A 72,089-nucleotide genomic window follows, 5' to 3' on the forward strand; every position below is an offset into this window, starting at 1 on the left:
ATTCATGAATTAGAACCTAAAAAGGAAAATTCTGGAAACATTTAGCAGGTCAAGCTGCATCTGTGGAAAGGGAAACAGATCACAGCTGAGGTCAAAGGCCTTCATCAGAACTGGGAATGAGAAATACAAATATAATTTTAAGTTGCACGGAATGTGGTGAGGTGGATAGATAGGACAAAAGGAATTCCTGTAATAATTGGAGAACAGAGAGTCTTACTGAGTGCAAATTTGCTTTTTGGTCTGTGTTAGATGTTGTACATAGCAGGGCTGCTGAACATGCCCAGTGGGTTTGGCTGTACTGATGAGGAGAGAAAACTTAGTCAAACAGCAAATCTATGACATGAATTAGAAACAGCCAGGCACAAACAGAAAATGAGCTGCTTGACGTTCGATAATCTGAGGTGGTACGGCAGCATAGCAGTTAGCATCACACAGTTACAGTGCCAGCAACCCATGTTCAGTTGCCCCACCGACTGTAAGGAGTTTCTATGTTCTTCCCATGACCACGTGGATTTTCTTCCGGTGCTCCGGTTTCCTCCCATCTTCCAAAGACGTACCGATTAATGGGTTAATTGGTCATATAGGTGTAATTGGGCACTATGTGCTCGTTGGGAAGTGCCAGTTACTGCACTGTATCTCTAAATAAATATAAATAAATAAAAAGGCATCGAGAAGATTGCAGTATGCTCAGAAGGAAGATGAAGTGTTGTTCCTCAAGCTTACATTCAGTTTTAATGCAAAAGGCTGCAGATAAAGAAAAAATCAGAGTGGGAGTAGGTTACACAATGAACAGGCTGGGCAACAGGAAACACAGGGTCGCTCCTGAGGACTGAATGTAGGTGTCCCGTAGACTGGGTATGTAATCTCTGTTTAGCTCCTCCACTGCAAAGGAGGCTAAATGACGAACATTGAATACAATACGCTAGGTTGGTGTCATAATCTTTTCTTTAATTGTGTGTCATGATCAGCTGAGTTGCTAGGCAAGTGGATTTAACATTATTTATTTAGTTATTTAGAGATACAGCATAATAATGGCCATTCTGGCCTAACAAGCCCTTGGCACTTAATTACATCCATGAGACCAATTAATTTACTAATCCATACATTTTTGGAAGGTAGGAGGAAACCACAGAACCTAGGGGAAATCCACATAGTTGTGGGGAGAACATACATGCTCCTTCCAGACAGCATCACTGGTGCTGTAATAGTGTTATGCGAAGCACCATGCTACTGGGCCACCCATTTTCGGTTTGAGCAAATTAATTTCTATGAAATATAAAATGCATCTGAAAATTCAGAACACATGATCTTCACCAAATTAACCACCCCACCCATCTCTTGCCCCAACCCATCAAGTCTCCTGATACCAGTCTTCTGAATATCATCCTTTAGCAATCAACTTCATTATCCCATCCAACTGACACCCAGAAATGCACACTCAAGAATACTCTTATTCATCCACTCGCCAATTAACATTGGCCATTAACCTTCTCAGTCCCCAATCTACTGCCCTCAGCCCCAGTGTTCTCATGCACCACAAACCTGGATCATGGTAGAGCCCTTGCCCGATTTTCTCTTTAAGTTCTGCAGTGGTGAGGGCCACAAAGCAAAGGCCTCTTCTCATATAAGGCTAGGTGATCTTAGCGAACTCTCTGACCTTTATGCACAACCAAGTATTAGGCCCAGTATCAAGACTTTTGTATCAGCATGGATCAACTGAATGACTGACTTAACAGGCGACGAGTAAGATATGATGCTGTAGCTGCAGAAGGTGTTGGTCAAACCACACTTGGAGTATGATGTGCAATTCTGCTCACCAAAAAACAAGAAGCTCATTGCGGCCAAAAAGTTCAAAGGAACATCTAAACAAGCCTGATGCATTTTGGAAACAAGTCCTGTGGACTGAAGAAGTTAAAATAGAACCTTTTGGCCACAATAAGCAAAGGTATATTTAGAGAAAAAAGGGTGCAGAATTTCATGAAAAGAACATCTCTCCAACTGTTAAGCACGGGGGTGGATCGATCATGCTTTGGGCTTGTGTTGCAGCCAGTGGCACGGGGAAAATTTACTGGTAAAGGGAAGGATGAATTCAATTAAATACCAGCAAATTCTGGAAGCAAACATCACACCGTCTGTAAAAAATGCTGAAGATGAAAAGAGGATGACTTCTACAACAGGATAATGATCCTAAACACACCTCAAAATCCACAATGGACTACCTCAAGAGGTGCAAGCTGAAGATTTTGCCATGACCCTCACAGACTCCTGACCTAACTATCATCAAGAATCTGTGGATAGAACTCAAAAGAGCAGTGCATGCAAGACAGCCCAAGAATCTCACAGAACTAGAAGCATTTTGCAAGGAAGAATGGGCAAAAATCTCCCAAACAAGAATTGAAAGATTCTTACGCAAACAACAGGAATTCTGCAGATGCTGGAAATTCAAGCAACACACATCAAAGTTGCTGGTGAACGCAGCAGGCCAGGCAGCATCTATAGGAAGAGGCGCAGTCGACATTTCAGGCCGAGACCCTTCGTCAGGACTAACTGAAGGAAGAGTGAGTAAGAGTAAGGGAAGGTCTCAAAGCTCTACGCTTCTTTTTGGATTCCAGACCTAATCAGTTCCCCTCTACCACCACTCTGCTCCGTCTAGCGGAATTAGTCTTTACTCTTAATAATTTCTCCTTTTGCTCCTCCCATTTCCTCCAAACTAAAGGTGTAGCTATGGGCACCCGTATGGGTCCTAGCTATGCCTGCCTTTTTGTTGGGTTTGTGGAACAATCTATGTTCCGTGCCTATTCTGGTATCTGTCCCCCACTTTTCCTTCGCTACATCGACGACTGCATTGGCGCTGCTTCCTGCACGCATGCAGAACTCGTTGACTTTATTAACTTTGCCTCCAACTTTCACCCTGCCCTCAAGTTTACCTGGTCCATTTCCGACACCTCCCTCCCCTTGCTAGATCTTTCTGTCTCTGTCTCTGGAGACAGCTTATCCACTGATGTCTACTATAAGCCTACTGACTCTCACAGCTATCTGGACTATTCCTCTTCTCACCCTGTCTCTTGCAAAAACGCCATCCCCTTCTCGCAATTCCTCCGTCTCCGCCGCATCTGCTCTCAGGATGAGGCTTTTCATTCTAGGACGAGGGAGATGTCTTCATTTTTTAAAGAAAGGGGCTTCCCTTCCTCCACTATCAACTCTGCTCTTAAACGCATCTCCCCCATTTCACGTACATCTGCTCTCACTCCATCCTCCCACCACCCCACTAGGAATAGGGTTCCCCTGTCCTCACCTACCACCCCACCAGCCTCCGGGTCCAACATATTATTCTCCGTAACTTCCGCCACCTCCAACGGGATCCCACCACTAAGCACATCTTTCCCTCCCCCCTCTCTCTGCATTCCGCAGGGATCGATCCCTACACAACTCCCTTGTCCATTCGTCCCCCCCATCCCTCCCCACTGATCTCCCTCCTGGCACTTATCCGTGTAAGCGGAACAAGTGCTACACATGCCCTTACACTTCCTCCCTTACCACCATTCAGGGCCCCAAACAGTCCTTCCAGGTGAGGCATCACTTCACCTGTGAGTCGACTGGGGTGATATACTGCGTCCGGTGCTCCCGATGTGGCCTTTTATATATTGGTGAGACCCGACGCAGACTGGGAGACCGCTGTGCTGAACATCTACGCTCTGTCCGCCAGAGAAAGCAGGATCTCCCAGTGGCCACACATTTTAATTCCACATCCCATTCCCATTCTGACATGTCTATCCACGGCCTCCTCTACTGTAAAGATGAAGCCACACTCAGGTTGGAGGAACAACACCTTATATTCCGTCTGGGTAGCCTCCAACCTGATGGCATGAACATTGACTTCTCTAACTTCCGCTAGGCCCCACCTCCCCCTCATACCCCATCTGTTACTCATTTTTATGCACACATTCTTTCTCTCACTCTCCTTTTTCTCCCTCTGTCCCTCTGAATATACCTCTTGCCCATCCTCTGGGTCACCCCCCCCCCCGTCTTTCTTCCTGGACCTCCTGTCCCATGATCCTCTCGTATCCCCTTTTGCCTATCACCTATCCAGCTCTCGGCTCTATCCCTCCCCCTCCTGTCTTCTCCTATCATTTTGCATCTCCCCCTCCCCCTCCAGCTTTCAAATCCCTTACTCACTCTTCCTTCAGTTAGTCCTGACGAAGGGTCTCGGTCTGAAACGTCGACTGCGCCTCTTCCTATAGATGCTGCTTGGCCTGCTGCGTTCACCAGCAACTTTGATGTGTGTTGCTTGAAAGATTCTTAGCTGGCTACAAAAAGCATTTACAAGCTGTGATACTTGCCAAAGGGGGTGTTACTAAGTACTGCCATGCAGGGTGCCCAAACTTTTGCTTCAGGCCCTTTTCCTTTTTTGTTATTTTGAAACTGCAAAAGATGGAAATAAAAAAGTTTTCTTGCTTAAAATATTAAAGAAATGTGTCATCTTTAACTTTATGCCTTTTGGAAATCAGTTCAACTTTTACTCACTTAGCTATTCACAGTAATAGAAATTTTGATTGGGGTGCCCAAACTTTTGCATGCCACTGTATACCAATAGTATATTTAGAAGCATTTGGACAGGGGCTTACTTGGGAGGAGAATAGAGGGATATGGGTCTAATGCAGACAAATGAGTCAGCATAGATAGATATCATAGTATCTGAGGTGGTCCATAAGGACAAATTTGTTATACTGTATGTTTTTTTTTGATTCTATGGTAATTGCCTATCCCTAACTAGGCATAAAATGTGAGAACATGATAGTGAGCCACTTTCTTGAGCCATTGCTGTCTTTCTGGCAAGGATACTGTAGTCCCTTAATGCTATTGGTAGGCGACCCAGAATTAAAACATGACAAAGATGAAGAACCAGTGATATGGTTTTAAGTCAGAGTAGTGTATGATTTGGAGGGGAAGTTGCTGGGGTTATATTTCCTTGCATCTGCTATCCTCACACTGCTTTGGGAGATGCTGTTGGAATTGTTCCGATTGGTAACTGCAGTGCATTTTGCAGATGGTGCACAATGCAGGAACTGGGTGCAGAAATGTATGCTTAGAATGGCGGATGGCACATCAATTAGATGGATTGCTCTATCCAAGATGACGTTGAGGTTCTTGAGTGTTGTCAGAGCTGCACTCATTCACCACACTCCTGACTTGTGCCTTGTAGATAGCAAATAGGCTTTGGGATGCAAGGAGGTGATTCACCCACTGTAGGAAATCCAGCTTCTGACTGGAGTAGTTGATATATAAAACCCAATCATTATATACGACAATTGCTACATCTTTAGTTTAACACTAAACAACAGGGTGACTGGTTGGGGCACCCTTTGAGAGGAGGGTAGTGCAGTCTGATGTGACCAGAATGAACATTAAATTTTCCTGATTGCCGTTGGTATTGCTTTCCTTTGGAAACTGAAGTAGAAAACCTCAGTTTATTAAAGAAGAACAAAGTGTAGCAAAGCAAATATAACTCCTCCTCGTTTAACAAAGGACACTTTTGATGGCATCATTTCTGGTTTATCTGCCACCCTTGTGCCTCTCGTTGTCATTCTGGAGACATGCATTCCTTTCATCCCCCGTCTCTTCATCTCTTCTGCTGTTTGTTTTTTGTCTCTGATCCTGGAGACGTACATTTCTCAGCTCCTTTGTCTCTTCCTCTCTCCTCCTTCTGTGCCTGTTTTTGTCATTTTGGAGACGTGCAGCCCTTTCGTCCCCCGTCTCTTCAGCTCTTCTGCTGTTTGTTGTTTGTCTCACATCTTGGAGACCTGCATGCCTCTCCTCCTCTGTCTTCTTCTCTCACCCCAGTTGTTTACAATATATATTAATGACTTGGATGAGGGAATTAAATGCAGCATCTCCAAGTTTGCGGATGACACAAATCTGGGTGGCAGTGTTAGCAGTGAGGAGGATGCTAAGAGGATGCAGGGTGACTTGTATAGGTTGGGTGAGTGGGCAAACTCATGGCAGATGCAATTTAATGTGGATAAATGTGAAGTTATCCACTTTGGTGGCAAAAATAGGAAAACAGATTATTATCTGGATGGTGGCAGATTAGGAAAAGGGGAGGTGCAACGAGACCTGGGTGTCATTATACACCAGTCATTGAAAGTGGGCATGCAGGTACAGCAGGCAGTGAAAAAGGCGAATGGTATGCTGGCATTTATAGCGAGAGGATTCGAGTACAGGAGCAGGGAGGTACTACTGCAGTTGTACAAGGCCTTGGTGAGACCACACCTGGAGTACTGTGTGCAGTTTTGGTCCCCTAATCTGAGGAAAGACATCTTTGCCATAGAGGGAGTGCAAAGAAGGTTCACCAGATTGATTCCTGGGATGGCAGGGCTTTCATATGAAGAAAGACTGGATGAACTGGGCTTATACTCATTGGAATTTAGAAGATTGAGGGGGGATCTTATTGAAACGTATAAAATCCTAAAGGGATTGAACAGGCTAGATGCAGGAAGATTGTTCCCGATGTTGGGGAAGTCCAGAACAAGGGGTCACAGTTTGAGGATAAAGGGGAAGCCTTTTAGGACCGAGATTAGGAAAAACTTCTTCACACAGAGAGTGGTGAATCTGTGGAATTCTCTGCCACAGCAAACTGTTGAGGCCAGTTCATTTGGCTATATTTAAGAGGGAATTAGATATGGCCCTTGTGGCTACGGGGGTCAGGGGGTATGGAGGGAAGGCTGGGGCGGGGTTCTGAGTTGGATGATCAGCCATGATCATAATAAATGGCGGTGCAGGCTCGAAGGGCCGAATGGCCTACTCCTGCACCTATTTTCTATGTTTCTATGTTTCTATCTTTTTCTGTCCTGACTCTTTGAGCCTGCCTCATCCAATTCTTGTTCTCTCCCTCTCCTTGCCGCTTCCAGACGACGTTTGGTGTCATCTCTTCACCATAATGTCCCCCTTCCCTTTCTACACAGCATAATTAGGCTGACCATTTTTTTTTACCCTAATGCTGGATAGAAGATACGAAGCAGTAACACCAAAGGATGCTGATGATTCTTTATTATGTGGTTGGTGCTCTCCTAAATGGACATGATATAGTCACCGCTGTCCTTTGACTGCAGCAAAGGGTTTTATAGGTGTCTCGAAGTACACCATTACAATAAGATTTAATTACCTCTTATTGATGGGTGGTAGTTAGATCTGTCCCAATCCTGTACATGCTGATGGTGATGAGCAGAATGTAACCTCTCGAAATAGAGCTGCCCTGCCCTTTTGTTCCGGTAGGTGTCGCTGCTGGGGCTGGCCGTGCGCATGCGTCTGGCTGTCGCGTCCCGATTTCCATGATGGCCGATCGGCTCTCGGGTGAAAGCCAGCCTGTTGATTTTTGGTGAATGAGCAATTTTATACGAATATATAACCCTGAACTTTGCCTGTATTCTGTAAGTTAGCGGATTTTAATGCGATTTAGCCAAAAAAAGTGCCGCTGTAATGCACTGTTTGCGCTAATTGGAGGTCACAAACAGACAAACAGACAGACAGAGCATGAGAGTTTTAGTAGTATATAGACTACAAATCCAAAGATCAACTTTGTAGGCATCATCTTTCCAAGAGAAGTGGAGAAATTAAAATCTTATTACCCCCAAAGAAATATTCATCTATTCCATCATTTTTCATGGAATTAAGGTCTAACCTTTAGGATTGGGGGCATCTTGTTTCCTCGTGGTTATTTACTTCTGGATACAGAAATTAATGCCGTTTAATGAGACATCAGCAGCAGCAGTGAAACCTGTAATATATGTACAAAGGCAGAGTTTGGGAATTCTCTGTTCCCACTAATTTCTGGATCCATCTGTTAAAGCTTTATTGCCAGCCAGACATCGATAGCCAGTTTCTCCTTCAAATTAAAATTTTTTAGAAGCTACAACACTTGTTTCTGTCAGCTGAACATTCATTGAACAGTTAGTCAAATTCCTTCTGCCCTGCTTGACATTGGGTGATGGGAGTGTTCAGAAAACGTAGAAGTGTATTTAAAATGTATGTCATGCCCTCCATCTCTAAGGAACTGAGCAAATGTTTATATCATTTGCATGAAGTATGAACAAAATCAGAAGCTAGCCCAGATGATAAATTATTCATTATTTTCTTGTTTATTAGGCCAGGAACAGCATAAACGGTAATCAACTTTGCATGAAAATCTGTAATCATTTCATTTTCACAAAACAGTCTAAAGATGACAACATCGCAAAGATAATTGCTGCAGATCGCCATTCCTTAATAATGAATGTCTGGCCGTGAATTGCTCACTTCTAATGAGCTAGTTGCCTAAATATCCATATCACATCCACAGTGGATTTTTATTTTATTTAATAATTAACTTCATTGGCCAAGGGAAAATAGGAAAATAACTACTAATTTTTGTTAATTTTGGCATTGAGTAGTGACAGGGATTGTTTTCAGCTTACTTCAATATATTTTGTCCTCTTTTCTCTCTTTTACCCGCATCCTGGCCTCACTTCATTTTTCATTAAGCTGTTAATTCTATAGTTCTGATGAAGAGTTCCAACTTTCCATAAACATTACCTGACCTGCTGAGTCCAGAATATTCTGTTTTTATTGACAAAGCAGGATATGGTGCTGGGCACAGTACAAGGCTTCAAGTTGACACACACAAGAGATTCTTCAGATGCTGGAAATCCAGGTTTAACACACTGTAAATGCTGGAGGAACTCAGCAGCTCAGGCAGCATCTATGGAGAGGAATAAACAGTCAACGTTTCGAGCCGAGACCTAATGATGTATTTCAGTCCTGATGAAGGGTCTAGTTGTGAAGTGTCGATTGTTTATTCGTTTTCATAGGTGCCTTTTTTCCATATTTGTCTGGCCTGCTGAGCTCCTGCTGCATTTTGTGTGTGTTAATCAAAAAAGTTTATTCTGCACAGCAAAATGGGTGAAGGTAGATTGGATAGGGGAATAGGTAAAGTCGTGGCAGAAGGATTGTTACAGTACATCTCTGAGCTGTGAATGTTGAAAGCTATGTACAAATAGAAGGGCCATATATACACACAAAAGAGATAGACAGTTAATAAATATCAGTCTCCAAAGTTCAATTCAAAGCTATAGTATGTGAAAACAATGTAAGCTGCTCAAAACTGATGAGATCTCAGCTAGACTATTTTGTACCATTCTGGCCACCACACTTAGAGAAGACGTAAAGGCCTCACTAAAGGGTACATAATGCTCCCAGGAACGTTATTGATTTTCAATGTTGACTTTTCCCTCGAAACAAAAAAAAAACATGAGAGACCTTATAGATGCATTTAAAATGATGATGTTGTGTTAAAGAAAAGCCAGTGATGACTGAGTCAATAACCAGAGATTCAAACTCATTGGCAAAAGATACAGAGGGGAGCAGAAGGACCATTTTCTTCTTCAGATTCTTGTGGGATCTGGATTACTTTATTCAGTTGACGTTGTGTGCTTGGATTTTCAGAAGGCCTTTGACAAGGTGCCACACATGAGGCTGCTTAACAAGCTACGAGCCCATTATATTACAAGAAATATTCTAGCATGGATAAAGCAGTGGGTGATTGGCAGGAGGAAAAGAGTGGGAATATAATGAGCCTTTTCTTGTTGGTAGCTGGTGTCTAATGGTGTTCCACAGGGGTCTGTTTTGAGACCGATTCTTTTTATGTTATATGTCGATGATTTAAATGATGGAATTGATGGCTTTGTTACAAAGTTTGCAGACGATATGAAGACAGGTGAAGGAACAGGTAGTTTTGAGGAAGTAGAGAAGATACAAAAGGACAGGCAGATATAGGAGAATGAGCAAAGAAGTGGCAGATGGAATACAGTGTCGGGAAGTGTATGGGTCATGCACTTTGGTAGAAGAAATGAAAGGATTGACTATTTTCTAAATGGAGAGAAAATACAAAACACTGAGGCGCAAAGGGATTTGGGAGTCCTTGTGAAGGATTCCCTTCAGGTTAATTTGCAGGTTGAGTCTGCGGTGAGGAAGGCAAATGCAGTATTAGCATTTATTTCAAGAGGACTTGAATATAAAAGCAAGGATGTAATGTTGAAACGTTATAAAGCACTGATGAGGCCTCACTTGGAGTGTTGTGAGCAGGTTTGGGCCCCTTTTCTCAGAAAGGATGTGCTGTAACTGGAGAGAGTTCAAAGGAAGTTCACAAAAATGATTCCAGGATTGACTGACTTGTCATATGGTGAGTGTTTGACATCTCTGGGCCTGTATTCACTAGAATTCAGGAGAATGAGGGGTGACCTCATTGAAACATATCAAATGATGAAAGGCCTTGATAGAGTGAATGTGGAGAGGATGTTTCCTATGGTGGGAGAGTTTAAGACCAGAGGACACAGCCTCAGAATAGAAGGGAGTCCTTTTAGAATGGGGATGAGGAGGAATTTCTTTCATCAGAGAATGGTTAATCTATGGAATTCTTTGCTACAGGCAGCTGTGGAGGCCAAGTCATTGGGTATATTTAAAGCAGAGGTTGATAGATTCTTGATTGGTCAGGGCATGAAGGGATGCAGGGGAAAGGCAGGTGATTGGGGCTGAGAAGAAAATTGGATCAGCCATGATGAAATGGTGGAGCAGACTCGATGGGCCAAATGGCCTAATTCTGCTCCAATATCTTATGATCCCATATGGAACTTGTAGGTTTATGAAGAAAAATGATGATACATACCAACCAAAGAGCAAGACCAAAGTTAAATGCCCCCTTCTGTAGTTACATATATATATATGTGTAATGCAAGTCATGAAGTCATGGAAGCGATAAAATTCAAAGCTAGATGCAAAATACAACAGATGTCAGAAATCTGAAATAATAGGCATACTCACTGGCTCAGGCAATGCCTCTAAAGAAACAAACAGAGCTAATGTTTCAGGTTGATGGCCTCTCTTGAGAAAAAATTCTGGTGAAAATTCCGCATTGATGAAGGACCATTAACCTGAACATGAACAGAAAATGTTGACAACACTCAGTTGGCCAAGCAGCATCTATAAAAGAGAATCTAAGTTAAAGTTTCACATCGCTGACCCGTCATCAAACCTCGTTGTTAATTCTGTTTCTTTCTCCACAGAGGCTACCTGACCTGCTGAGGATTTCCAGTAGGCTGCTTAAATTCATAAATGAGCCTTTCTCCACTCAGAAAAAATTCTACGATGCAACTCACATTTTAAAATGAGTAACTTTGTGAAGGGCATTGCAAACCTCAGTGGTACCCATCTTGCCTCTGACTCCAGGGACCTAAATAAAAAATCCTTCTGCCACTGCATGCTGGTGCTGAGGGAATATTACACTGATGATGGTACCAAGCATCAGGTACTCTGTATCACTATTCTTCCTCATTGTTCCTTATACGCTGACCGATATGTAACTCTCGGTCAAATTATTGGCATGATTGCACTGCATATTCTTATTCTGCTATTTAACAAACTTTCCTGTACAGGAATAAATTGTGTTCATTGCTTTACAACAGTTATTAATTTTCCATGGTAATTCTTTGATGTCAACCACTTTGAGATGTACTGAATTTTGAAAAAGTTGTCAAATAGTTGAATATCTTTCTTTCCTTTCTTTGTTTGATCATTTAAAGTTTATTTTATATATGTTTCAAGCACTGTTGACCAACAGTTAAATTGAAAGGTTTGGGGAATTTTTCATTTTGAATCGTGAATGCCATGACCAGCCTCTCAGTGGAGTTGTTCCTCCAAAATGCCACATTGCTGCTCCTGCAACAATTCCCATTTCCCCGCTCCTTCAGTTAGTTCAGAGCATGAATGATGAACTTGGGCAAATCAAAGTCAGCTGCTGCTTGCTGTGAGATTTGGCTTTGTGAGACACGCCAGACTCATTGCAAACGGTTTTCAAAGCAGCTTCAAAAGAAAAGGGTTGTGGCCTCATCTGTCCGAATTGCAATCCCGGAAGAGGTGAAGCAGTGTTTGAACTCAGTAATCCAGAACTGATTTTCGTCGTAAAATTGATTGCACCTCAGACATCTTAGTCTAGAGCCACAATAACTGTGCTTACCTAAATTGAATTTCCAATCCATGGTATATATATTTTATAAAGCTATTGCGCACACTCGATAAGTATAGCTTTAGAAGATAGAACATCCACACACTGCTTCCTGCTGTTTACATGCAAAGTGTGTGCAGTGTGAATTTAAAGAAGCTACTTGGTTTTTCTCCCTTGGATTCCAGAGAACTTGGTTTACCGGCAATTCTGTGGGTTGCTGTTAATGTGCCTTCCTGCTGCTTAAACATCCAAACTTTCCTGACAGTTCAGTAAGAGTAGGCAATGAATAGGGGAAAAAAATTATTTAAATCGCAACAGGAAGATATGGCCCAAGTTTAAGGTCTTAGATGAATATCATTAAATCTAATGATAGTCATCTCTCAGGACTACAAATATTCCTCGAACATGCATTCATTCCATACTGCATGATTGAAGCACACAGCTTCCGAGCTCAGAGGCAGCCGAGCAAAATTAAGCTACAAGTGTTAACTAAGCTAATAAACAATAATAATTGATAAGTTTACTTTGAAAGCTAAGCTGGCAAAAGCTTTGCTTTTGGACATTGAGTGTTGTAGGGCCCATAATGAATCTAGGCAATTCATTTCTTACATTCTGTATAATACTGAGCGAGTACAACATTGCTGATCGTTCCATCTTTTGGCAAAGATCTCCAAGGTAATATCCATCTGGTGAAGTGGACCTAACAGGCATCTGAGTTAATGTTTCAAGTTAATGTTTTAAGTGTAAGCTGGTAGATGAGTGGAGAAAACAGAGACTGGTGAAACAGAGTATGTGAGCTGGTGACCAAGACTGTCCTTAGACACAAATGCTGTTGATGCCTCTTAACAGAAGGTGATGGTGTTTGTTAATCACAGCCCATCGGCCTATAGGAGTGTAACTTGAGGGAAATGAAACTGTGATACAGAACACAGCAGCTGCCAAAAATCTGAAATAACTGCAGGAAACAAGAACAATAGTTTCTTTCTTCTGTCTTTTCATACTGAACATACTGGGAATGGTCTATAACATGCAACTCTAGGAGATACAATGCCTGCACATCTACCTCTTTCAACCCACCATCCAGGACCAAAACAATCTTTGCATTTAATGCTTTTCCATGTTACTTCCTCTACACTGGAGATCTCAAACACAGTTTTGGGAACTGTTTTGCTTTCAGTTGCCCATACCTTTAACTTTCTATCCCATTCCCAGCATAACCACTTTGTTTTTGGCCTCCTATGCTGACAAAATGAAACTAAAGCATCACCTTGAGGAGCATTATGGTCCTTGATCTCAATACTTTCAGGTACAACCAGCCTTTACTTTTTGTGTCAGAACTGGCCAGTTCTGATGTAAGTGCACCCACCTATAACATTAACTTACTTTTGTCTCTCTGTACATGCTACCTTATCTTCTGAGTATTTCCATCTTTCACTTTTATTTCAGATTTTCTACAGCTGCTACATTCTGTGCTTAACATTCCAGCAATTTTTCCCTCCATTGCCCTCATTTATCTAACTCCAGTAACATCTCCTCCAAACTGATCAGCTCTGCATAAAAAGCATTTATAGTAAGGGATAGAAAAACTGGGGGGAAATGATCAGCCCACAATTACCATGGAGGTGCCTAAGTCCAACTATTGCTAAAAGTGGGAAACCCAGCAAGGAGGAAACCTACATCAGACAAAGCCATGGTGACAGCTACTCAACAAACATCACACCCAAGACCATTGAAGACCTACCCTGAGGCAAGCGTAGGAATGACTTTAAAAGGTAGTCCATTGACCAAGTATTTGGAAAGCTTTATGTCAAAACAACAAATCTCGACAATTGTTTTGGATTTTATTCTTTTTTATTTAATATTATTAAGGAAGAAGTGAAACATATACAGTTCTTTAATTTCCTTTTGACATAGAAGGAAACCATCCTATACCAGCCCCAGAGAGCAAGCTCACCAATCCCCTTCCCCAACTTTTTTCCCTGCAACCGATTCTTTCTCACATGTCCATGACCTTCCCCTGATTTTTCCACCACCCACCTTTACTAGGATAATTTAGAGTTAACAATTAGCATATCAACTGGCACAAATTTGGGATGTGGGAAAAAAAACAGTGTAGCCAGAGAAAACCCATCTGGTCACAGGAAAAACACATCAAATCTGCCAAGACAACACCGAATTCAGGATCATGTCTGGTCACTGAAGCCGTGTGTGTACCACTTTAAGATTGCAGCATATGACAAATTATTCCCTGTATAGTTTGCAACAGCAGTTAGGGAGAAGCTTTCCAAAACACTTTGTCTCCATAGCAGAGCTGTCTGCTTGAATCTGTCTAGGAAACAAAGAGCAGAGAAAGGGTAATGGTCTCTCTCTGTTATTTTGTCTATTGAAGTATTTTTTTCTTTAACTTACAGGCATTCCTGTAGTTTTTTCCGGCTTTGGGTATTATTTGTGGATAAGAAAAAAAGTGTTTTAGATATCTTCGGTAAAATTTCTTCCTCGGTGAATTAAACTTTGATCACTGAATTTCTTGCATTTCACTTCATATGCAGAAGGTGGGATTTGCTGAACTGGTCAGTATTGCACATTTGTAAATGCCCCATGACTGAGTGTCTTTGAGAGGATAGTTAAGATCCAGCAACATTAGATTGTCTGAAGTGACATCACCCCAGGGCTGACTTACTTCACTGAAGGACAAAATTTCATTGTTTACAGGATTTGTTTGCCAAATTTCCCTACTTAACAGTAATTGCTCTTCACAATAATCAATATCTTGGCATATACAGTACCTTGAGTTATCATAAAGAGATGCTCAGCAACTTGGATGCACTTTCCTGCTCTTGCCAGCTGAGCTTAACTAACCATATTAATAATGATAAATTAGAGAAAGCTGAGAAAGGTTAAGATGAAAGAAAGTTAGTGATTAGACTGGAAACTACTTCTCATCTAGTACAATGAAATATTATTGCACAACCTACAAGTATTACGAACAAGTGTTCAACTGTGGAATAGCTTGGGCAGACTTTGCTGAAGTTCAGTTTTAGACTGAGGGCATTCCAGCGAAGTGTGGATCAAAGCTGTTAGGAGATAGCAACATTGCTTTGGGATTAGTCACTGAGTCACATTACACAGCAATAGGCTCTTCAATGCACCATGTCACGTCTGTCACTGATAAGCCAACTTTCCAGCAATTAGTTTATATTCTTCTATGGTGATTCAAGTGCTCATCTCAACTCACATAGGATGTGTTTCTTTCTCTAATGGACAGTCACATTTTTTAACAATTCAACAGCATACTGGACCCTGATACGCACTCTGGCTTTTAATACTTACATATTTTTAATTGGGTCAAGTTGACTCGTTAAGATTTGAGCTTCTTTCCATCTGAGTTATTAAAGTTATAGAGCAATTCGGCACAGAAACAAGACTTTGAACCAACTGGTCCATGTGGACCAAGATGCCTTTTTTAACTAGTCTCCTTTACATATTCCTATAAACCTTTCCTTCCACGTACCTGTCTAAGTATTTTTTAAACACTGTTACTATACCTTCCCCTGGCTGCTTATTCCATATACTCACCTCCCTATGCCCCTCGAGTCTCTTAGAATATATTGAAGAGGCAAGATGGTGAAGGATAAAGTGAATTCAGCAAAATAAACCCACAAAAGGTAGTCAGTGTGTCCTGCAGCATCTGTGGAGAAAAAAAGAAAATTATGATGTTTTGGGGCCCAGAAGCGGGGTCTCAACCACTAAGTTCCTCCAGCAGTTTGTTATTTTGTTCCAGATTCCAGCACTTACCATCTCTTGAGTCTCCAAGAGCATTCAACAACTTATTCCACACAGCAACATAGTTGAATATATTGAAGCTGTACCATAATCAGTGACATGGCAAAGGCTGACAGATTTAGCTAAGGACATGAGTTGTGTTCAAGCCGCAGGATCCATGAAACTACTATACTGAGTAAAACTACATCCAATTTATCAATGTCCTTCAGGAAAGTAAATCCCTTTCCTCAGCCCAACTGGCTTATATATGGCTCCAGGACTTCCAATATGATTATTAACTTCTTCCTCAGTTCCTGGCTAATTCAGGATGAAGAATAATTGTCAGAAACAATGTCCACATCTTATAAACAAATGCGTTTATAAGAAAGAGTGCATTTGGGAAAGGCTTGTGAAGAGAAAGTAGATTCTATTGCAGAATGTACATTCATAAAGTATGAAAGTAAATAGAAAATACATGCTATACGTACATAAAATACATACTATAAAAATATTAGGATAGGTAAGTCCCCAGGGTCAGATGGGATATATCCCAGGTTACTATGGGAACTGAATGAAGAGATTTCTGCGCCTTTGGCAATGACCTTTGTGTCTTCACTAGCCACGGGAGTAGTACCAGAAGATTGGAAGGTGGCAAATGTTATACCTTTGTTTAAGGAAGTTAATATGGATAATCCTGGGAATTTATGCAAGTGGTGGACAAAGTATTGGAGAAGAGGATCCTGAGAGACAGGATTTATGAGCATTTGGAGAAGCATTGTCTGCTTAGGAATAGTCAATATGGCTTTGTGAGAGGAAGGTTGTGTCTCATGAGCTGGATTAAAGTCTTTGAGGAAATGACAAAACAAATTGATGAAAGTAGAGGAGTGGATGTGGTGTATATGTATTTTGGTAAGGCATTCAGCAAGGTTCCCCATGATAGGCTCACTCAGAAAGTCAGGAGGGATGTAATCCAGGGAAAATTGGCTGCAAGGATTCAGAAATGGCTTTCCCACAGGAGGCAGACGGCAGTAGTAGATGGAGAGTGTTCTGCCTGGAGGATGGTGTCCAATGATGTTTCATAGAGATCTGTTCTTGGACCTCTGTTCTTTGACATTTTTATAAATGACTTGGCTGAAGAAGTGGAAGGGTGGAATTGTAAGTTTGTAGATTACACAGAGGTTGGTGGGGTTGTGAATAGTGTTGAAGGTGATCGTATGTTACATTTGAGATGCAGGTCTGAGCTGAGAAGTGGCAAATGGAATTCAATCCAGAAAAGTGTGAAGTGATACACTTTGGAAGACTGAACTTGAAAGCAGAGTACAGGGTTAATGGCAGGATTTTTAGCAGTGTGGAGGAATAGTGCGATCTAGGAGCCCATGTCCATAGATCCTTCAAAGATGCCGTTGTGGAATTAGAGTGTAATATTGGTATTTTTCTCATAGCTTAACTTATTATAATGTTTGCTTGTATTTTTATATAATCACCTATATATGCCTAATTGTGTTATATTGTCCAGTGAAATTTCAGTAATTGTAGAATAGCTGATTCTGTATTTTTCTGTAAGATTCTCAGCAACTGCCTCATGCCCTGAATCTGACTATTTCTTTGGCTATCTCTGATCAATGATATGTTTTTTATATCTATCTAGCTTGTATAAGATGACCATGACTTTGATTTTTTTTTCTTGGCTTTTCTGTTTTTTCTCCATTCGTTCTTGAAGTCTCCATTCCTTACAGTAGAGTAAGTGGGTTCCTGTTATTTTCTTTGTTATGAACACCTAATAAAATGGCCCCACCAAGATTTATGCCTCATTTTTGACTTCCAAAAATCTAGACATGCCCAGATCGAACACAATGTAAGTTGATAGGCTAGTCAAGAAGATGTATGGTGTGCTGGCCTTCAGCAGTCGGGGGAATGAGTTCAAAAGCTGTGAGGTAATGTTGCACATCTATAAAACTCTGGTTAGACTACACTTGGACTGGATTAGAGAGAATGTTTTACGAGAAAAGTTTGAGATAGCTAAGGCCTTTCTCTTTGGAGCAAAGGAAGATGAGAGGTGACTTGATAGAAGTGTACAGGATGATAAGGGGCATTAATAGAGCAGACAGCCAGTGCCATTTTCCCAGGGCAGAAATGGCTAATACAAGAGGGTATAATTTTTATGTGTTTGAATGAAAGCCTAGAGAGGGATGTCAGAGATAGATTTTTTTACACAAAGAGTGCTGGGACATGGAAAGCACTGCCAATTAGAGGGAGACACATAAGTGAAAGAAAAATGGAGGGCTATGTAGGAGGAAAAGGAGGAAGTTAAAAGATCAGCACAACATTGTGGGCTGAAGGGCCTGTACTATGCAGTAGTGTTCTATGTTCTGTGTAGATGCTGCCATATCTTTCACAATAGTTTTCAAATAATCAAATTTTAATTTCACAAAGCCTTTACTCCTGGTGGTGGAGGCAGATATGACAGAGGTACTTAAGAGGCTCTTAGATAGCCATGTGAATATGCAGATAATGAGAGATGTGCAAAAATGTGCAGGTATAAGGGATTAGCTTGATTATGTATCATTATGTTAGCTAATTCAGCACAAAATTGGGATCCATGGGCCTGTTCCTATGATGTATTGTTCTATGTTCTCTGTTCTATGTTCAATGTTGCATGTTCCACTTTCTAAGTGGTCTATGTTCTTGGGAATACTGGAAGCCATTATAATTCTTCGCCATTTTGGTCACCAGTAAAGGTTTCAGCCAAAATGCTGAGAAGAAAAAAACAGAGTGTGCTTTACTCAAATTCTATGGCTTGTCTTTCTGACAAATATTTTGAAAATTAATTAAGCAAAGTTATCCATCTATATATTGCTAGCTGACAAAGATAGTTGACATTAGCACCGTGAATTAATCCAGAGAAACAGAAATTAAAAGAGTGTGACTGAATTTGTAACACATTTTGCAACCCAATCTCTCTTGCTAGTGCTTGGTAATATATGGTAATTGTGTTCCTTTCTTTATGTGTGATGTACTTAAATGTGAGGAGTTCTTTAAGAACCGAATGTCCTGCACAGTGTGACTTTTGAAACATTATACCGGTTGTGATTATTTGCGAGTTTATTGCAGTCAACAAAAAAATGCATTGAGTTCAGCTCCCCTCAGTTATTTGCCTTTATAAACAGTGGCACTAATACATTATGTACAGTCAGTGTGTCTCATTCTCTTCTAATGCATCAGGAGTTAACTTACATTCCTTGATCGTCCTTTCCTTGAAGAGATATGAATGAATTCCCGTGCACCCAACTAGTCTCCTCCACCAACACATTAATTTGCCTGGCTGGTAGAATTCTTCTTACGTTTAGCAACTTCCTCAACTCTACTCACTTTTTTTTTCAGTTTGAAGATGTAGCCATGGGAACTTCAATGGACCCAAGCTATGCTGGTTTTCTTGTCGTAAACCTAAAAGGTTTCAGTCTGTCTCAAGCTCTCCTCACTCAGCTCCTTTTCTGATACATTTTCAATTACGTTGATACTGTTTCCGGCACCTGGGAATGTAAAAAAATGCATTATCTTCACTGCCAATTTCCATTTTGTTTTCATTTTCACATGGGTCCATATCTGACTCTTGTCTTTTTGACTTTGAGAGTACAGGCTAGCAATAGTTCTGATGAAATGTCATCAACCAGAAACAGTAACACTATTTTTTTTCATACATGCTCAGTATTCCCAGCACATTTGACTTTTATTTCATACTTTCTGCAAAACTTTGTCTGGACTTCACAAGATTTCTCAGCAGGCCTCTTGGACTACTTCCATTTTTACATCCAAAAACCAGTATACATATCCTTGTGCCTCTCAGACATCCTGGAATATAAGAGTGTCTGGAAAGAATTCAGCACGTCTGGCAGTGTCTGTGGAGGAATGCTGCTCATAGTTCCCTGGAAGGACTGTTTGGGCTCTTTCTACATGTGGCCTCTTCTACATTGGTGAAGCCCATTGTAAATTTGGGGACCACTTTGTCAAGTACCTCTGCTCCATCCACCAAAAGCAGAATTTCCCATTTAAATTCCTATTGTCAGTCTATAGCCTCCTCTTGTGCCAAGAGAGAGGCCACTCTCAGGTTGAAAGCGCAACACCTTATATTCCGTCCGGGTAGGCTCCAACCTGATGGCATGAACATTGATTTCTCTTTCCGGTAAAAAAAATTCTTGTCCCTTCCCTCTTCTTCTTTTCCCTATTCTGGCCTCTTACCTCTTCTCACCTGCCCATCACCTCCCCTTGTGACCCTTCCTTTTTCCTTTTCTTCCATGGTCCACTCTCTCCTCCCATCAGATTCCTTCCTCTTCAGCTCTCTACTTTTCCCATCTACCTGGCTTCACCTATCACCTTCTAGTTATCCTCCTCGCCCTCCCCCTTCCTTTCCAGTCCTGAAGAAGCATCTTGGTCTGAAATGTCAACTGTTTATTTTTCTCCATAGATGCTGCCTGACCTGATGATTTCCTCCAGCATTTTGTGTGTGTTGGTTAGGATTTCCAACATCCGCAGATTTTCTTGTGTTTATGATCTGTGGAAGGAAATGGACATTTGGGTGATATTAATTAGCATTGTTGGGTCAAAAACCTTCAACTGGACTGAAAGATAGAGGAGGGAAAGCCAATTTAAAGAGATGATGGGCATGGAATGAAGAAAGAAGGTTGAAGCAATAGGTGGATTGACGTGAAGACCGATGAGGAACAGATGGAAGAGAGAAGAATGGAAATCGAGATGGAGGGATGGGATAGGTGGAGGCAACAAAGGGCAGTCATATGATAGAGGAAAGGAAGGTGGAGCATGGAGTCATTTGTGACCATTTGAGAAGTTAGTCAGCTGAAGATTTTGCCATCACCAGCTCATTTGCAATCCTGTGCTTTGTAGTGGTGTAACACCACTTATACTACAGCAGAGCCTAGCACAAGAGGAATTGTTGTCAATCAAACTACATACAACCTTTTCTCACATGCTAGTCTGAAGTCTTTTTGTCCAGTTCACTTCTAGCCGAAGCCTTGCTGAATCAATTACCCTTCATACAAAGGTTGTGATACACATAAATATAGTGTATAAAAGAAATTTGGACAGGGATGAGGATAGGAAAGTTTAAAGGGATATGGGACAAATGCAGGCAAGTGGCACTGGCTCAGGTAGGTAAATTGATTGGCATGGGCGTGTTTCCATTCAGCATTACTCTCTCATGCTCTGACTCTATGTTAATTTGTTTCCCTTCATAACTTGTGTTCCTTGATAATATTATCTTAATATCTGAAACAGATAACATTTGGAAGCAGTGGCTTAAGTACTACATATAGAATAGAAAATGAGAATTAGTTGGCATTCAACCAGAACTCATTTTCATCCGTCCACACAGCAGTTGGACATTGGGAGTACCGGGCCTTTAAGTGGGTTCAGCTATAATTAAGTTTGTATTTGCCTTCATTTTATATCCTTGGTGAGGTATCACAAAGGTGTTGCATGGCCACTATTGTATCTCAACTTCCCCTGCTAGTGATACATTCTTCATGTCTATAATGTGTGGCAGAAATCCCAGATGAAAAGAATTTTCTGTTTGAAAAAGGTAGCTCTTATGAATCTGAGATTAAATATTTTGAGAACTTTGATTTTTTTCTTCAATGAGAAGGTGAATAAAGTCTATTCTGAAAGTAGTTATAAAATGACATGTTTAACCATCCTAAAGTTGTAATATTATTAAAAATGCACAATAGACATGGCAGTTTTAGCCTTTGCAGCACATAATTAAAGCCTCGGGGGTACTGGTTTTATATACAAACCTAATCACTAGGAGTTTAGTTAATGCCTTTTCATGAATGTCATAAAGATTTTCTTTAACATTTACTTACATAAATACTCAGTGTTGATTTAAAAATGTTCAAATAACAGGTAGCTTCTTCATACTAATGAATCCCAGGAGCACATTGCATATAGCAAATAATCACACACGTTGCTGGTGAAACGTTTCATTACCACAGTGATCATTGGACTATTTTCCTATATTTCACAACTTTCAGGCATGTCTGCACAATATTTTGCACAGTACACAGATCTGTGTGTTCCAAACAATAGAGGTTATTGGTCTCAACTATATTTTCCAACAAATTTCTGAGCGGAATTTATAGAACGTGATTCTGTCAATCCCAGTGAGAAGCAGTTGAGCTGGCATGTGTTGATACTATATGATCTGAACATATAGGATAGCTAAAGGAATCATTACTCAGAATATGGTGGGAGAGAAGAAGGAAAGCGGAGGTGACTTTGACAGTAGTCTGGAGCCCGGATTATATTAATTTTGGGTGCAGGGCCAAATGCTACCTTCTTTGTCAATGTGGTATGCAAGATCTGAGACTCAGCCTTCAGTTTTTAGGATTATAGACATAATATGTAGAAAGTGAGGAGCTTGGGAATTAGTAGGTATTATTCATAGTACCATGTTATTTTTAGCATAATACACCAAAGAGAAAGGCCTTTTGATCCAACTCATTTATGCCAACCAAGATGCCATCTAAGCTAGCCATATTTGCTAACAACAGGAATTCTGCAGATGCTGGAAATTCAAGCAACATACATCAAAGTTGCTGGTGAACGCAGCAGGCCAAGCAGCATCTATAGGAAGAGGCGCAGTCGACGTTTCAGGCCGAGACCCTTCGTCAGGACTAACTGAAGGAAGAGTGAGTAAGGGATTTGAAAGCTGGAGGGGGAGGGGGAGATGCAAAATGATAGGAGAAGACAGGAGGGGGAGGGATAGAGCCGAGAGCTGGACAGGTGATAGGCAAAAGGGGATATGAGAGGATCATGGGACAGGAGGTCCAGGAAGAAAGACAAGGAGGGAGGGGTGACCAAGAGGATGGGCAAGAGGTATATTCAGAGGGACAGAGGGAGAAAAAGGAGAGTGAGAGAAAGAATGTGTGCATAAAAATGAGTAACAGATGGGGTACAAGGGGGAGGTGGGGCCTTAGCGGAAGTTAGAGAAGTCGATGTTCATGCCATCAGGTTGGAGGCTACCCAGACGGAATATAAGGTGTTGTTCCTCCAACCTGAGTGTGGCTTCATCTTTACAGTAGAGGAGGCCGTGGATAGACATGTCAGAATGGGAATGGGATGTGGAGTTAAAATGTGTGGCCACTGGGAGATCCTGCTTTCTCTGGCGGACAGAGCGTAGATGTTCAGCACAGTGGTCTCCCAGTCTGCGTCGGGTCTCATATTTGCTAAGTTTGGCCCATAAGCCTCTAAACTTTCCCAATCTGTTTCTCTTAAATGTTGTTATTTTTCCTCCCTTAACCATTTCCACTGGCATTCCTCATTGTCAAGCCTGCTCCTGCTGACAACTCCCAGCCTGCACATGCAGGCACTTCCCAACCTCTACACAGCTAAAAGGATTCACCTGCTGCTCATTCCAGATCGACTGCCTGCAGCCTATTTGACCTCAGATCTCATCCACAGTCCTTTTTCACTCATTGAACCAGCTGGTCTCAACTCTCCCTGCCTGAAGTTTACCTTGATGCCTGTTGTGTTTAGTTTCTGCTCTCTCTTGTTTCATGGCCCATCATGGCTTGATACTTAGCTGTCTATTATTAAAGTTACCGTTCACCACTAAGTCAAATCCACTGCTAAACTTTTGGGTCAAGCCTCCTCTTTTGAGTAGGGGGGATGGGAACCATAGTGATAAGGCTGAGAATGGGGCAATTGGTATACAAAGTGATGCAGTGTGTAGTGGGACCGTGAGGATGGACAGGCAGAAAATTGCAGTCAGAGTATTGATGTGAAGTATAACATTGGGGCTGAATTAAAAAGGGTGATGAACACAGGACTGAAGATGTTATATTTGAAGGCACGCATTATATGGAATAAGATAAATGATCTTGTAGCATAGTTAGAGATTGGCAGGTATGCCGTGGGCATCACTGAGACATGACTGAAAGAAGATCATTGTTGGGAGCTGAACATTCAAGGATGCTCATTGTATTGAAAGGATAGGCAGGTAGGCAGAGGGGGTGGAGTTGTTCTGTGGGTAGAAAAATTAAATCAAATCCTTAGAAAGAGGTCACATAGGGCCAGAAGATGTACATTCCTTGTGGGTAGAATTTAAAAAACTGTAAAGGTAAAAAGACCCTAATATGAAATAAAAAGCAAGCCCCCGAACAGTAGCCAGGAGGTGGGATATAAATTACAATGGGAAATAGAAAAGCACTGTAATAAAGGCAATGTCATGGGGGATTTCAATATGCAGGTAGATTGGGAAAATCAGGTTGGTGCTGGATCCCAAGAGAGGGAATTTGTAGAATGCCTACGAGATGGCTTTTTAGAGCAGCTTGTGGTTGGGCCCTCGAGGGGAAAGGCAATCCTGGATTGGATGTTGTGTAATGAACCAGATTTCATGAGGGAGCTTAACATTAAAGGAACCCTTGGGAGCCAGCGATCACTATATGATAGAATTTGAGAGAGAGAGAGAAGATTAAGTCAGATGTATCAGTATTACACTGGAGTAAAAGGAGTTACTGAGGCATGAAAGGGGAGCTTGCCCAAGTTGATTGGAAGGGGAGACTAGTAGGGATGAAGGCAGAACAGTAATGACTGGAGTTTCTGGTGGCAATTTGGAAGACATAGAACAGATACATCCCAAAGATGAAGTAGTATTCTAAAGGGGGAATAGTGCATCTGTGGGTAACAATGGAAGTCAAAGACAGGATAATAGCAAAAGACAGGGCATATAATATAGCAAAAATTGGTGGGAAGTTGGAGGACTGGGAAGCTTTTGAAAACTAACAGATATGAAATTTTGAAAGAACAAAGCCCTGTATGTGTCTGTCAGAATAAAAAGAAAGGATGACAGGTTTAGGGAACCTTGGTTTTGAGAGATATCGAGTCTCTGGTTATGAAAAAAAAAGAGTTGCATAGCAGGTATAGGCAGGTAGGAACGAATGAGGTACTTAAGGAGTATAACAAATGCAAGAGAACACTTAAAAAAGAAATCAGGAGGACTAAAAGAAGGCATGAGGTTGCATTAGCAGACAAGATGAAGGAGAATCCTAAGGGCTTCTACAGATATGTTAACATCAAAAGGATTGCAAGGGCCAAAATTGGCACTCTGGAAGATCAGAAGGGTAATCTATGTGCGGAGATGGGGAAGATCTTAAATGGATTTCTTGCATCTGTATTTACTCGAGAAGTGGACACAGAGTCTATAGAAGTGAGGCAAAACAGCAGCGAGGTCTTAGACCCTATACAGATTACAAAGGAGAAGGTGTTTGCTACCCTGAGGCAAATCAGGACCTGACAAGGTGTTTTCCCGAACCTACAGGAGGCAAATGCAGAAATTGCCGTGGCCCTAGCAGAGATATTTAAATCATCCTTAACGACAAGAGAGGTACCGGAGAATTGGAGGATAGATGATGCTGTTCCACTGTTTAAGACAGGCTCTAAGGATAAAACAGGAAATTATAGTCCAGCGAGCCTGACATTTGTAGTGGGAAAGTTAAAAAATCAGCATCCGTTAGTCTCGTGAGACCATGGATTTGCGCCTTGGAAGGTTTCCAGGGTGCAGGCCTGGGCAAGGTTGTATGGAAGACCGGAAGTTGCCCATGCTGCAAGTCTCCCCTCTCCACGCCACCGATGTTGTCCAAGGGAAGGGCGCGAGGGTCCATACAGCTTAGCACAGGTGTCATCTCAGAGTAATGTGTGGTTAAGTGCCTTGCTCAAGGATACAATATGCTGCCTCAGCTGAGGCTCGAACTAGCGACCTTCAGATCACTAGACCGACGCCTTAACCACTTGGCCACTTGGGAAAGTTACTGGAATGTAATCTAAGGGACTGGATATATGAGTATTTGGTTAGACAGGGCATGATTAGGGATAGTCAGCATGGCTTTGTTCATGGTAGCTCACGTCTAACCAATCTTACAGAGATTTTTGAGGCAGTTACCAGGAAAGCTGATGAAGGCAAGGCAGTGGATTTCTACAAGGCATTTGACAAGGTCCCACATGGGAGGTTTGTCAAGAACGTTCGATCGCTCAGCATTCAAGATGAGGTAGTAAATTGGATGAGACATTGGCTTTGTGGGATAAGTCAGAGAGTGGTAGTAGATAGTTGCCTTCCTGACTGGAGGCCTGTGACGAGTGGAGCGCCACAGGGGTTGGTGCTGGGTCCATTGTTGTTTGTCATCTATATCAATGACCTGGATAATAATGTGGTTAACTAGATCATCAAATTTGTGATGGACACCAAGATTGGGGGTGTAGAGGACAGCGAGGAAGACTGACTATCAAAGATTGCAAAGGGATCTGGATCAGCTTGAAAAGTGGGCTGAAAAATGGCAGATGGAATTTAATGCAGACAAGTGTGAGGTGTTACACTTCAGTAGGACCAACCAGGGTGGGTCTTACACAGTGAGTGGTGGGGCACTGAGGAGTGCAGTAGAACAAAAGTGATCTGAGAATATAGGTCCATAATTCATTGAAAGTGGCAACACAGGTAGATAGGGTCATAAAGAAAGCTTTTGGCACATTGGCCTTCATAGATGAAAGTATTGATTACAGGAACTTTATTCCTAGAACGTAGAAAATTGAGGGCAGATTTGGAAGAAGTATGAAAATAGGATAAATGCAAGCAGGTATTTTCCATTGAGGTTGGGTGAAACAACAACTGGAGATAATGGGTTAAGGGTGAAGAGTGAAGCGTTTAAGGGGACCATGAGGGGAAACTCAGAGGGTGGTGAAATTGAGGAACGAGCTGCCAGTGGTGCAAGTGGTAGGTACAATCTTGATTTAAGTATTTACGAGATGCTTGAATGGGTACATGGATGGGAGGGGATGGGAGGGGTATGGAGGCCTATGGCCCAGGGAGAGCTTGATGGGAATAAATCAACACAAACTAGATGGGCCAAAGGACCTGTTTCTGTGCTCTACTTGTCTATGATTCTTTGACTTTAGGGCAACTGAAAAAATCCACAAGGAGAGAAAAGATAAAATATGAGGGCGTGCTAGTCAAAAATATCAAAGAGGAAATTTAAAGTTTTTTCAGATATAAAGTGCAAAATAGAGGCAAGAGTTGATATTTGGACCACTGAAGAGGTACTTTATGGGGGACAAAGACATAATGGACAAACTTAAGTATTTTGCATCAGTCTTCACTGTGGAAGACACAAGCAGTATGCTAAAAATTTTGCTGCTTCCTTACCTGTTATATGTCAATGATCTGGGTGACGGATTTGAGGGCTTTGTGGCCCAGATTTCAGACGATACAAAGATAGGTAGAGGGGCAGATTGTGTTGAGGAAGCAGGGACTCTGCAGAAGGATTTGGACAGTTTAGGAGAACGGTAAAGAAGTGGCAAGTGGAATTTAGTGTCAACAAGTGCATGGTCATGCAAATTTGATAGAAGGCAGTTAACAGGGAAAAAAATTCCAAAATCAGAGGTGCAAAGGGGCTTGTGAGTCTTTGTGTAGGATTTCCTAAAGGTGAACGTGCATGTTGAGTCAGTGACAAGGAAGGTAAATGCAATGTTGGCATTCATTTTGAGAGGACTAGAATATATAAACAAGGACGTGATGCTGAGGTTTTATAAGGCATTGATCAGACTGTACATGGAGTGTTGTGAGCAGTTATGGGCCCTTTATCTAAGAAATGATGTGCTGGCATTGGAGAGAGTCCAGAGGAAGTTCATGAGAATGATTCCAGGAGTGAAAGGCTCTGGGCTTGTACTCACTGGAATTTAGAAGAATGAGGAGGGATCTCATTGAAAGCTATCAAATATTAAAAAGTCTAACCAGAGTGGATATGGAGAAGATGTTTCCTATAGTGGGTGAGTCTTGGACCAGAGGGCACACCCGCAGAAGAGGGATATCCATTTAGAACAGAGATGAGAAGGAATTTCTTTAGCCTGAGGGAGGTGAATCTGTGGAATTCATGGCTATGGACGGCTGTGGAGGCAAGTCATTGAGTATACTTAAGGCAGAGGTTGATCAGTTCTAGGTTAGTCAGGGCATCAAAGATTACGGGGAGAAGGTTGGAGAGGGATAATAAATCAGCCATGATGAAATGGCGGAGAACACTTGATGGGCCGAGTGGCCTAATTCTGCTCCTATGTCTTTTGGTGTTATGGTCTTTCATTTCTTGACAGGAGAGTGTAGTAGAGCACTGCGAGTTCATCCAATTCCTCCTGATTGACTCAAACAACATTCCTCTCTTCCTGGATTACTCCTGGCTCTCCACTCATGACCCTCACTTCGTCTGGTCATCCAGTGCACTTCTGAATTGAAGACCCACCTGCCAGACTACCTCCCTGCAACCTCAGATGACTTCACCGCATAAATCCGTAAAGACAAAGGAAAGCCCCTACATCACTAAACTCCCACAGGGATGCCGCAACTTAGTCATCGCCTTCAGTAAAAGTGCTACCTCACAGACCACACAACTGCATGATCCAGGCACCGCCCCTCATTGAGGTTGTCTGTTCTCCCTCTCCCTTCCTAAGACCAAAACCATGAATAACTACATCACCAAAGTGCTACAGCACAACTTTATTTAACTATCCAAGTCTCCAACTGGAGCAGAATTCTTCTTTGTCAAAAAGAAAAATGGGGATCTCCGTCCCTACATTGACTACCGTGGACTCAACAAAATCACAAATAAGAACCGCTACTCTCTCCCTTTGATGGATAGCACATTTAAATAGTCCGCAGGGCCTAGCCCTTCACCAAACTGGATCTACATAGCACCTATAACCTGATCCACATTCAGCAGGGGGATGAGCGGAAGACAATGTTCAAAACACCCAGTGGCCACTATAAATGCTTGGTGATGTGTTTCAGACTTTTCAACAGTCTAGCCGTTTTCTAAGCTTTCAGTATCGAGATCCTCTGAGTTATGGGTTTGTCAACCTTAATGACATCCTTATCTTCTCCAAGGAATTCCAAGACTACGTCTTTCATGTTCGTTTAGTCGTTCAGTGTTTCTTCGGAAACCAACTGTATTGCAAGTTAGGAAAATGCCATTTCCACACCCCAGTCATTTCCTTCCTGGTTACATCTTTTCATCACAAGGCATAACCATGGACCCAGAGAAAGTGCGTGCCATTGTTGATAGTGCTTTGTGAATTTCTCCAACTTCTACTGCTATTTCATCAGAAACTACAGCCAAATCACCACTCCTGCCATCTCCCTCACCAATCACTTATCTCGCGGATAAACTGGTTTGCTGCCGTGGACTATGCTTTCGAGGAACTCGGGAGCTGCTTCACCACCACTTCCAGTCTTTGCCATCCGAACCCCTCGGAAACTTTGGTGGTAGAGATAGATGCATTTGATTGGGCTCTGGGGCCAACCTCTTCCAGCGAGGTCCGGATGGGAAGACACATGCTTGTCCCTTCTTCTCGTGCAATTTCAACCCTACGCAGCACCGTTATGGAGTAGGAGACAGAGAGCTTCTTGCTATCAGATGGGCCTTTGATCCACCCTCAGCCCTTAATTCCGTTCTCCCAAATCCTTGCTCTGATTGTCTGGCACCTTGAGAACCAGATCCTCCCGGCTCTACAGTATGAGCCTGCTCCTGCAAACCACATGTACGTGTCAGCAGCCATGCTCTATGATGCACCCAGTGGGCCTACTTCTCACCCCTCTCCAGAAGTCCAGGCACACAATGGACTCTGGATTTTCTGTGATGCCAGTTCTGGTGGCCCACTATGATTGCAGATGTAGGCCAGTTTGTCACTGCTTACTCTCAATGTGCCCAGTCCAGTTCCTCCAATCGGCAGGCCTCTGGGCCCCTACTAGTCCCTTGACGCCGTGGTCACACCATCACCATGGATTTCATTACGGGTTTGCCACCTCCTGATGGAACCACGGTGATCACAAGATCACAAGACAGAGGAGCAGAAGTAGGTCATTCGGCCCATCAAGTCTGCTCTGCCTCTCCACCATGAGCTAAACTATTCTCCCATCTAGTTCCAATTTCCTGTTTTCTCCCCATATCCCTTGATATCCTGACTAATTAGATACCTAACAATCTCCTCCTTAAACACCCTCAATAATCAGGCCTCCACAGCTGTATGTGGCAACAAATTCCATAAATCCACAACCCCCTGGCTAAAAAAATGTCTCCTCATCTCTGTTTTAAATGGGTACCCCCTAATTCTAAGACTGTGGCCTCTTGTCCTGGACTCACCCACCAAGGGAAACAGCCTTTCCACATCTACTCTGTCCAATCCTTTCAACATTTGAAATGTTTTCATGAGATCCCCTCTCATTCTTCTATACTCTAATGAATACAGTCCAACAGCCGACAAACGCTCCTCATATGTTAGCCCCTGCATTCCAGGAATCATCCTCATAAATTTTCTCTGAACTTTCTCCAACATCAGCACATCCCTTCTAAGATCGGGGGCCCAAAACTGCACACAGTATTCCAAATGAGGTCTCACCAGTGCCCCATAGAGCCTCATCAACACCTCCTTACTCTTGTACACCATTCCTCTTGAAATGAATGCCAACATAGCATTCGCTTTCCTTACTGTCGATCTAAGCTGGTGGTTAACCTTTAGGGTATCCTGCACGAGGACCCTCAAGTCCCTTTGCACTTCCATGACAGTAGTGATCAGTTCTCCAAGGTGGCCCACTTCATTGCCCTCTGCAAGTTTCCATCAGCCGCTGAGACGGCGGGCTTGGTTCTCCAACATGTAGCTCGCCTCCATGGCTTCCTACAGGACATCATGTCAGTCTGGGGCCCACAGTTTGTTTCCCACTTCTGGAAAGCCTTCTGCTTCATCCTCCACAACTCAGCAAGTTTGTCCTCTGGCTATCATCTGCAAACCGATGGTCAATCAGAAAGAGCCAATCAGCAAAAGGAGAAGCCTCCAACCCTTCCACATGATAGAAACGTCTGCTCTGGGTCGAGCTGTCCCACAACCTACACACCACGTCTGCCAAGGGAATGTCACCCTTTGAAGTGCTTCATGGCTACTAACCCCCTTTGTTTCTCATGGTGGAAGTCCCATCCAGCAGGGCCTTGATTCACCACTGCCAGATTGCTTGGAGGAAGACACGGAGGGTCATACTATCCAACAATCATGTCTACTGCTGCCAGGCCATCTGCCGCCAGTGCCCAAGCAGACTACTCCATGTCTGGCTGTCCACCCGACTCCCTAAAGCTCTCCCCATGGTGCATTGGTTCCTTCAAGGTCACCCATCACATGTCCTGCCTCAAACCTGTTGTCCAAGGAGCACTCAACCCACCTAGCCTGCACCTCTGGAACCTGGGATACTGGAAAGTGGTCCAGTGTACACGGTTTACCAGTTGACGGGTTCACATCGCTGTGGACAGGGTGTGCACTACCTTGCAGTCTGGGAAGGATATGTCCTGGAGGAGAGGTCTTCAGTGCCATCCAGTTACATCTTAGATCCATTGCTCATTGATGAGTTCCACCATACCCATCTGAATTGTCCTGGGCCATTGGGGACTGGCCATAGGTGGGGGAGTCCTGTCATGCCTGCTCCCGCTGACACCTCCCAGCCTCCACTCAGCCAATAAGATTCACCTTACACTCATTCCAGACTCATCACCTGCAGCCTATTTAAACCCAGTTTTCATCCACAGTCCTTGTTCACTCATCAAACCAGCTTGCCTCAACCAATTTCTCCAAGCCTTCTCTCTCCCTGTTTGCTGGAGTAGATATGAAAACCAAAAGGAAACCCATGCAGTCACAGGGAGAACATGCAAATTTGAACCTGTGTTCCTGGAGCTATGAAGTTGCAGCTCTACGACCTGGATAGACTAACTATTCTTCCCTTGAAAGTTCCCCAACCGACCTTGGCCCAATTGGTACATTTCATTTTTAGGCCAAACCCAGCAGCATACTCATAATACTGCCAGTGATTATTAATCAGTGTTATTTTCTTGAAATGAACAAAACACACAACATCTTTTCGTCTTGAACTTATGTAATTGAGTTTAAAAATTAGAAACTGGGGACTAGTCTCACTAGGCTGGATGATAAATCTTAAAGTGAACAATTAGAGAGGGCCTTTCCTTGTAATTAAAACGTATTGGAATCAAATTAGTTGCAAGTTGGTGATATTTTCTGCTTATTACTTTTGAATGTTTTGAAAAATTGTTGGTATCTTTCATTTATCAGTGGCAAAATAATTCTGTTATAATATTCAAAAACATATCAATGTATAGAATAAAAGACCCATATTTACAATACATTTAGGTGAGAAACAGAAGAAGGTAGAGGTGTCAGTATTGCTACACTAAGATCCAGAATTGATTGCTTGGCCTTAGAATAACTCAGATCACACATAGCACTAAATAGTGACAGAGGGTTAAGATGGTCACGTCAAATTTCAAAGCTTCTTGTTCTCCTGGTTTAATCCCCAGCACCCAGAGAAACATGAGCCTGCCAACAACATGTTCAACTCTTGTCAGGTCCTATCTGCTAGGAAAGGCCCTTTCATCACACCAGAACACATCTGTTCAATGGGGAGCTGGTGTCGGAGATCTCAACTTACAACAGCAGGGCTTCTCCAACGCTCTGCAGCGAGAGATATTAAAATTAGCTACCAGAGGAGTGCATCACTTTTTATTTTGTATTGTATACACTTCTAGTTGTCACATCATGGGGAGAATGTGGTAGCCATAGAGATATAATTCACCGGGATGTCGTACTCATAAGGAGAGATTGGATAGGCTGAGATTATTCTCACTGGGATGAAGGAGGATGAGGAGGTGACCTTCTGGAGGTTAATAAAATAATAATGGGAAAAGATGGGATAGATATTCAGATTTTTTTTGCATAGAAATGGAGGGCACAGGCTTAAGGTGAGAGGGGAGAAATTTAAGGGAGATCTGAGGGGTTTAGTTTTCACACAGAAAGTGGTAGTTATCTTCAGGTAAATAGGATGAGCAAAAATAAGCATCATGTTTGGCACCTTTCTATGGTATAATCCTATTATTCTACCATTCTAAGTAAGGGCGGCACGTTAGTGTAGTGGTTAACACAACAGGACCGGTGATCTGGGTTCAATTCCCGTTGCTGCTTGTAAGAAGTTTGTACTTTCTTTCCGTGATAGCGTGGGTTTCCTCTGGATGGTCCGGTTTCCTCCCATAATCCAAAGACATACTGGCTGGTAGGTTAATTGGTCATTGTAATTTGTTCCGTGATTAGGCTCGGATTAAATCAGGGGATTGCTGGGCAGCGCCCCTTGAAGGGCCAGAAAGGCCTGTTCCACACTGTGTCTCAATAAAATATGGGGCAGCACAGTAGCATAGTGGTTAGCACAATGCTTTACAGCATTGGCAACACAGGTTCAATTCCTGCTGCTACTTGTAAGGAGTTGGTACATTCTCTCCGTGACCAGGTACGTTTTCTCTGCATGCTGCAGTTTCCTCCCACAGTCCAAAGACATACCGGTTGTTAAGTTAATTTGTCATTGTAAATTGTCCCAGATTAGGCCAGGATTAAATCAGGGGATTGCTGGGCGGCATGGCTTGAAGGGCCAGAAGGGCCTATTCCACGCTGTATCTCAATCAATAACCTTTTTTTAATGATTTTGTTATTGTATGCAAGAGTTGTGCTTCAGTGTGGTCTGAATTTTCTGGAATATTGTAATTGTGTAAAAAAACATTTCATTTAACATCTGCACAGAACTTGCAAACAAAAAGCTTAGTATTTTAGCTTTTAAAATATAGCTTTGCTGATTAAAAGGGGTAATGTAATACATTTGTATTTGAAAACAGTTAAGAGGTATACAGTAGTGAGAGATCTAAGTGTCACGCAAAATTGTGAAGTAAATATTCCGAGACCCTTCGCAACACTTGACTTTTAGTCCAGTTAATTCAATTTAAAAGAGGAAAAGTGGGCATTCTGCTAATTTAGTAATATCATACTTGGTAATATCAGATATGAAAAGAAGGACTTAACATCCGATCATCCCGTTACCACCAAAAACACAAGGAACAATGTTACAAAATATAAAAAAGCTACCAGCTAGTTGCCTTAGAACTTTGTATATGGGTCGGCGGTTGTCTCCACGGAAGGCCGGGTCGGCGGTTGCTGTCCATAGGAGGCTGCATCGGGCCAGAGGCCAGGAGGCTGCAAATTGGCAGTCACTTCCCATGGAAGGACTGAGTTCAAGCTGTCACTCTCCTCAATGCTGACGAAGGAAATTCTGAGACGTGATTATTGGTGTGGACTGTAGTTTATATGGTCTCCTTCAATCTTCTGTGCTTCCTTTCTTGTTGCCGACTGGCAGGTAGGCAATATGTTGCCTTTTGTGTGAGGGAGGAGTTGACGATTTTGGATCTGGTATTCCTGTTGGTGTTTTTCCGTGTGGAATATCTGTTAGATTTTTGAGTACGAGAGAGGGGGTTGGGGAATTTGATGTTTTAGCTGTCGTTTTCCGGGTGGGTGATCTCTTAGTTTCTGTATGAGGGAGGGGTTGAGGGGTTGATGTTTGCGAGTTTAGTTCCTTCTTCTTTTTGTGTGGGGCAGAGGTTAAAGTCTTTTCTTTTAACGACTTCCATAAGTTTTCTGTATTTCATGGCTATCTGGAGAAGACGTATCTCAAAGTTGTATTCTGCGTACGTACCTTGATAATAAAAAATGAACCTTTGGTAAAACTAAGATTAAAAGCCAATTTGAAATTGCCATTTATTTTTCTTAGTTTAACGCATAAAGTAATTTTATGTTTTATAAAATAATGTATTTCAAAGAGGCTAGTACAGAAGTGAAATTAAAATGGCATCTCTAAATCACTTTGACAACTGAAACACCATACAATTAAGTTGCGTGGATAGCAATCTCCAATAACACCTACGATAAAGTTAATCACTTGTTGTATCGAACCAATCTTAGAAAGTTTTTTCGGGCAAGTTACCAGGGAAGTAGATGAAGGCAAGGCAGTGGATATTGTCTACATGGACTTTACCAAGGCCTTTGACAAGGTCCCGCATGGGAGGTTGGTGAAGAAGGTTTAGTTGCTCGGCACCCAAATTGAGTTATTAAATTGGATTAGACATTGACTTTGCGGGGGAGGCCAGAGAGAGGTAGTAGATGGTTGCCTCTCTGACTTGAAGATTGGGAGAATAGTGGAGCAAGGAAAGCTATCAAAGCTTGCAGCAGGATCTGATCCAGCTGGAAAAATGAGCTGAAAACGGCAGAGGGAATTTCATGCAGACAAGTATGAGGTATTTCACTTTGGGAGGACAAATCAGGGTAGGACTTACACACTGAGTGTAGGGGACTAAGGAGTGCGGTAGAACAGAGGGATCTGGAAATACAGATCCATAATCCCTTGAAAGTGGCATCACAGGTAGATAGGGTCGTAAAGAAAGCTTTTGGCACATTGACCTTCATAAATCAAAGTACTGAGTACAGGAGTATGTTATGTTGAAGATTTAAAGACATTGTTGAGGCCTGATTTGGAGCATATTGAGTCCAGTTCTGGTCAACTACCTTCAAGAATGATTAAATGATTCATAATAAAATTGGAAGAGTGGAGAGAAAATTTACAAAGATGTTGCCAGGACTTGAGGACATGATTTGTAGGGAAAGGTTAAATAGGTTAGAATTTTATTCCCTAAAGCATAGGAGAATGAGGGGAGAGTTGATAGAGGTATACAAAATTATGAGTTATGTAGATAAGATAAATGAAAGTTTTTTCCACTGAGATTGGGTGAGCCTAGAACTAGAGGTCATGGGTTAAGGGTGAATAGTGAAATGTTTAAGGGGAACATGAAGCGACACTTCTTCACTCAGAGGGTGGTGAGAGTATGGAACGAGCTCCTAGCAGAAATGGGGGATGCAGGTTTGATTTCAAGATTTAAGATAAATTTGGGTGTGTACATGGATGGGAGGGGTATGGAATGCTATGTTCCAGGTGTAGGTTAATGGGATTAGGTAGATTAATAGTTCGGCATGGACTAGATGGGCCAAAGGGCCTGTTTCTGTTCTATGGTACTCTATGACTGTATGATTTTATGAAGTAGACTATAACCATAAGATCATAAGACATAAGAGCAGAGTTAGGCCATTCAGCCCATCAGTTAGGAAATCCTACACAGGATTCCCAAGTCTCTTTGCACCTCCAATTCCTAAATTTGCTCCCCATTTAGAAAATAGTCTACACCTTTATTCCTTCTTCAAATGTGCATGACCATACACTTTCCTACACTGCATTTCATCAGCCACTTCTTTCACCATTGTCCTAATCTCTCCAAGTCCTTCTGCAGACACCCTGCTTCCTCAACACTACCTGCCCGTCCACCAAGCTTTGTATCATTCACAAACTTGGCCACAAAGCCATCAATTTCATTATCCAGATCATTAACATATAATGTGAAAAATTGCAGACCCAATACTGACCCTGCAGAAAGCCACTCGTCACCATCAGCCAACCAGAAAAGGCCACCTTTATTCCCATTGTTTGCCTTCTGCTGTTCAGCTAATCTTCTGTCTGTTTTAATGTCTTTCCTGTAAAACCATGGACAGCTATCTTGCTTATTAGCCTCATGTGCTGCACCTTATCATGAGCCTTTTTAAAATCCAGTGAACAAAATCCACTGACTCACCTTTGTCTATCTTGCCTGTTACATCCTCAAAGAATTCCAACAGATTTGTCAAGGAAATCATGCTGACTTCAGTCTATTTTACCCTGTGCCTCCAGGTAATCCAAAACCTCATCCTCAATAATGGACTCTAACATCTTGCCAACCACAGAACTCAGTCTAACTGCCCTATAATTTCCTGTCTTCTTAAATAGTAGAGCGATACTTGCAATTTTCCAGTACTCCAGAATTCAGTGATTCTTGAAAGGATACTAATCCTTGAAAGGATCCAAGAACTCGGGAAGGTATGAAGTGATTCACTTTGGAAGGTTGAATTTTTAGGCAAAATACAGGGTGAATGGCAGAATTGTTAGCAATGTGAAGGAACAGAGGATCTTGGCATCCACATCTACAAATCGCTCAAATTTGCCGCACACGTTGGCAGGATTGTTAAGAAGACAAAAAGTGTGTTGGCCTTTTTTAGTTGGGGGATTGGGTTGAAAAGCCATGAGTTAATGCTGCAGCACTATAAAACCACACTTGGAATATCGTGCTCAGTTTTAGTTGCCTTATTAAAGGAAGGATTTGGAAGATTTAAAGAGGGTGCAGAGGAGATTTACCAGGGTGTTGCCTGGATTAACGAGTATATTTTATAAGAATCGCTTGAGCGAGCCAGGGCTGTTCTCTTTGGATCAAAGGAGGATAAGAGGTGACTTGATAGAGGTGAACAATATGATAAGAGACATAAATCAGGTGGACAGCCAGAGATTTTTTCTCAGGGCGAAAACAACAAATACAACAGGGCTCATCTTTCATACCTCTACAGTTATGTTTACTCAACGAAAGTATTGATTCGTCTGATTTTAGCTTCTCCCTCTCAAACATAAGGGTGAATTCTATCACATTAATATCACAACCTCCTAACAGATCCTTTACCTTAAGCTTTCTAATCAAATTACATTCATTACACAACACCCAATCCAAAATTGCCATTTCCCTAATGGGCTTGAGCACAGGGGCTCTAATAAGCCATCTTGTGGGCATTCTACAAATTCCTGCTTTCGGAATTCAGCACCAACCTGATTTTTCCATCTACCTGCATATTGAAATCCCCATGACTATTACAACATTGCCCTTTTAATGTCTTTTCCATCTCCCTTTGTAATTTATACCCCATATCTTGGCTACTGTTTGGAGGTTTATATATAACTTGCATCATGGTCTTTTTACCCTTGGAGTTTCTTAACTGTACCCACAAAATTCTGCATCTGCTGATCCTATGTTACTTCCTCAAGATTTGATTTCATTTTTTTTACCAACAAAGTCATAGCCACAGGTTGAGTGAACTCGGCCTTTTCTCCTTGGAGCGATGGAGGATGAGAGGTGACCTGATAGAGGTGTACAAGATAATGAGAGGCATTGATTGTGTAGATATTCAGAGGCTTTTCCCCAGGGCTTAAATGGCTAGCATGAGAGGGCATAGTTTTAACGCGCTTGGAAGTAGGTACAGAGGAGATATCAGGGATAAGTTTTTTACGCAGAGAGTGGTGAGTGCGTGGAATGGGCTGTTGGCAGCGGTGGTGGAGGTGGAAACGATAAGGTCTTTTAAGAGACTCCTGGATAGGTACATGGAGCTGAGAAAAATGGAAGGCTAACAATGCCAAACACAAGACAATATACAAAGGACACTTCACATTATGGATCATATATAAAAAAAATGAAATTGAGGCAATAGTGATAAGCGTGGATGATGAAAAGTCATCTGATTTGGTTAATTGGAATTTTCTCTATAGAGTTTTACATAGATTTGGTCTACATGACACAATTATTAAAACTATACAGGCACTATACGACAATCCTACTGCCAGGATTAAAATCAATGGATATTTATCGAATAGTTTTACCCTCGAAAGGGGCACGAGACAGGGTTGTGCCTGGTTACCGCTACTCTTTGCATTATATCTGGAACCATTAGCTCAATACATCAGACAAATGAAGATATCAGGGGAATTACTATTAAAGGGACAGAGCAGAAATTGGCTTGTTACGCGGATGACATTTTGATCTATCTAGGGCAACCAACAGACTCTTTACCTAAATTGATGCAATCCTTTGAACAATATGGCCAATTATCAGGATACAAGGTCAACATAGATAAAACCCAACTACTTTCATATAACTATAGCCCACCGAGAGAAATTGAAAGTAGATATACTTGGGCATGGCAGAGTCTGTCAAATATTTGGGCATCAGTATGTCAAAAGATTTGGCAAAATTATCAGAATGCAATTATCAGCCAATATATAAAAAAATTAAAGAAGATATGGCAAGGTGGAACCTAATTCCTTTTCTTGGTCTCAGTTCAAGCATTGAATCTATTAAAATGAATATACTGCCCAGACTACTATATCTCTTTCAGACGCTACCAATAGAGATTAACCAAAATCAATTCAATGAATGGAACAAGATGCTATCAAGATATATGTGGCAAGGCAAAAGGCCTAGGGTTCATCTCAAAACTTTGCAATTAGCCAAGGAGAAGGGGGGATGGGGCCTACCTTCTCTTAGAGATTATTATGTTGCAGCCCAGTTGAGAGCTGTGATATGCTGGTGCAACCCATCATAAGACGCTCGATGGGAAAACATTGAGGAGAGAATACTTTCCATCCCCATACAGGCAATTTTGGCTGATAACAACCTACAAAGTTACATAAATAATATTGACAACCCGTGGGTGAAATGGGCTCTTAAAATATGGAAAACTATTATGAAAGAATATAAACTAGAGAAAGACATTGCAATTCTTAAATTCTTAAATGGTGTGCATATGACTCGGATTTTACGCCGAATAAACTGGATGCTAGATTTAAGGACTGGACAGCTAAAGGAATAACAGCTATTTGCAATATAATGACAGAAGGAACATTGTTCAGTTTTGAAATGCTCAAAGAGAAACACTTATTCGAAAAACAAAACTTTTACCGGTATTTACAGATGAGACAGTATGTTAATAGGATGGTTAAAAATGTAACCAAGGCAAGTACATGTCTCTAGGAAGAGGTACAGTCGACGTTTCAGGCCGAGGATGAAGGGTCTCGGCCTGAAACGTCGACTGTACCTCTTCCTAGAGATGCTGCCTGGCCTGCTGCGTTCACCAGCAACTTTGATGTGTGCTGGTTGAATTTCCAGCATCCGCAGAATTCCTGTTGTTCAAGTACATGTCTGATGGAGCTGTTTAGAAAAGCATATTATTCAGACAACAGTAGTAAAATCATTTCAAGCGTATATAAGGGTTTGTCAAATCTTAAAACACATTCGACTTCATACATTAAAACAAAATGGGCGAAGGAAGGAGGGATAATAATATCTGAGGAAGACTGGACAATGATATGGAGGTATCAATGGAAGTGTACCAGTTCACAGAAATGGAGGGAGTTCGGGTGGAAAAACTTGATAAGATATTGTATTACACCCTCTCAGAAATCCCATTATGATAATAACCCCCCTGTTTGCTGGAGAAATTGTGGAAATCAAAATGCAAACCATTATCATATTTTCTGAGAATGCCCGGTTATCAAAGACTATTGGAGTGGGATACATAATGCCCTACAAGACATCTTTAAATGTGAAATACCCTTAGAGAGTAAGACCATATATTTTGGGTATATACCTCAAGAATGGTTGAAAAGAGATAAATATTTAATGAACATACTGCTGGTGGCTGGTAAAAAGACCCTTACCAGGAAATGGTTATCACAGGAGAGCCCAACTCTAAATGTATGGATGGAAATTATAATGGACATTTACAAAATGGAGAAGATAACAGCATTTGTTAATCATAAGTTAGAATGATTTTATTCATACTGGAAAAAATGGTTTAACTACATAACACCTCATAGGCCTGATTTTATTTTCACAAGTCAATGAATATGTTGTAAGAAAAAAGATCACTTCCTGCTATGTACATAGTTTTCTTCTTTCGATTGTTCTTTCTTTCCTCTCCTTTTTATAAGTGTATACCTCAGATAAATATTAAGTGGAGATTTCTGACAAATGTGATTATATGATATATATGTACAGTGTCTGAAAAAAATCTTATGGAAATGTTTCTTTGATGATGAAATTCAATAAAAAATAAATACAAAAAAAATAGAGGGCTATGGGTAAGCCTAGGTAGTTCTAAGGTAGGGACATGTTCGGCACAGCTTTGTGGGCCAAAAGGACTGTATTGTGCTGTAGGTTTTCTATGTTTCTATGTTTCAGTCCCCTCTGCCCACTTGCCTGTCTTTTCAATACGATGTGCATCACTGGATGTTAAGCTCCCACCTGTCATCTTCTTTCAACCATGACTCTGTGATGCCCTCAACATCATACCTGCCTATTTCTAACTGTGTGACAAGAATATCTCCCTTATTTTATATACAGTGTGCACTCAAATATAAAACTGTCAGTCGTGTATTCACCACCCTTCTTTACAATTTTGTCTCTGTGTTGCCCAAAAGTTTAATTCTTATCCCTTTCCAAGCTTTTAGTTTAAGTACAAGTAATGGTTGAAGCAGAGTTGACTTTTTACCCTGTTAAGCCAGTTTTGATGCATTGTTATTGCTGATACTTGACCTAACCTCATTAAGTGACCTTTCTATATTATTCCAACTGAACGTATCAATTGATTCAGTTTCACCTAAAATTCTAAACTTCTACCATATTTTTATACGTATACCAAAAGATTTCCTTTCTTCATTCCTTCAGAGAGTACACACAATTAATGTTTCAAGTCCCATTTTGTGGGACCACTCCTCATGCACAGGTTCCTGAAATGAAAAGGTTTTGTAGGTTGTCTTATAAGGAAAGGATAGGCAAGCCAGATTTCCTTTGATTTTATAAGAGTGAAAAGATAGAAACATTCAAGTTCTTGACAGGTCCTGACAGGTGAATGGAGGGAATATTTTCTCTTATGGTATAATCCATAATAAAGAGTCATGGTTCAAAAATGAAGGACTTTTCTTATTCTCTTAAGATTGTGAATCTTTGGAAATTTTCTTCTTTAAGTGCAGTGGAAGCAGAGAGTTTGAATATTTTTGAGGCAGAGGAAGAGAACATAGAACATAGTACAGCACAGTACAGGCCCTTCGGCCCACAATGTTGTGCCAACCCTCAAACCCTGCCTCTCATATAACCCCCACCTTAAATTCCTCCATATACCTGTCTAGTAGTCTCTTAAATTTCACTAGTGTATCTGCCTCCACCACTGACTCAGGCAGTGCATTCCACACACCAACCACTCTCTGAATAAAAAACCTTCCTCTAACATCCCCCTTGAAATTCCCACCCCTTACCTTAAAGTTATGTCCTCTTGTATTGAGCAGTGGTGCCCTGGGGAAGAGGCACTGGCTGTCCACTCTATCTATTCCTCTTAATATCTTGTATACCTCCATCATGTCTCCTCTCATCCTCCTTCTCTCCAAAGAGTAAAGCCCTAGCTCCCTTAATCTCTGATCATAATGCATACTCTCTAAACCAGGCAGCATCCTGGTAAATCTCCTCTGTACCCTTTCCAATGCTTCCACATCCTTCCTATAGTGAGGCGACCAGAACTGGACACGGTACTCCAAGTGTGGCCTAACCAGAGTTTTATAGAGCTGCATTATTACCTCGCAACTCTTGAACTCAATCCCTCAATTTATGAAAGCTAACACCCCGTAAGTTTTCTTAACTACCCTATCTACCTGTGAAGCAACTTTCAGGGATCTGTGGACATGTACCCCTAGATCCCTCTGCTCCTCCACACTGCCGAGTATCCTGCCATTTACTTCTTACTCTGCTTTGGAGTTTGTCCTTCCAAATAGTACCACCTCACACTTCTCCAGGTTGAACTCCATCTGCCACTTCTCAGCCCACTTCTGCATCCTATCAATGTCTCTCTGCAATCTTCAACAATCTTCGACACTATCCACAACTCCACCAACCTTTGTGTCATCTGCAAAATTGCCAACCCACCCTTCTACCCCAACATCCAGGTCGTTAATAAAAATCACAAAAAGTAGAGGTCCCAGAACCGATCCTTGTGGGACACCACTAGTCACAATCCTCCAATCTGAATGTACTCCCTCCACCACTACCCTCTGCCTTCTGCAGGCAACTCAATGCTGAATCCACCTGGCCAAACTTCCCTGGATCCCTTGCTTTCTGACTTTCTGAATAAGTCTACTGTGTGGAACCTTGTCAAATGCCTTACTAAAATCCATGTAGATCACATCCACTGCACTACCCTCATCTATATGCCTGGTCACCTCCTCAAAGAACTCGATCAGGCTTGTTAGACATGATCTGCCCTTCACAAAGCCATGCTGACTGTCCCTGATCAGACCATGATTCTATAAATGCCCATAGATCCTATCCCTAAGAATCATTTCCAACAGTTTTCTCACCACAGACGTAAGGCTCACTGGTCTATAATTACCCGGACTATCCCTACTTCCTTTTTTTGAAAAAGGGGACGACATTCACCTCCCTCCGATCCTCTGGTACCATTCCCATGCACAACGAAGACATAAAGTACCTAGCCAGAGGCTCAGCAATCTCTTCCCTTGCCTCATGGAGCAGCCTGGGGAATATTCCGTCAGGTCCCGGGGACTTATCCGTCCCAATGTATTTTAACAACTCCAACACCTTCTCTCCCTTAATATCAACATGCTCCAGAACATCAACCTCACTCATATTGTCCTCACCGCCATTAAGTTCCCGCTCATTGGTGAATACCGAAGAGAAGTATTCATTGAGGAACTCGCTCACTTCCACAGCCTCTCAGGCACATCTTCCCACCTTTATCTCTAATCGGTCCTACCTTCACTCCTGTCATCCTTTTGTTCTTCACATAATCGAAGAATGCCTTGGGGTTTTCCTTTACCCTACTCGCCAAGGCCTTCTTATGCCCCCTTCTTGCTCTCCTCAGCCCCTTCTTAAACTTCTTTCTTGCTTCCCTATATTCCTCAATAGACCCATCTGATCCTTGCTTCCTAAACCTCATGTATGCTGTCTTCTTCCACCTGACTAGATTTTCCACCTCACTTGTCACCCATGGTTCCTTCACCCTACCATTCTTTATCTTCCTCACCGGGACAAATTTATCCCTTACATCCTGCAAGATATCTCTAAACATCGACCACATGTCCATAGTACATTTTCCTGCAAAAACATCATCCCAATTCACACCCGCAAATTCTAGCCTTAGAACCTCATAATTTGCCCTTCCCCAATTAAAAATTTTCCTGTCCTCTCTGATTAGAAACATAGAAACATAGAAAATAGGTGCAGGAGTAGGCCATTCGGCCCTTCGAGCCTGCACCGCCATTTATTATGATCATGGCTGATCATCCAACTCAGAACCCAGCCTTCCCTCCATACCCCCTGACCCCTGTAGCCACAAGGGCCATATCTAACTTCCTTTTAAACATAGCTAATGAACTGGCCTCAACAGTTTGCTGTGGCAGAGAATTCCACAGATTCACCACTCTCTGTGTGAAGAAGTTTTTCCTAACCTCGGTCCTAAAAGGCTTCCCCTCTATCCTCAAACTGTGACCCCTCGTTCTAGACCTCCCCAACATCGGGAACAATCTTCCCGCATCTAGCCTGTCCAATCCCTTTAGGATCTTATACGTTTCAATCAGATCCCCCCTCAATCTTCTAAATTCCAACGAGTACAAGCCCAGTTCATCCAGTCTTTCTTCATATGAAAGACCTGCCATCCCAGGAATCAATCTGGTGAACCTTCTTTGTACTCCCTCTATGGCAAAGATGTCTTTCCTCAGATTAGGGGACCAAAACTGCACACAATACTCCAGGTGTGGTCTCACCAAGGCCTTGTACAACTGCAGTAGTACCTCCCTGCTCCTGTACTCGAATCCTCTCGCTATAAATGCCAGCATACCGTTCGCCTTTTTCACCACCTGCTGTACCTGCATGCCCACTTTCAATGACTGGTGTATAATGACACCCAGGTCTCGTTGCACCTCCCCTTTTCCTAATCGGCCACCATTCAGATAATAATCTGTTTTCCTATTTTTGCCACCAAAGTGGATAACTTCACATTTATCCACATTAAATTGCATCTGCCATGAATTTGCCCACTCACCCAACCTATCCAAGTCACCCTGCATCCTCTTAGCATCCTCCTCACTGCTAACACTGCCACCCAGCTTCGTGTCATCCGCAAACTTGGAGATGCTGCATTTAATTCCCTCATCCAAGTCATTAATATATATTGTAAACAACTGGGGTCCCAGCACTGAGCCTTGCGGTACCCCACTAGTCACCGCCTGCCATTCTGAAAAGGTCCTGTTTATTCCCACTCTTTGCTTCCTGTCTGCTAACCAATTCTCCACCCACACCAATACCTTACCCCCAATACCGTGTGCTTTAAGTTTGCACACTAATCTCCTGTGTGGGACCTTGTCAAAAGCCTTTTGAAAATCCAAATATACCACATCCACTGGTTCTCCCCTATCCACTCTACTAGTTACATCCTCAAAAAATTCTATGAGATTCGTCAGACATGATTTTCCTTTCACAAATCCATGCTGACTTTGTCTGATCATTTCACCGCTTTCCAAATGTGCTGTTATCACATCCTTGATAACTGACTCCAGCAGTTTCCCCACCACCGATGTTAGGCTAACCGGCCTATAATTCCCCGGTTTCTCTCTCCCTCCTTTTTTAAAAAGTGGGGTTACATTAGCCACCCTCCAATCCTCAGGAACTAGTCCAGAATCTAACGAGTTCTGAAAAATTCTATCCTTTTCCATGATAATGTTAAAGGCCAGGGAGCGGTGGTCACTGTCCCCCAGATATGAAGAGAGATGAAAAGTGAGGAGTAAAATGATAACATTGGCTGATAAGAAAATGGAGTTGAGTTCTGTCATGGTCTTATTGAATGACAGAACAGACTCAAGAGCCCAGGTGCCCTATTCCTGCTTCCAATTCATAAGTAATAATCTGTGCAGACCAATATCATTTGGACAATCTATGCTGCCTTTCCTCTTAGAGGCACATATGATCCCTATGATTATAAAACGTACAACTGCTCATAGTACAGGTGTTGTGGCTATTGAGAACATCATATAGGTGTAAACATCTGCATACTTTTATTCGGTATAAAGTCCAGTTTCTATCAATTATTCTCCATCTGTACAAGGCTTTCTCTGAATAGATCCTTGTTTCATCAGGGCTCCTCTCTTTCCAGACTCGCCCCATCGACAAAACACCTGTTGAGTCCATTTTCATGTCCTTCATTGAATTCCATTTTCTGCAGATTTGTCCATTTGGTTAATGCATTATTATTTACAATTCTCTTCTGCTTCCTTATCTTTGCGAGATCAATAAAATATCTCATTGCCCAAGAAGGTTAGTATGGTGAATATTTACAGGTACATTGCATGTATTGTACCTGTAGGTCATTATTAATTGCACCCTTTGAATTTGAATGCCACTTTGTTACCCTTAGTTACTGGGCCCAACTTAGTTACTTACGTACTTCAGCCCATTATCTCTACTAGGGCAGAGGCTACCGACAGCAGCTTGCTAGAGTCCTCTGTCCTGGGTCAGTCTTTAGGTGAAGATCTTCTTCTCCCAGGGATTAGGTCTTTGAATCTCCTGCTGATGTTTCTGTAACCCTGGATTTTTATGGGATGGAGTTGTTAGCCACATGCCCAACCCTCCTCCTTTCGCAGTCAGGCTTGGGACTGTCCACGGTGGAGTTACTGGGCCCTACTGAACAGATGATTTTATAGTCTTCAGTTCCCTGAACTCTTGTTTTAACTAGAAGTTACTCATAAGGGGTTTCATCATATATATATACTTGAAGATTATAGATAACGCTCATAAAACATTCGCTGATGACACGACCGTGGTGGGTCTCATCTGCAAGAGCGACGAGTCAGCATATGGAGAAGAGGTGCAGTGGCTAACGGACTGGTGCAGAGCCAACAACCTGTCTCTAAATGTGAACAAAACAAAAGAGATGGTTGTTGACTTCAGGAGGACACGGAGCGACCACTCTCCGCTGATCATTGACGGCTCCTCTGTACAGATTGTTAAGAGCACCAAATTTCTTGGTGTTCACCTGCCAGAGAATCTCACTTGATCCCTCAACACCCAGCTCCATAGCCAAGAAAGCACAGCAGCGTCTCTACTTTCTGCGAAGGCTGAGAAAAGTCCATCTCCCACCCCCCATCCTCACCACATTCTACAGAGGTTGTATTGAGAGCATCCTGAGCAGCTGCATCACTGCCTGGTTCAGAAATTGTACCATCTTGGATCGCAAGACCTTGCAGCGGATAGTAAGGTCAGCTGAGAAGATCATTGGGGTCTCTCTTCCCGCCATTACAGAACTTAAACCACACGCTGCATCCGCAAAGCTAACAGCATTGTGAAGGACCCCACGCACCCCCCCCATACAAACTCTTCTCCCTCCTGCCATCTGGCAAAAGGTACCGAAGCATTCGGGCTCTCACGATCAGACTGTGTAACAGTTTCTTCCCCCAAACCATTAGACTCCTCAATTCCTAGAATCTAGTCTGACACCAACTTACACACACACACACCTGAACACCACTCCACTCCCTTTGCAATTTTTGCTCATTTCTTTCTCAATTCCTGCTAAAACATTATTTACATTGTTTACATTCACATTTACATTTATATTTATATTTACATCATTTATTATTATATTGTAATTTGTCCTTTACTGTGCCTATTGTCTTGTTTATTAATTAATGTACTGTCTTGCACTGTTTTGTGCACTTTATGTAGTCCCGTGTAGGTCTGTAGTCTAGTGTAGTTTTGTGTTGTTTCATGTAGCACCATGGTCCTGGAGGAACGTTGTTTCGTTTTTACTGTGTACTGTTCCAGCAGTTTGTGGTTCAAATGACAATAAAAGTGACTTGAATTGACTTGACTTGAAAATCCCCAAACCTTATGATCTACATGGGATGAGTGTAACTGGTTGGTTGGTGGTCAGCATGAATATAGTGGGACACAGACCCTCTTTCCATGCTACATGATTTTGTAACATTCACCTGTCTGCTACTTTGGTCACTGCTTTAAGACAAACTTCAGGTTCATCAGCTATATCTATATGTTTACATATTTGTGCTGGTTCTCTGTTTCTGAACATACGCAAGGTGTTCTGTCAGTTTTGTCCTTAATTAGCAATTGCTATAATTTCCTATTAACAGATGCACCCGACCTTCACTAGTCCAACTCCTTGTAATCCGGTTCCTTCGATAATCTGGCACTGATTATGTTTAATGTGATCCTTCAGTAATTCGGCATCTTCACTAATCCGGCACTCCTCAGGTCCCAACAGAATAACAACCACATGTAAGTTCTAACTTTCTATCTCTCTTTTTGTAATTGGAATGGGCAATTTTGCTCATGGTTTTTTATTGTGACATTCTAGTCAGGCAACTACAATATTGTAATCTGCTTCTTTTAAAACCTCAGGAGGAAATCATCCAATTTTAGTAAGCTGTCCCTCTTTGGTGTCATTATTTTCCTCATCAGTTGTAAATTGCTTAGGAGAGGGATGAACGTTGACTCAGACCATGAGAGGCCTGCGTCGGGCATTTTCATGCCTTACAAAACGCAGATTGGAAGTCTGTGTGGTGCGCCACTCCTTGCACAGACACGAGAGCAATGTGTGCTTAAGTGCCTTGCTCAAGGACACAAACACCCTGCCACAGCTGAGATTCGAACTAGCGACCTTCAGATCACTAGACAGAATGCCTTAACCACTTGGCCACGTGCCCAACAATTGCTTATGTCACATGTTAAAACTCTGTTGTTAATTCTGTTTTGTTGAATTGACTCTCAAGTCATTCGCTTATATTTTATTCTGCCTAATTCAGCTATATTGATTTTTTTTTTATTGTGTGTAATTATGTTCTGGTGATCCAAGGACCCTATGTGCTGTGGGTCATGTCTGGATTCTTCCAAGCCTCGTCAATCTCCATAGGCATGCTCAGGTAAGATGAAATATTTTCCCTCTGACAGGAGAGTGTATGCAACTGAAACAATACATAAGTACAAAAATACAATTTATCACAGCCTATCTACCAAATTGTGTAACCATATGCTTCAAAGCCATAGTTTTCATAAGCTACCAACTAATTGATCGTTTAACTTATTAAGTATTATTTCCTTTATTCATTTCTCAAGATATGTACTTTGCAAGAAAGATTAGCATATATTGTCCATGGCTAATTGGTATTGAGTAGGTGATGTTGAACCACTATTATAATGCTTAAGCTCTAATATAACTGAGTCAGTGGGCAGTTAAGACTCAGAGAGATCCATGAATCTGGAGTCATGTATAAACCACAATGGGTAAGGACAGCATGTTTCATTTTCTGAGGGACGTTCATGAACCAAGTGCTTTTTATGATAATCCAGCAGTTCTGAGGCCTTATCATTACTACGCTCATTTTTGTTTCAAAGTATCCCATTTCATCTAACAAACCGAATTTAATTCCCACCACTCTCATGGATGCGATTTGAATTCACTTCTCAGGCAACAGGATTATATGTCCAGTAAGTATATTCCTGAGCGATGGTTCTTCAACAACATCTTCCATACCATGATTTCCATCTTAAATAAGAATAAAAGCAGAAAAGTTACAAGCTATTTTGGATAGCCTATACGTTTTCATCTTTAATTACTGGGGTATTAAAATCCCGGAACACTGCACCAGTTGTACTGTCAGAGTGCCACCATCCTGTGAATTGTAGGTTGTGCTTGTGGCACCATGGCTAAATTATTGGATCCAGTAAGGCAATGGGGCTAGATTAACAAACTAACAATGAGACATCAAATCCTGCCAGAACAAGGTGGTTTTGGGTGAGATTGTTATATAACTGGTAGAGCTGCTGCCTTGCAGATCCAGTGACCTGGATTCAATCCTGATCTCCAGTGTTCTTTGCATGTTCTACCTGTGACTTCATGGGTTTCTTCTGGGTGCTCCAGACTCATTCCATGTGAGTCAGTACATTAATTGGCCCCTAGCTTGTTGGTGCATGGTAGAAGTTGGGGCAGGAAGGAGGAGATAAAGATGATGTGTGAATATAAAATACTGGGTTCATGTAGAATTGGTGTAAATGGGTGTCTGACGGTCAGCAAAAGACCTGGTGGTCCAAAAGACTTGATTCCATATTGTATGACTCCAGGAATAGCAGTGATTCAAGAAGACTATTCACCACTACCTTCTCAAGCGTGAGAAGGAGTAGACAACAAATGCAGGTTTGCAAGCAACATCATATAAAAACTAAAATTAAAAATAAAAACTAGAAATTTCACAGGAGGATTATTTTCACTAATTCAGGTTTTCAAGTTATTTTGACTTTCCAAGCTCAACTAACAGTATTTTAACATAAATCAGTTTTACTCTGGGATTTAAGCAGGCCACATCTTCTACCCTCAATGCTGTACAGAAGAATTACTTCATGCTGGATAATGGGATTCTCCCATGTGATGTTTCAGTGGAGGTTCTATCTCCAAAGTTAGGTGATTGCTATTCATAATTGGCTGAGAATTTTATTCTCAAAAGTATTCGGGAAAGCAATAAACATGGACGAGGCCTTGAATCTTTCAAATACACAAACAAATCTTGAAATAGTTCACAAATATTTAATCAATTAAACCAATTGGTTTTCCTAACTGAGTATCTGACATTTGATTTGATGGTAAATGTTTCTCAGAAATACAACATAAAAAAGCCCGAGTACTCAACAAAAATTAGAAAAGATGATTGGGAAAAATAATGAGTTGACTAAAGGGGTCTTACCTTAACCGCCAAGCGAATAGAAAGGTGATGAAACAGATAACCGAAAAAGTGCATCTTTTTGTTTTTACTCATGTAATCTCTTTGAAGAAAAGGCAGTGATTTTGAAACTTGTCTGAACAATGCACCACCACTCACAAACTGCCAATACAATGACATGCAAATTATCAAGAGGAATGCTTGATAAGCAATGCAAGTAAATTTAACTAAATCCTTCTAATTTTGTCATAGTTGGGATCTTCAGTAGAAATGTTCTATTCACACTTTAGTAACGGGATCTTCAACTTAATAGGTTTATCTTCAATGGAAAGCAACTTTGATATTCCTGCAACATATTCTGAGCAGTTAATAGAGATATAGGCTTAAAACTCGTTGGCAAAATAAAAATAAGTTTAATGACTGTGTCGTTATGAGACTTTAACTAGTATAGATCAGCAATGTGGTAGGAAATGTTCCTTTTTTTTGCAGTGACATTCTGAATGATTTGCTTTTGTTTTCATGCTCTGCAAAAATGTCTGTTTTATTTCAACTGTGACTTTTTTTTAAACAAATTAATAGTGTAATCCCTCTTTTGTTGCAACAAAAGCAACTTGGATAAGGAAGAATAGAGGTTGTTCTTTTAAAAGGGTAATTAGGGATGGACAATTAAATGATACATCAGCCTGCACAGCACATATCACTTGAATGAATATAAAAGTTACCTGTGTACATCCTTACTTCATTTTCTTACATCTCTTTTAATTGTATAATTCAAACACTTGTACTACTTAAAACATTACATTTATTAATTATCTGACAATAATTGAGTATGTGTTGTTCAGATCTGGAATTCCTTACTAAGCATCCATGTTTTCAATTTTTCTTTATCTCTTTCCTCCTTCCATATAACCATATAACCATATACCAATTACAGCACGGAAACAGGCCATCTCGGCCCTTCTAGTCAGTGCCGAACTCTTACTCTCACCTAGTCCCACTGACCTGCACTCAGCCCATAACCCTCCATTCCTTTCCTGTCCATATAGCTGTCCAATTTAACTTTAAATGACAACATCGAACTTGCCTCAACCACTTCTGCTGGAAGCTCATTCCACACAGCTACCACTCTCTGAGTAAAGAAGTTCCCCCTCACGTTACCCCTAAATGTTTGCCTTTTAACTCTCAACTCATGTCCTCTTGTTTGAGTCTCCCCCACTCTCAATGGAAAAAGCCTGTCCGTGTCAACTCTATCTATCCCCCTCATAATTTTAAATACCTCTATCAAGTTCCCTCTCAACCTTCTACGCTCCAAAGAATAAAGACCCAACTTGTTCAACCTTTCTCTATAACTTAGGTGATAAATCCCAGGTAACATTCTAGTAAATCTCTGTACTCTCTCTATTTTGTTGACATCTTTCCTATAATTCAGTGACCAGCCTATCATTTTACAAAGTTTAAAGCTCTCTTTACTAAAATTGGCATAAAAACAGATAAGATCATTGACTTGGGACATTCTCTATTTTTGTCTGTATGTACAGCCTGACCTGTTAAAAAGGTCTAGCACTTTTTGTTTATTTTGGATTTCCAGTTTTAATTGTTTTTCCAAGGGTGGGTAAAGTAACAAAGGTTAACATATCAGACCACCAGCCAGAGTTCTGGGACATTGACCAAAGGCATGAATTTGAATCCTACAATGGCAGTTGGAGTATTTAAGTGCTTCTCTCAGTAATGGTGACTATGAAACCACTGGATTATGGTTTAAAAAAAAACATCTGGTTGACTAATTCCTTCCGGGAAGGGAATCTGCCAGCCAATCCTGTCTGGACCCGAAGTGACCCAACCCACCAATCTGGTTGACTCTTAATTATCCCTCAAAGGCAATTAGGAATGAACAATAAATGCAACAAACACATCTCATAAATTGAATATTTTTTTAAAAAATCTCTTTCTCTGGGTCATTGTGAAACTTTGTTCTTGTGACTGTCGAGGGGCATTTTAATGCATTAAGGATGGCATTGGCTGCCATTCTAGGATCAACTCTACACCCTGAATTCAGTGAATTAAGGTGATTTTTTGCCTTATTGTTACACTGTATCATGCAAAACTTGATTGTAACTCTATCCAATTTATTTGTCTGCAACGCTTTTTGAACAACTTTTCTAAATTGAAAGAGACAATGTAAGATTATCTGGACTCAGCAGCAGCTGATTTGAACTTTAATAATGGTGCTTGTTATTAACATAAGGTTATACTTACAGTGAGGTCTCCAAACTGGCTTGTTGCGCCTTATCACTGAAATAAAACAGTCCTCAAACAATTTTCATGTTCAATGCTTACAATAAGCGTGATTTTGAATGCAATTTTACAACTAGCATTGAAGAAAGTTAATCTCTGTAACACCTTAGCTGGAGGATTTAAAATGAATCCTTAAATGATGGGATGAGACATTTATGAAGTTTGCAACCGTTAAAATATTCTGGAAAATTTGGCTCCATAGCACAGGGCTTTAGGGTGCTGAATTGGTTCCAAAATTGGTTAATAAATTTGCATTCAATTGTGGTGCAAGTCACATGTGATGGCAGATAGCTGAGATATTAGTGTGTGTGCATTTGACACCAGACAGAAATTTGCATTATGTCAGATTCTGATATCCTTTACTGTGCAATGTTGATTTGATTCCAGGGATGGAATTCAGCCCTGCAACTAATCTCCTCCCTTAATCTTACACAGTTAAATAAACATTCAACAATCAGAAAGATTCATTGCTTGCTGCCAGTTTAATTTAAAAGGACCAGCAACAATATGTAGGTTAGATCCCAGCTGGTTTCTATTGCCTGTCACTGCTACTCAACATGTTATTGTACTTTTAGAAGTCTTTTAAATCTACTAAAGTTTACAGGAAGTGGTGTGGTAGATGGTGACATCTTTATGATTTCTTGCAGGTATGCCCACCTCATTCAAGGCCTTTCCCTTTGGAATGCAGTATCACTGGGAAGATCGAAGAACAGGAAGAACAAAGGGTAATGTCAGAAGTACTTTCAGCAAGTGACAACATCAGCCTCAGCAATACAGCAATCAATTCTCCCGCATGAATGCGAGCAAGGAATCTTAGTGCTTTATTTGGGATGCTCTAATTGAAACACATCACCTGTTTTTTTTAACCATACTGTAACAACAGTGAGAGCAAAGTTGTCAGTGGCAGTCAAGGTAACCTACCCATTAGTGTGCAAGTATATGGACAGTGTGAAGTCGTTCTGTTATTGGCCTCAGTTAGGTGCCTAGATTTCGATCCCTCAACCAAGTTGTAGAGGATATAATATACATTTCTCACAACGTAATTAAATGTATGGTATGTGATATGGTCTAATAATTGCACAAAAACATCTGAACTCATGTGAGAAAGAACTGAAATGCTTTTGTATTCTGAAGCAAATAAAATCCCTAATAAGCTCTGATGTGACATCACAAAGGCAAAATGGATTATTTTGCTTAGATTACCGGTGCCATTTTTATAGGACGGAAATTACTTTACTGAAAGGTGAAATATTTCTGGCACATCTTTCATTTGTTTGTACACAAATTCAAGTCTTTGGTGCTTTGTCAAATGTAACGATAGAGTAAGGAAGCAAGTAGTCAACGAACACACTGCAGCTTTTGTAGTCCAGATGGCTTTCATCTGACTGTGTTACAACCATTTTTGAGTTTTCCAGAGATGAAACAACAGGCAGTTTGCTTGGAGTGATGTCATATGCTGAACTTTGTGTTCAAGCATTTGGGTCTTTCCCTAAACAAAACTTTAAACACACCAAAAAAAGGGACAATGAAAATTTGTCCTCTGTCACATGTGTTATTATTCATTTATTTGGTGGGAAGTTGCTGTTGCTGGCTAAGCTAGAATTTTATCTGTGGAATTCATTGTCACAGGTGGCTGTGGAGGCGAAGTCTTTGGCTATATCTAAGACAGAGGTTGATAGATTCTTGTTGATTCATCAGGGCATGAAGGAATAAAGGGAGAAGGCAGGAGATTGGGGCTGAATGGTAAAATGGATCAGCCATGATGAAATGGCAAAGCAGACTCGATGTTCCAAATGGCCTAATTGTGCTCCTATATCTTGTGGTCTCGTGGCCACCTCATCCCTTGAGAAGTTGTTGTCAAATCATTTCCTTGAACCACAGCAGTCCTTCTGCTTAATGTTCCCCTAAAACATGGTTGGTCAGGGGGTTCCACAATGGAGATCCAGTAATGATAAATAACAATAATTTAGTTGTAAGTAAGGATAACATACGTCTTGGAATGGATACCTGTGTGCTCGTCCTTCTTAGTAATTGTAGTTGTAATCGTCACATTGAGTAACTGTGGTGCATTTTTTAGATGGTACATAAGGGTGTTGAGTGGTACTTTAATCATAAACTTGCCTTGAGTGCTGGCAGGCTTGTTGCAGTCATCCAGGCAAATGCTTAATATGTTCCGAGCTTTGTCCAGGCTAGAGATCGTTAGGTGAACAGAGGAAAAATGTCAGCAATGATCCATGATCAGTCAAAGTGGAGAAGGAATATTCAACATGGCTCTGGTTTTTTCCGACTCCATGCGTCAAGAGTGCACGAAAGCCTTGCACAAGGTGTTAAGGTAGTGCACTAGTGCACAGACTACCCAGCTAATTGTCCCATTTACAGTGAACATGTGATATTAAAAATTGTAATACCATGCAGCCAGAGTCACATGAGCCTTAATATCATCATGATGTATCATGCAGCATTCTGCAGAGTAGCAAATAAACTTGTATAACAGGGTATTAAAATCCTGTCCATGGCTTTTGATAGTCCAGAAACATTGGCAATAGGTACAGGGAATCCTATAGGTACTCTTTTCACTGATGGTGCTTTGGCACACAGGAGGTAAAGGGCTGCACCAGCTTGCTTCCAATTAATTTCTTACTTAGATCATTCCAGTATTTTTCACTGAAGAGGTGAGAATTTAGCTTGCCCAGCTATGTGTAGAATAATGGAGTATCGTAAAAATAATGTTCTAAACGGTAATGGGTGAGCTTACGGTCGTTCTGGTTCCTGCAATCCATCAAAATTTTGACAGAGGTCTGGGGATTGAAAGAGCAAAGCTGGTGATATTGGGTCTGAGGTGCCCATTACATGAGCACTCCAGTAAAGGGGATAAGTAGGACATGAATTCTTTCTTGAATTTCCAAATCAATTATCTTCCATCATCAATGCAGCATATTGGAAAGAAGCTGAATGTTTTATATCTGATGATGAGCTTGGAGTGAACAAGCTGTAATGATTTCAGAATTGATGGGCCCCTATAACCTTAAAGCTGATAATACTATAATAAAGATGAAAGCTATTAAGACTAACAAGGAATGAACTGGATTCTCCTGGAATATGCTAATGGTTAATCATAGTTCACATTGACAAAGGTTCCTGATTCTTCAGAGAATAGTTGGAGGACTTGTCCAGCGAGGTTTTGAACTGCATAAAACTTTGGTTGCCAGACTATGAAAAGGATGGTGTGGCTTTGAAGAGGGTGAAAAACAGGATGTTGCCTGGATTTGAGTGTGTTAGCTAAGGAGAGGTTAGATATATTTGCTGGAGGAAGAGACAACAAAATTATATAGCATTGTGAGAGGCATTGGTAAAGGAGACAGGCATTGGTTTTTTACCCATGGTGGATAGATCAAATACCACAGGGCATAGGCTTCAGATGAGAGGGGGAATGTGTAAGGGAGATGTATGAGGCAATGTTTTTGACGCAGTGAGAGGCAGGTGTCTAGTCTGCACTGCCATGGGATGTTTTAGAAATAGATAGGATAACAACATTTAAGAGGCACTGAGAATGACAAGCAAGGCGGCAGGGAATAGAGGGACACAAATCTTAAGCAGCAGCTGGGATTTGTTAGATTGCATCATACCTGGCACAGCCAAGTTGGGCTAGAGGAGATGTTCCTGTTCTGTATTGTTCTCTGCTTTAATTGTGAAATCTAGTGATTGAGGAGTTGAACAATTGTTCATTGTTATTCATTTTGGGGAGATCCTTATTCTCTAGCCATCATTTAGCAACATTAATAAGTTAAACCACAGTGGGATAGTCAAAGTGGTAATGTTGCTAGACATGAGTAGCTTAAACACTGCCCGTAGAATGGTCTGTTTCAACGACTTTTAATTTTCATCGAGCCATTTCTTCCCAAATGTGCAAAAGACTGAATCTGATCCATTTCAAATAAAGTCCAATAATCCTAATCTGGAAACCCAAATACCACAGTAATGTGGCTTGATTGTAATCCTGATGGCTGTGTCTATATGAAACATTATGTCCATATGTTAAGTGATCGAAAACTACTTTGTACATTAACAAGGCTCAAAACTATTCCTGAACCAGGAATTAATACAACCAACTGTGCCGCACGAGGTAGGAGAAGAAGAGGAAAATCCCATTGGAAGATTTAGAGGAAATAGAGGGCATATAGCCCTAGGGTGCCCCAGCTCCTACAACCTCTTCATGGCATAATGCGAGCTCTGGGGGGAGGTTCCCTTGCTGTTCCACCAGCTGTCAAGTTGTGTATGGGACTGAAGTAATAGGGAAGAAAGCTGAATTAAATGAGAAGCATCTTCATATTTCAAAACATATGTTGAACAGCTTGGACTGTCTTCAACTTCCTTTTCCTCTGGGTTGAGGTGTTCTCCTTGGAAATATAGCTGCATCTTATGATGAAGCATTGTGACAGCAGGTTTTAAGCTATGCTTGATGATGCAGTGCCTGAGGTTTTTGTTTTGGTGGGGCACTGAACAGGAGCAACTTATGTTCCTTTAAAGCTTCTTGTGTACAGATATGAATCTCGGTGCTGCTGAGGAGAGCTACAGCAATGCTTGCAAGGAGAAGTGCACAGTGTGTCAATATTAACAGAGATGAGTGCCTGTACAATAAGGGACACCCTGTGCCCATCATTCCTGAAACCATCCATAATTGCAGCATCCTGGTGTTCTTTAAGAGAAGCCAGGCTCTATGGATTTGCAAGCTGCGAGAACAGTCATAGAGTGAGAGAGACGTGGTGCAGCACAAAGGTGTACTTAGTAAAGCTGCTGCCTCACATATCTGGTGACCTCAGGTGCTGTCTATTTGGAGGTTGCATGCTCTCCCAATGCTTCAGGGGCTCTGGTTCCTCCCATGCCCCAAAAATGTGCAGGTTGGTCAATCAGTTGACAACTGTAAAATTACTCTGCGTGTATAAGCTCACGGTAGAATATGGTTCACTTTGTTTGTCACATGTACATCAAAACATACAGAGAAGTATGTCATTGACATCAAATCAAATCAGTGAGGATTGTGCTGGATAGCTCACAGGCGTTGCCATGCCGACACTGTACTAACCCTAACCATACGTCTTTGAAATGTGGGAGGAAACCCACACAGTTAGGGAAGAACTTACAAACTCCTTATAGACATCAGCAGGAACTAAACATCAATCAGTGATCGCTGCTGTAAAGTGAGATGCTAACCACAACCCTATTGTGTCACCCTAGTAGAATATGGGGCAATTGATGTGACTGTGGGAGAATAGGTACAGTATATTGAATATTAGTGGAGGAATGGAATTGCCCTGTCATCAGGCATACACTCAATGAGCTGAAATGACTTCCTTCAAGCTTGTGAGGAAATACAGTAAGTCACAGGAAATTACAATTGTCTGACCTGTACCTCCGATTATTTATTGAGCTACAACATTCACAGTAATGGTATACATCAGAAGATTCAATCAGCTCGTAGAAATGCTAACATGCATGAATTAAGGAATTTAGCTAACACATAACACGGAGTTGGTTTGGTTTAACAGCAGGAAACGTGCTAGAAAGAACAAGTTCTGTATTTCGGCCCTAAAATGTACCCCATTCTGAAGGCGTAATTCTCCTGTGCAAAATATTGCTGAAGTGAAGTAATTCATTATATCTCATGTTTAATCATGTAATTCATAATTATGACTTCGTAACTTTCAAAATTGCTTTAAGCTGCTGACAGGAAAGGGAAAAGAGCTGAAGTTCTGCTGTTACTGGCCAGGTGTGCATGGGTTTGATACCAGTGTTCGATCAAAATAGAAGTGGTAGTTTCACTCACACGCAAGAGACAGCAGATGCTGGAAACCTGGATCAACACACACAAGATGCTGAAGGAGTCAGCAGATTGGGCAACATCTATGGAGAGAAATGAGTAGGTGATGTTTCAGGCCAAGATCTTGAAAGGAAGGGGACAGAATTCTCTACTGAGTATTGCATTGGGATTTTGTTTTAAAAGTGCTTCTAGCTGTAGAATTCTTTTTTCCTTAATTGCCCCTCAGGATTGAAAGTAGCTCGCCTTCAGCCTGATTCCATGAGTTCTGAGGTGACTGATGAGGCCAATATTGAAACCATTGCCTCTTCCACATATAAGGCAAATGACCGGCCATTTGTCAGGTGATGAACTCCTTCTGCTGTGTCTGCTGGGCTTTGGTGTGATTCTGATGCATTGATACAGGGTTCTCAACACCATCCCAAATGAGTGGCCATAGGGCCAAGATTCCCAGGAATCAGAGGGGATGTTGCATTTTTTGAGAACATCCTTAAACCATTTTCCCTGGATAGCTGGGTGGTCAGCTCAGAATAAGCTGTCTGTTTTGGGAGCCCAAGATCCGGCAAGTGAACAACATCACCCACCAAATGTAATCAGCCAAGTATAACTAGCTCTTTGATGTTTCTGATGTTGGTCTGTGGGAGGACAATGATTCTCTTATCCTCATCTTATTCTTGGAAGATTTTGCCAAGACAACATCAGTAGTATCTTCCAATGCCTTGAGAAACCTATTGTAATTCATGTAGGTCTCAGAACCATAGAGGAGACAGTGATCACTGCTGTCCAGAATGGACAGTGTTTTGTGGCAGATCTGAGGTCTTAATCTTCAAACAGTCTTTTCCTTAATCTAACAACATGTCTGGTGGTACACTAAAGGTGATGGTGAATCTCGTTGGTGTCTGCTTTCACTGAGAGGTGATGAACAAGACATGTTTTCCAGGGATGAGCTTCTATGATCAGAGAATCATGTTGTACAGTGGACATTGATTGGGAGAAGAGCCTTGTCTAGGATGTGATAAAGGTAAGGCCCCATCCTCTTTTGTGCAAGACTGAATGATTTGGCTACGGCTTAGAGTTGAGCCTCAAAGCACATGCAATTCCAACCATAGTCTGTTTACCAAGGCTAAACTTCTGAAGTTTGAGTGACCTTCGTTCTGGAGATTGCTTTCTGTATAAACAGTATGCAAGACAAGCTTTTCATTGTATCTTGTTTCATGTGACAATAATAATCCACTACCAATAGGTTAGACATTACTGTAGTTCTCATTACAGGTCATGAACACTTGATTTATAGACAGCTCATATATAATGAACGTGTGCTTTGGAGATCATCAGGGTGACTTTGCCAGATACTGCAGACCTGCAGGTATTTTCTGACAGGTGAGGTCAAGGCATTTCTTTGTGCATTCTCTGGCCCAGGCCCCACCGCCCCCAACTCAAGCCACAATAATTGTGGGTTGGGTGGAGTAGGGAAGAGGAGGGAGTTCTGAGCAGACTCACTCGCTCACTCACTGAGTCAGTGAGGTGGGCTGGCAGCCACTCTTCCCGTGCTTGCTCACTCTGTCTCCTAAGATCTTCTTCTGTTGTTCATTTCTGATTTCCGAACAATTGAGGATACAGACAGATCTCTGTCATAACCTGGAGCCTGCCTGTAGTTCTAAAGATTACCTTCCTTCCTACAGGAAACTGGAAGGTGCAGCCAGAAAGACTGAGGTGCCAATAATACCACCTTGTCTGACCCTGGTCTTCATTGAGATAGGTTGCAGGCATTGCTTATGTGTCATACTTTATTGTCGCCAAACAATTGATACTAGAACGTACAATCATCACAGCGATATTTGATTCTACGCTTCCTGGTCCCTGGATTACAAATCAATAGTAAATATTAAAAATTTAAATTATAAATCATAAATAGAAAATAGGAAAATGGAAAGTAAGGTAGTGCAAAAAAAAATGAGAGGCAGGTCCGGATATTTGGAGGGTACGGCCCAGATCCGGGTCAGGACCCGTTCAGCAGTCTTATCACAGTTGGAAAGAAGCTGTTCCCAGATCTGGCCGTACGAGTCTTCAAGCTCCTGAGCCTTCTCCCGGAGGGAAGAGGGACAAAAAGTATGTTGGCTGGGTGGGTCGTGTCCTTGATTATCCTGGCAGCACTGCTCCAACAGCGTGTGGTGTAAAGTTTGTGAAGGAACTGAAAGATGGCGATGAATTTCCATCTTGGTAGACAACAAATTTTAACAAAATGCTCCACAGTCCCATGGAATGAAAACCATGTGCGGTCAGTGGTGTTGTTCACTGCAGACTTCCCTGTAATCCACGTCCTCTGTACCTCCAGATGGACAGAATCCACACTGGGAGTCTGGTGCAGCTTTTCAGTCACAGATGAGAAGGATGAGTTAGGTCTCTAACAACCTCCATATGGACTACGAGTTTGCCAAGAGGAGCCTTTGTCAATAACCATCCCAAGTGTTTACATAATACATGATTCTGTGATCAACAGGCTATTCCTGCACATATACTGAAACAAGCACTTTAGTCTTGTTAGTCTTCCAATGCAATGAGATGTCTGCAACAGAATGTTACAGACTGGTATATTCCAAGGTGCAGGATTATGTGCTGGGGGATGAACCATCAAGCTCAGTACAGCCACTGCAATATCTCGAGGGAAAGGCCACAGAGACTTTATGTCTCTCTCAACATTGCCTGATCTTTTGCTTCCTGTGGATTTCCTGGTGAGATGTTTGGGATTGAAAAATTGATGTCATGGTGACATAATGTAAATAATGTCAGTAAATATGCGAGGCACAATGAATGAGAACATAGCAGTGTTTCATATGGTATAGTTTTTTATTTTATGAATAAAATATATTTTTGAGAACATGTTGCCTTGGGTGTTTATGCCGCTGGAGACTGAGTGTTGAGGAAGAGAGAGCTGGATATGGTAATATTGCAGCCACTTTGTGGTAAAACAGGGAGAGTGGGAAAGAAAGAACAAAAGTATCAGAGCTGACTGAAGTTGGAAGAAGCTCCTTTCAAGTTTACTTGTCTTGTTCTCCTTGGAGAGACATTAACCATTTTCAAAATAACCAGCATCAATATTTTTCCCCAAGTTTCTGCAAACTTTGCTTTGGAAAATTCAAGTGAGAGGGCCGGGAGATGGGAGGGATTGGCATTAACCATTTCTTACTCTGTGAATATTATTTCTCTTGACTCCTATCTACACAAAGCCTTCACTAAATTTTGTAAAAGGGATGAGACTCTCCCTTAATTCCAGTTAGGTGTTCGATATTGCAATGATACTACATTGAAGATAGTTGAAGTAGAAAATAGTACTTTCTGAAAGTGGAAGGTGATAGTGCAACAGAGACACAAAAAATGATGACTACCATAAAGAACCAAAAGTGTATGTTACAGCTGATTCTATTGCAAGGAACATAAACACTGGCAATTTTGAAAAGAGACACCTGAAGGTATTAATACTACATCGTTCCCTGAAAATCTGTACACAGGTAGACAGGTGGTAAAGAATGCTTACCTTCATCAGGAGAGGGATGAAGTACAAGAAGCACAGGGACTCAGAGAGTCATGTGGCATCAGTACAGGGAAGCAGACAGATGATATTTCAGGTCAAGACTCTCCACAGATGCTGCCTGACCCTTTCAACTTTATCCAACTTTTTGCATGTTGCTCCAGTTTTCAGCATCTGCGGTCTATTGTGTCTCACTGACAATGTAAGCTGGGACATCACATTACAATTGTACAGGGCATTAATTAGGCTGTACTTGGAGTGTTGTGGGCAGTGCTAGTCGCTACAATATAGAAAATACATGGTTAATCTAGAAAAGGTGCAGATAACATTCACAAGGATGTTTCCTAGACTGAAGGACTTGAATTATCAGGGGAAACTAGATGGGCTAGATGTGTTTTCTCCAGAGTGAAGCAGGCTGAGGGATGACAGTATAAGTAATATGAGAGGCATGCATAGGATAGAAAAGCTGCGGCTGTTTCCCACTGTAGGGTTGTCTAAACTAGGGGACAGAGGTTTATAGTGAGATGGAGAAGGTTCAAAGATGTCAAGGGCATGTTTTTCACTCAAAGGGAAATTGGTATTTGGAATGAGCTGCCAGAGGAGATGGTGGAGGCAGGAAAAGTAACAAAGTTTAAGAGGCAACTTGACAGGTACTTGAATGAGCCTGGCATGGAGGGATATGAAATCAATACAACAGAGTGGGATTAATGTAGATAGGTATGATTGTTGACATAGAAATAGTGGGCCAAAAAGCCTGTTTTGATGTAAGCAACCCGAAGACTCAGAATTAGTAGTAATACACAATTTATTAGTATTAATGCTAGTTATTTGCATTAAATTTCCTGGCTATGCATCCAAATTCAAACTGTTGAGAAAATGTAATAAATGAAGATTGTCTAAAAAGATTTGGTCACAATAGTAAGAAATTGAGGGAGCAAAGGTGACAGTTCTATTACCATTCTATGAGGGAAACAGTGTGTTGTCAATTTAGTGCATGTAGGTAAATACCATACTTCCCAAGTTTCATTTAATTTTAACACATTCAATATCAAAACTCTGAGGTTAAATGGTAAAAAAGACGAAGTGAAAGTGAGTGCCCAGCAACATTCCCCAATCTCGAAAGGCATTGGTGTGAAACATCAACTCTGAATCTGGTGCTCCACCTAAATGGTCAACCCATCTGAATTGCTATTTTTTCCTCCCCCCAAAGACATGCTGCAACCGCATTGAAACTGTAACTTAGCCAAAATCTTGTACAGGATTCTCGGTCATAAAACTTTTCATCTCCTCAGTCAGTCAGTTCTCCAAGGTGAAAAACAGATCATTTCCACAGTAATGAAATCTCCTAGCTGTACCTGTCAACATAAAGAATGAGCAAATACAAAAACCAACACAAAGGATATTATTTGTTTTCACAGAATAGCTGCTGCAAAAAAAAAATCACTCCAAGAAGGAGAAAAATGGTTTAATAAACTTGCAGAGTTCTCTGCAAAGTGATCACCTAGCATTGAATGACCAGCTGTGCAGTAATTAGTGCTGTTACCTTATAGCTCCAGTGAACCAGGTCTGATTTCGGGCTTGGGTGCTGTCTCTTCTCTTTGTAACCATGAGGGATTCCTTCAGATTCCTTGTTACTTTGCCCATTCTTTGATAGCTGAGTGGCAACTGTAACTTATCCTTTAGTGTAGATCAATGGCAAAAAGAATCAAAGGGTACTGTGCCTTGAAAAAGTATTTTGCCCCCACTACTATTTTCACATTTTATTGTCTCATTTTCTAAATTTAAAATATATTGAAGTGGGATTTTTTGAGCTAATCTGCAAAACATTGTGCATCACGTCAAATCAAAAGAAAAATTCCAAAACCTGTCAACAATTCACTGTAAACTAAAAACCAAAATTGTGAGGCTTGGAGAGTATTCATCCCCTTTGTAATTACTCTGCTAATTTTCATTAGGTGCGATACCATATGGTACCCTACGAACTTAACCAATTTGCTGATGTAGAAAATTGGAGGATCACCTGAATAAATCCCCCCTCTCTTACTGTAACGTCCGACAGTATGGTAGATTTTCAACAGACCAAACCAAAATGAAGACAAAAGATCATCAAGGCAAATCAGGGAAATGGTAATAGAGAAGCGCTGATCTGGGGAAGGGTACAAGTCTATCTCAAAGGCACTAAACGTACCTTAGAGCTCTGTGCAGTCCATCATGAAAAAGTGGGAAAAATATGAAACCACAGCCACACTGCCTAGGTCAGGCCACCCCTCTAACCTTAGTCACCAGAGAAGAATGGCACTTCTGAGAGAGGCTGCTGTGATGCCAACAGTCACTCTGAGTGAGCCGCAGAACTCAGTGGCTACAACTAGAGATGAAGTTCATGGCTTCAAAATCTCTAAGGCCTTGCACAAAATGGGCATTTATGAATGAATGGCAAAGAAGCCCTGGCTAAAAAGAAAAGCATATCTTTGCCTGTAAAGACTTTGCAAAATGTCATTTAGAAGATACTGTTAAGATGTGGAAGGTCTCGTGATCAGATGAGACTAAAGTGGAACTTTCTGGCCTCAACACTAACTGGGGCTGGAGAAGGGCTCACCACCAAGCACATCTTTCCCTCCCCTTCACCTTCCAATTTTTGCAGAGATCGCTCCTCCCTATGTGACTCCCTTGTCCGTTCGTCCCTCCCCACTGATCTCCCTCCTGGAACTTATCTTTGCAAGCAGAACAAGTGCTACACCTGCCCCTACACCTCCTCCCTCACTATCATTCATGGGCCCAATCTGTCCTTCCAGCTGTGGCGACACTTCACCGATGAGTCTGTTGGGGTAATCTATTGTGTCTGGTTTTCCTGGTGTGGTCTCCTGTATATCAGTGAGACTGACATAGATTGGGAGACCGCTTCGCTGAGCACCTACGCTTTCTCTGCCAGAAAAAACAGTGGCCACTGATTTTAATTTCACTTCCCATTCAGAAAGGTCAGTCCACGGTCTCCTCTACCGTCGCGATGAGGCCACACTCAGGCTGGAGGAGCAACACCTTATACTCCATTTGGGTAGCCTCCAACCTGATGCCATGAACATCAATTTCTCAAACTTCCAGTAATGGCTTCCACCACCATTCCCCATCCCCTTTTCCCTCTCTTACCTTGCATCCTTGCCTGTCCATCACCTCCCTCCGATAGTCCTTCCCCCCCCCCTTCCTTTCTTCCATGGCCTCGTGTCCTCTCCTATCAGATTCCCCCTTCCCCAGCTCTGTATCTCTTTCACCAATCAACTTTCCAGCTCTGTACCTCACCCCTACCCCACACCTGGTTTCACTTATCACCTTGTATTACTTCCTCCACTCCTCCCTCCTTCTAGCTCTGACTCAGCTTTTTTTTCTCCACTCCTGATGAAGGGTTTCGGCTCAATCCGTTGACTATACTCTTTTCCGTAGATGCTTCCTGGCCTGCGGAGTTCCTGCAGCACTTTACGTGTGTTGAAATCGAATCAGAATCAGATTTATTATCACTGCCATATGTTGTGTAATTTGTTGTTTTGTGGTAGCAATATAGTGCAAGAAATTTAAAATTACTGCATTACTGAAGGTAAGTAAATAAATAATGCAAAGGAGGAATAGTGAGGCAGTGTTCATGATTCACGGAGTGTTCGGGAATCTGATGGCTGTTCCTAAAACACTAAGTATGGGTCTTTAAGTCTCCTGTACCTCTTCCCAATGGCAGTAATGATAAGATGACATAGCTCAGATGGTGAGGGTCCTTAAAGATGGATGTCGTCTTCTTGAGACACCAGCTCTTGAAGATATCCTCAGTGGTGGGGAGGGCTGCACTCATGATGGAGCTGGCAGGGTCTACAATTCTCAGCTTCCGCTTTTGAGCTTGCGCATTGGAGGCAGTGATACAACCAGATGGAATGCTTTCCAGCTTGCGTATGTAGAGTCTTTGGTGACATATCAAATCTCCTCAAATTTCTAATGAAGTAGTTCAACTAGGCTACATTCTTCATGATTGCATTAATGTTCTGATGGTGGCGCGCTTGCATGCAGTGGCCACTCTGGGTTCAGTCAAAGGTGTACTTGTTCATCTTGTATGTCCTTTTCACAATCATAAGCCAATGCTGGATACCAAGAACATCAATTACTGCAGGACTATACCATCAGTGAGTTGTTTGATAGCAATGTTTGATAGCAAAGGTGACAATCTTCTCCGTGGATTGTCACCTTGTCGTGGTGGAGAAGCTTGTGTGGCCCTGTGATCCTGAGAACAATGCCGTCTGGATCTATGCTCCTGGTAGGGTCAGCCATGGTGGTAAGGTCGAGGGTGAGGTCCCTGACAAAGAACAATCCAACCAAGACCTCAACGATGGAACAGGCAGACGAAGTTACCTTGAACACAACAGCTGTGAAGGCGGATGAAGACTGCAACAAATCCATCAGCTCCAATCGTCGTGGTTACCATGCCATTGGAATCAGCTGGTTGATTTGTGAAGTATCGTGTGCTTCTTGGAGTGCAACGTCAAGTACACATTAAACAAATACACGCATAGGCGTCTTCACTCTGTGAGCCATTTCTTCAGAATGAAGACCATCATTCTCGACCTCGAGGGATAGCCACGACGACGACGATAGCATTGGAGCTGAACTTATTTCGTACCTTTGTTGTGTTGTTGCCTCGACTTACTGTGTATGATCGGACAGTGCGCGGTCCAAGAAAGGTATGAATTATTGTCTTGGACATTTCTAGTGTGACCACAAGACCCTGTTGGACATTGATAATCTAGAGCAGTGGTCCCCAACCACCATGCCGCGGACCAGTACCAGGCCGCACGGAAACGATATGATTTGGCGATATGAAACGATATGAGTTAGCTGCACCTTTCCCCATTCCCTATCACGCACTGTTGAACTTGAGCACCTCCCCGACACCCCGTTGGCCGGTCCGCAAGAATATTAAGTCAGTCTGCAGTGCACAAAAGGTTGGGGACCCCTGATCTGGAATACTGCAAATCCAGTTCACTGGTTCATTGATGAGACTGACGGCGGAGGAGCTGCATTGCCTCGGTTGTAGCGAGGTTGAGGCCTAAGCCGCAAGGTCACCTGTTGCAGTCATCCGGGGAGGAGATGCTGAGGCAGTATGGAACAGGCCTCGCTGGGAAGATCGGAATTTGTTCTGGGTTCGGGCTGGCCCCTCACATCAGTGCAGCCCTCTGCCGCTCACTGGGTGCTGCCCTCCTGTGTTTGCTTGGTGGAAGAACAAGCTGGACACTCAGGGACTTGGGCTATATTTTTTATCATTGTCACTGTATGTTTTTCTGAAATCATAACCATACGTGCTATTTTTGCTGTGTGCTATGTACAGTGTGCTGTGTCCTTTTGGTAATCTGTTATCCACCTTGGTCCCACAGGAACACTGTTTTGTTTGGGTATATTCATTTTTGGTTGAATGATAATTAAACTTGAACTTGTACTCGAATTTGATGAGCCATATACATGAAATTAATAAAGACCAACAAGCATTAAGATATTTCTCAAATAAGTTTATTGATAAACATTTTTTAAAAAGCCTAAGACTACAGTGCTTGAGCTAACCATCCTCCCATTAAGCATCAGGAAAACTAAAGTTTGCTTCTGTAGATCTCATTGTAAACTCTGCCCACTAACTACAGACACCATTCCTTCCCCACTGAAATTACACAGTTTGTATCCACAGTGAAGCATTCAAGCTCAAGCTGAATTTATCATTGGCAGCAAAATACCCAGCAAAACACCCAGCAATTTTCCAAACATCTTTGGCACTTCCTGTCTCAAAACTATTGTCCAGGCTTTCAGTACATTCCATTACTAAAATATTCCCCCACTCAGAATCCTATTCTGTACTACTATCAACTCATTCAAAATGTATTATTGGTGTACACCTCCGTCTTTATGAACCAATTTTGACTCCTAGTTCTCATAACTAGACTGAGAAGAGCACCATAGAGTCATCATTCTTTAATCCAGCCACAGACAAAGACGCATCTTTAGCATGGGAAACTCAAACTTGATTCCTGATCTACACATTATTCCATAGCTACCACAGTAGCCTTTTGGCTAGGTACTGGACTAACAGTTGAAGTTGATCTGCAGACACGAGTCCTGCCATAGCAACTGAGGAAGTTAAATTTAATTATTTAAACAAATCTAGAGTTTAAGCTTGCACCGGTAATGATGGCCAATAAAAAAAGACTGATTGTCATATAAAAAATGGGTTTGCTGCTGTTTGTCAAGGAAGGAAATCTGCCATCCAAATCTGTATGTGACACAGATCTAACAACTTTGTCGACTCTTAACTACTTACTGAGCTCAAGGGCAACTAGGAATAGACAGTAGGTGCCAGACTTGCTAATGATATCTACAGTCTATGAATAAATTAACAGAAAAACTCACTTGCAGTATTGTCAGCAGGTTTGGGCACCTTATCTGGAGAGGGTTAAAAGGAGGTTCAGGAAAATGATTCCAGAATTGAATGGCTTGTCATATGAAGAGTGTTTGATGGCTCTGGGCCTGTATTCACTAGAGTTCAGAAGAATGAGACGTGACCTCACTGAAACCTATCAAATGGTGAAAGGCCTTTAGAGAGTGGATGTGGAGGGGATGGTTCCTATAGTGGGAGAGTTTAAGAACAGAGGGCAAAGCCTCAGAATAGAGGGGCGTCCTTTTAGAATGGAGATAAGGAGAAACTTCTCTAGCCAGAAAGTGGTGAATCTGGAATTCTTTGCCACAGGCAACTGTGGAGGCCAAGTCTTTATGTATATTTAAGGCAAAGGTTGATAGATTCTTGATTGGTCAGGTCATGAGGGGATATGGGGAGAAGGCAAGAGATTGGGGTTGAAAGGAAAAATGGATCAGCCATGATGAAATGGCGGAACAGACTCGATGGGCCAAATGGCCTAATTCTTCTCCTATATCTTATGGTCTTCTGGAAAAGGAGTTTCAGTTCTCATTCTTTTGCTTTATGTCTCTGTGTATTCCCATTCTCCTATCCCCTACAAATCTCTCCCATCCTACCCTCCTCAATTCTCTAATCACTTGGCTGATTATTGTGATGAATCACTTTCTGAACTCTCTCCTTACACTGATTCATTTTCTTCACATCTCTCCCTTTATACAATACCGTATCTGGGTGTTCAATTGATGCTTTCTCAAGTTTCCTCATCTCCAACTTGATATCTTGTCCTGCAACAATACCAAATAGGGCCGTCAGAGGATTAGGCTTAAAATTGACTTTGAAAAGTAAAGAAAAAGTTTGAAAAATTTCCTTCAAATATTTTTCAAGACATGGACAAGTACAAAACATATGAATTAATGAAGCTTCTCCATTATTGCATCTGTCACAGTAGGGAGATATATCCGAATAAGAATGAGCTTATCTTTAGTCATATGGACTGTATGTACCACCTTAAATTGTATGAAGGAATGGCGAGCACATAACGATGACGTATTAATCAGTTTAAAGATTTCATTCCAAGTTTCCTCAGATATTGATATCTGTAAGTCTTGTTCCCAGAGATGCTTAATTTTGTCTACAGGAACATTCCTCATCTCCAGTAACATACCATAAATATTAGATATTAAACCATTATAAAAAGGTGTCAAATTAAAATTTACATCTCGTAAGTTCTTATCTGAGCTTACAGGAAATGTGCATAATTGAAATCTGAGAAAGTCTCTAATTTGTAGATATCTAAAAAGAATGAGTTTTGGGTAGGCTATATTTAGCTGACAATTGCTCAAATGAAAAAAGATTTCCTCCAACAAACAGATCCCAAAAACATTTAAAGTTTCCTCATCTCTAGGTCAATGTCTATTTTTCATTTTCTTGCATGAACATTTCATAATGTGAATGATCCTCATCTCTGAAACTGTGGAACCTTAAATACCAGACATATGACCTAGATGAAACTATGGAGAGAAGAAAAATAATAGTCACTCATTTTACATTTGAAGCTTTCTAGTTAAAGTTCCTGCTGAATATCTATCAAGCCCCCTGAAGAGGTAAAGTATTGAACAAGGCTAATTCAAAATGAAAGCACTTCTAATTTCATATACAGTATATTAACCAGCAGCAGGTTCATCACCAATCAGTTAAGGATAGTTAACAATCTCTCTTCAGAAGTCAATGGATGAAGTCAAGAGAGGAGAAAAATTTCATGGTGATTGTTTAAAAAAATGATATAGATGAAACAATAGAAAAAAAAGCCAGAACTATTTACCACTGTATTTGTTTGAGTACATTTCTTGTTCCTTGGATTCAAAATACGAGTCATTGAATTTTCCTTTTAACCTCTGAGGAATATGTTTAGTATAAAATTCCAAATTGTTGCAACGTTCCTGAAGCTCTCGATTCCATTCAATAACCTCTTTTGTGTGTGATTTTAATGGAGACAATTGCTTCAAAATTATGATCAACATGCTAATATTTCTATTGAAGTAGTGAGAAGTAATTTGATAACAGCACATTAAGTGGATGTACAATGATATTGTACGGTATAATTTCCTAGCTAATCTATCTGCCCCAGTCCAACAGCTAGCATGAGCAAATTTTCATCTCCAAGATTTCGGTTTCCAGTAAAAGTAATAACTTTCTAATTATATTAATTCATAATAATTAATACTATTACTTAGCATTTCGTAATTGATTCACTATTAATAATGCACGATAAATTATTCTTCACAGTTAAAAATGGTTTGTCCTGTTTACATCACAGGTGTCACACCTTGAAAAGGCATCGAACATTGGAGTTTGACACTGGGGGTATTCTCACTGAGGATAGACTCATAGAGAAGTGTACCATTGAGATATGACCCTCAGCCCCCGAGTCCACACTGACCCCAACCACTATTTACACTGATCCTACAGTTCTTTATACATTGTCCTCACAATCTATCAACGTCTCCTCAGATTCTACCACTGACCTACACACTGGGGACAAAATGTAATGGCCAGTTGAAACATTGAATTTTCTTGAATTGTAAAGGGATAGAAGGCATTGGGACAGTGCTGGAAGATGAGATAAAGTGCTTACTTGGTGGTGTGCACATGGTGGGCTGCATGACTCTAACTGGCTCTGTATCTCTCAACAACAATAACATTTTTATTTATATTAGTTTTGTGACATGCTCTTTAAGTCTGTGCTAAATTTATGGTTTATTCCACCTGTTGAGTGCAATAAACCTCACATATTCCACCAAAGGTTGAAGGGTGGCATTGAAAAAATACAATAGGGAATCAGCTCATTTGAACTTATTATATCATTCCACAGTGTAGTCTCATCAGTTATGTAGCATTCAAGTACTTTGAACATAAAAAGGCCACTCAACCTATTTACTCTCAGTCTTTTCTAATTGTTTTCTAATTGCATATTTCCTACAAAACCATGGAATCTGCTTTTGAATTGAAACCTGAAATGTCAGTGGTTAACATTTTGAGAGATTAAACAATAAAATGTATTAGTATTTTGTTTTTGCAACAAATAGACTGGAATTCAAGAATGGGCTACACTTACCCTTTCTAAAATTGACTCACTACTTCCATTTGCAGGAAAGAAACTAAAATGAAATGTGATAGATTACTCAAAATATTGATGGATTTTGTTACAGCAGATAGCGAGAAATAGTTTGAAGTGGTAGGTATGTCAGTGCAGGCACTTCTCAGGTTGTGGCAGGTTCCTGAGAACTGCCCTTAACAACTGTTTGTAACCCGAATAGCTCACAAGTTAGAAATGAGACTGGAAGCTGAATTCCCACAAGGCAGAAGATGCATGTAGTCCCACAGCAGCTGGCAAATCCATCCCACAAAATGCTGAAGGAATTCAGTGCACTCTCTTGTGTTGAGAGCCTGACCCGCTAAGTTCCTCCAGCATCTTGTGTGTTGCTCCAGATTCCAGCATCTGCAGCCTCTTGTGTTCACAAATCTCTCCCATTGGTGCCCCGAATGCTTACCATACATAAGTCAGGTGTTCATAAGACGGGGGAGAACCTCTAATAGGAATGCATTGATTTAAAGTAGAATACACACAAGGAATTGGTGGAGAATTATTTTTTATTAAAATTACGATAATTTGTAATGAGTTGCCTCAAAGGAGTGGTGAAACTGTATTCAATGAGAATGCTCAAGACAAAATTAAATCTTTAAAATAAAGGGAGACAGTTAATTGATTTTAAATGTGGGTATATAAATGATAGGCATATGACCTCATTCTGTGTTAAGCAATTCTTCAATTGCCAATGTCTTCCGATTCAG

At 41.4% G+C, this 72,089-nt stretch overlaps 1 long non-coding RNA gene across 1 annotated transcript; it reads left to right on the forward strand.

Moving 5' to 3' along the window:
• Positions 1-11,098: 11,098 nt before the first annotated feature.
• Positions 11,099-53,364, forward strand: LOC134340708 (uncharacterized). The gene is made up of 4 exons (XR_010016609.1): positions 11,099-11,335; positions 47,592-47,736; positions 48,314-48,380; positions 53,114-53,364. It is a non-coding gene; the product is annotated as an uncharacterized LOC134340708 (long non-coding RNA).
• The last annotated feature ends 18,725 nt before the right edge of the window (positions 53,365-72,089 follow it).

The sequence above is a fragment of the Mobula hypostoma genome, chromosome X2 (assembly GCF_963921235.1).
Source record: "Mobula hypostoma chromosome X2, sMobHyp1.1, whole genome shotgun sequence".
In the NCBI taxonomy this organism is placed as follows: domain Eukaryota; kingdom Metazoa; phylum Chordata; class Chondrichthyes; order Myliobatiformes; family Myliobatidae; genus Mobula; species Mobula hypostoma.